Below are 70,828 nucleotides of genomic sequence, written 5' to 3'. Positions count from 1 at the left end.
CAATTTATGAGGTTTAGGGTAGTAAATTATACACCTTCACAGCACCTCCTCCTTCGCCTACTATTCTTGCTCCTCTAACTTACCTGTAAACATTTTTGCGAAAATTATTGAAGGAGGCATACATGACCAGAGTACCAAAACATATGGCCAAGGAAAAGAACATTTGGGTTATGGCATTGTACCAAACCTGGAAAGGAAATGGAGAACGAAAGAAGAAGCAATGAAAAAAAGAGGTCACATACATTACATTTGCATCTCACACATATGCAGATGTATGTGTGTATGTCTGTTAACCTACTTGTGGATTTAAGAGTTGATCCCATTGTGGTTTTAAAAAGTACACAATGCCATCTAAGGCCCCTGGCAGAGTTAAGGCACGCCACAGCAGCACAAACATAACCACATATGGAAATAGGGCCAAGAAATAGGATGCTTTACCCGAACTGCGTATACCTTTGATTAATATGATGGCAATTAAGGTCCATGCAGCCATTAGGCAGAGTATTAAATCCCAGCTGGGCACACCTAAACCATCATCCAAAGATTCGGCTTCCCGCAATACGGATTTTGTGAAAAATAACTCAGCTGATGAAATATGTTTGCTCACGGTTTCATTTGGCGTTTGAGGTAATATCTCAGAAGTGGCAATACATTCAGGACCCCATTCTGAACGGCAATAGGTCCAGGGTAAAATTTCGGCAAAGGAGGAAATTAAATATTTGATGGTTAAAGCCATAATGCTGGCATAATAGGTGGTGGCCACAGCGGTGGAATATACCTGGCCATAGGCGATGCCTGGAAATAATTTCATCATTCACAATATTTTACTGAAAGCCCTGACATTTTTTACTTACCCTTCATCAACGGCACCATACCGAAAGCCTTAACACATCCCCGACTGGAGAACTGGCCCAATATCACTTCCATATAATACACCGGTCGGCCAATCAGCAGCAGTACAATAACATATGGAATAACAAAAGCTCCCCCACCATTGGCCAGGGCAATGAAGGGAAAACGCCAAACATTACCCAGTCCCACCGACAAGGCAATGCACGAGAATAAAAATTCAATTTCATTGCCCCATTTGTCACGTATCGAACCGGATTCACTGCTGGTTACATTCGAAATGGAGACCTAGCAAGTGAAGAGGAAAACGGAAATTATTTCAACATTTTGAAAAACGTTTTGAAATACTTACATTATCCTTGCTATAGAGGATACTCTGTTTGGTGGAAGTACCCTCTTCCGCCTGCAGAAGATTTATCTGCTGTTGTGTTAATTTGTCATAGGCTGCATTCATTTTTTTATTTTCCAGTGGCAGTGTGTGGCTACAAGGAGAGAAGAAAATGAAGGAGGGTAGAGTATAAGGAGATTCCACAGGGAGTTATTCTATACATAGTCTGCCATTGGTTTCTATCTTTAAAGCAAAGTAAGTCATCTTTTTTCTATAGAAAAAACATTCCTCAGTGGTCAGAGAATTTTTTTCTGCAGAAAAACATTTCTCAGTAGTCTGAGGAATTCTCTTTAAGCATCCACGCCTCTAGAGGGCCTTTGAAAATTTCTTTAAAAATCCACGCCTCTAGATGTCAGTATGGCCTTTGGAAATTTCTTTAAAAATCCACGCCTCTAGAGGGCAGTATGGCCTTTGGAGATTTCTTTAAAAATCCACCCCTCTAAAGGGCAGTATTGCCTTTGGAAATTTCTTTAAAAATCCACGCCTATAGAGGGCAGTATTGCCCTTGAAAATTTCTTTAAAATCCACGCCTCTAGAGGGCAGTATGGCTTTTGGAAATTTCTTTAAAAATCCATGCCTCTAGATGGCAGTAATACCTTTCGAAATTTTTTTAAAAATCCCCGCCTCTAGAGGGCAATATGGCCTTTGGAAATTTCTTTAAAAATCCACGCCTCTAGAGGGCTGTATGACCTTTGCAAATTTCTTTAAAAATCCACGCCTCTAGAGGGCAGTATGACCTTTAGAATTTTTTTTTTAAATCCACGCCTCTAGAGGTCAGTATGGCCTTTATATTTTTTTTAAATCCACGCCTCTAGAGGGCAGTATGGCATTTGGAATTTTCGTTAAAAATCCCCGCCTCTAGAGGGCAGTATGGCCTTTGAAAATTTCTTTAAACCTCCACGTCCCTAGAGGGCAGTATGGCCTTTATAACTTTTTTTAAATCCAAGCCTCTAGAGGGCTGTATGGCCTATAGAAATTTCTTTAAACATCCGCGCCTCTAGAGGGCAGTATTGCCTTTGGAAATTTCTTTAAAAATCCACTCCTCTAGAGGGCAGTATTGCCTTTGGAAATTTCTTTAAGCATCCACGCCTCTAGATGGCAGTATGGCCTTTGGAAATTTCTTTAAAAATCCACGCCTCTAGAGGGCAGTATGGCCTTTGAAAATTTCTTTAAAAATCCACGCCTCTAGAGGGCAGTGTGGCCTTTGAAAATTTCTTTAAAAATCCACGCCTGTAGAGGACAGTGTGGCCTTTGAAAATCTCTTTAAAAATCCACGCCTGTAGAGGGCAGTGTGGCCTTTGAAAATCTCTTTAAAAATCCACGCCTGTAGTGTGGCCTTTGAAAATTTCTTTAACAATCCACGCCTGTAGACAGCAGTGTGGCCTTTGAAAATTTCTTTAAGCATCCACGCCTCTAGATGGCAGTATGGCCTTTGGAAATTTCTTTAAAATCCACGCCTCTAGAGGGTAATATTGCCCTTGGAAATTTCTTTAAAAATCCACACCTCTAGGGGGCAGTATTGCCCTTGGAAATTTCTTTAAAATTTCCAATCTTCTTTAATTTGGAGACTTTATTTGGAGTATTTTCAGTGGCAGATTTTTTATAAAGGCTTTTTTTGGAAATCTAAGAATGGCTTTTTACAAGGTTTCTCATTTCCCATTTACCTTACTTCCTATTTCACACCACCCTAATGTACGTTTCATTTATAGAGTAAGAAAAAACAATAACAGCAATAACATACAGATACTGCAATTGTCTGACAGCTTGCAAACAAGACATGTTATTGACATTCGCATTTGACCACGGCATTTTTTTATGATTGAAGAAAATAAATCAAATGAAAAAAAAACATAGATAAGCTTCTGCCATAAATCGTAGCTTGGTAGCTGCAGCTGGACGAAGAAACAGCAGCTGAGAAGTAAACAGGGTTAGCATTGTAAAATAATAAACGTGATGTGATTTGTTTCCTTTTCAATTTTGGAAAATTGTTCAATAGAAGAATTTCTTCGAAAAATATTGGCATCCAGCGATTCTTATAAGAGAAAAGATTTTAATACAGAAAAATTCTTCTGAGAAATTCCTACTCTGAGCAGTCTTATTTTTTCTTATATATTTATTATTAGAAAATATACTTCAAATTATTTTTTAATAAAAGCCGATGTTCATCAAATTAGCCTTCTTAAATATCCTTCAATTAAAAAAAAATATTCCGTTCCTCGTCCTTTTTAACACAAATATAACTTCTGAACTTCTTTGCGATAATTGTACAATATTTTTTTTTTTGTTATAGAAAAGGGTCTTAAACATATGTGGATTATGTGCCTAATTAATGGATAACTCTACACAAGTTCTAATCACATTTACTAACATAACAACATTATCTATGTATATATCATTTGTATAAACCTTGAATTTGGTAAAACAAAAAATGAGTCTCTTCTGATTAGAAGAATAGAATCTATTTTAGGCCTGGGGGAGCAATTTTGAAGCGTTTCTAAGTGCAATGAACTAAATACATATATATACGTATTTGAATACCTTAGATAACGTGCCACGAAGAAATGTCAACAAACCACCTTATGATTTCTAAAAAATAATAATAATAAAAATATTACGATTTTCGTTTGGTCTGTTTAATAATAAACAAAACAAAAAATATAACAAACAAAAATATAAAAACAACAACTATTAATTTATATAAAAAAAAAATATTTATGCACTCCTCACAACATCACCTTTGCATTGCAATTGGGCGGAGAGACAAATGAATGGTGTAGAGTCTGCGTCTATTTGCCCACCGGAACTTATGTCTGCAAACACTGGTGATAACAAACCAAACAATAAAAATAACAAATCCCGAAATGAAGACTAAGTAAATATTTTTTAGAGTAGAATGATTTTTTTTTATTTTGGTCTTGTCTTGGGCATCATATCTGATTTTTATAAAAACGCAAGTCCAAAGTCTTCAGGTGGAGATTTTTCTTATGGAAATGACTTCTTTAGTAGAAAAAAAGGGAATATATCAAAAAATAAATTTTGAAAAGTTGAAGTTATAGAAAATGTTATAATGAAGGCTTATGCTCTTTATTAAAACCTGTCTAAATTGTATTGCTTATATTAAAAAAAAACTTTATTTGTTAATAAAATAAGACGTTTTGGAAATTCTCATAAATAATTTAGGTATACTTTGCACAGTGGTGCAGAAATCGATTTTCCTAATCAAACACCCATTTTTATACCTTCCACCATAAGGTGGAGTGTATACTTAATTTTTATTCCGTTTTCAACACCTCGAAATATTTATCGGACATCCCATTCCCCACATTCTTGATTATTATAAAATTCTATGTCGAAAGAAATCACAATATTTAAGATAGAGTTCTGAAAATTTGTACAGACATATTGCAATGGGGTATTTCGGTCAACGTAGTTTGGTGTAGGTTTTCTAACCGAATTGACTGTAATTTGGTATTTTGGGTTCTCATCAATAACACATATCCGTACCAAAAAATATTAATATTGAACCAAGTTTCAGGGTAGCCATCATATAACTAACTATACCCCCAATATTCGGTATTTGGCGATTTTACACAGGTTCTCCAACCGAAATGGCTATAATTTACCATTTTGGGTTATCATTGAGTAACAAATATCCGAACAAAAAATAAGTAATATTGACCTAAGTTTCAGGGTAGCCCTCATAAAACAGTACCCCCAATATTCGGTATTTTGGCTTTTGACTTGTAAAAATATATATTTCAAAAAATTCACGCCTCATATGGAATCTTAAAAAATATTTTAAATAAAGTTCATTTTGTGGTATTTAGTTTGAAAAAATTAGGAACGAAAATAGGCACAAGGACTCGAGATAGAAGGAGGATATGTTTTACAATAATGTTCCTAATTCGATTGGACCTGTAATAATGGCAAATAAAGATATAAAATATTTTCTTCATGAACAATGGAATTTCGATTTTTGCCTTTGGACAAAAAATCGACTTTTAGACTTTTCGATTTTTGCCATTGACCAAAAAGTTGACTTTTCGATCTTTCGATTTTGTCCAACCGGTTCAGAATCGGTTTCGTCTAATAAATTCGATAAATTGTTGTCAGCAAATAAAAAAAATTCTGGAATGTGTATTCTTTGGGCAATTTGGGCTTTGGTATAATTAACCAAGCATTTATAAAAGAAACGAAACTAGATCTTGAAAAGTCGACTTTGCGATTTCAAAGATGAAAAGTAGACTTCGACTTTTTACTTTTCAGTACAAAAAGTGGATTCATCGATTATTCTAAAGTCGATTTACTTATCCCTACTTCAAGGGCTTTCGTCTACCAACGGACTTTTCCAGGCCCCAAAATGTTGTAAAATGGTAAATTAGAGATATGAATTTTAAAATTTGGTTTAGAGATTTTTATATATAAATGCAGATTTTGTAGCCTTTGGGTATAAAATTTATAATTTTTAATATTTTTTTTTTTATTTATTAAAAAAATATTACGAATTCGTCCTTTGAATTATTGAAGTAATATTCCATTGGACCCCTTTGCAAACTACCCTCGTTCTTAAAAACAAATATTTCACCTTTCTCCTTTAATAAACAATTATTTTTTTATTTAAGAATCAACTCAATTACTTTCACTATCTTTGAAAATTCTCTGACAGATTTATGATTTGTTAACATACGGGTATGTTCTGGAACTCACGGTGTGTTCTTTTCACATTACACATACACTTCACCTCAGAAGCTACCTCCTGTTCTGCTTCTCACGTGAATTGAAATTTTGAACTGCGACAAAAATAAACGTCGACATGGTACTTTGCAGAAATATTGTTGCCATACAATATAAACTGTATTCGTTTTTAGCATTGCTTCTGTAAATTTTTAGTAATTTCGTTAATTCTAACGACAATTTTATTATTATTTTTTAATATTTTATTATTCGCAACATAAAATATATGTATGAAACCTCTGTAATATCATTAAATTGTTGATTGATTTAGGGGGAACATTTGGTAACCCTAACTTTTTCGGCCTTACATCAAATCAGCTGTTTGTGTCAAGCAAGAAATTCAGTTGAAGAAAATTCAAGTATCTATTTAAAATTTGTTTTTAATGGTGTTTCATGTTCATTTTGTGATTTTAATCAAATTATACGCAATAATAACATATCAATCTATCATCATGTGCGTTTTTTATTCCAAAAAAGATGTTCTTTTATATGAAAAAACAGGAATACACCCGACTCTCACTATGGAAATGTAAGTGCAAAGAATACACCTCAAATGTGTGTAAAGTGTGTTACAGAACACCTCGGCGTGTGTTCGATATATTTCTGCCGTTGAAGTGAATGCCAGAACATGCCCGATAGATATATTTAAAGTTTTTAGTGTGAAAATACTGAACTAAATTTTGAATGACTTGAAAAAAAATTGAAAGAAGAATGGGATTAAAGTATTATGAAGAACTTAATGCAATTTAGATTTTATCTATTTTATGCAAGATGCTATAGATAAGATTCTTTATAATCAAAATAATTTTTTTTTTCGAAGGCGTGGATTTTTAAAATAATTTTTTCAAAGGCTATATAGCGTGGATTTTTCAAATAATTTCTTTCAAAAGCTATATAGCGTGGATTTTTCAAATATTTTTTTTCAAAAGCTATATAGCGTGGATTTTTTAAATAATTTTCGAAATTCCACGGGTATTCGATAGCTATCTTATTGTTTATGTAGAAAGGTCCCACATTGCGTATACGTATTGACGTTAGTTATACGTTCATAGTATGAAAGGAATAGTCCTTATCCGGAGTTACCCTATAATTAAATATATATTTATAAGGTTTCTTCTAATAAAAAAAATATTTTTTTCTTAATAATAAACTTGAATTTTTAATTAAAGATATTTAAAATTTTTGAGCTCTCCAAAGAAAATGGCATATGTAAGATTCTCAAAATATATCTATAATGTTGTTGTTTAAATATTTTTTCTTAGTTTTTTTATAAAAAATATTTAAAATTTTTGAGCTCTACAAAAAATTGCGTAGTTGTAATTAAAGAAGAAAGTTATAATTTTAGAGTATGGTTACTATTCATTAAACAAAATTTCGAATTTTTTTAGTATATTAAACGGCCAGATATAATATATTAAAAAAAACATATTTTATATTTTTCCCCAGAATAAAGGATAAAAACATTTTTTTTTAATTTTTTTTTCTATTTTCATTGGCAGGACATTATTTAATCTCCTTTGATCCTTCATGACCTATTTCGTTCATCACTTCTCATTCTGAAGGCAGTGAAGTCTAGGATCGCATTTTTTCTCTTTTATCCAGTAGTTAAAAATTATATATTATTAACTGTTGTTTTTCAGTTTCAAACACACAAATTATATTTCGAACATTTCATCTGAGATTTTTACCTTAGAAGGATATTAAAGATATAAAACTATTTTCTTTTTATATTTTTATTTTCACTTCACTTTAATTTATTTTGAACCATATCATTTGAAGATCCTTATTCACGATTAGCGACGAATACGTTTCGCGATATTTTTCTTTTTTTTTCTTGAATCTAGTATATCTCTTAGCGTAAAGAAAAATCCCGCTTTAATATCGTATCCCGACAAGAAGAACTCTTCAACTGAAAATTGAAAAATGATAACAAATATTTCATCAACATGTCGTTTGTTGTTGAGTCGTTCAAATTGTGTTCGCTGTGAACGTTTTCATCTCCACCTTCATCTCAACGCTTTGATATTATGTTGTCGCTGATGCCGATTCCGATGCTGTTGCTGCCGATGTTGGCGCTTCAAACACACTCGTAACCCACATCGTAGTAAATCAGAAATCAGAGCTAATGTCTGTTATAATTCTAATCTACAGTTGTGTGCATTGTTGTTGTTGTTGTTTGTGATGTGATCTGAAGCGATGAGTTGAGATATCAAGCAAATCAACACAAAAACGTTTGAGATAGGCTAGGTGTATTCCATTCGAACAGTGGAACTTGTTTATTAGTTACATTCGAAATAATAATAATGGGTGTCATATGCCGATGCTTTTCTAATTATAATTTCAGCACACTTCTATTTAAAAATATAAATGTTTGAAATAGTTTGATTTTATAAATATTCATATTCATTTTTATTACCAAAAATAATGTGTGTCATATGACCATGTTTTTTCAAATTATAATTTCGGCACACTTCTACTTATAATTAGAAATGTTTGAAATAGTTTGATTTTATATAAATATTCATATTATTACCAAATTTGATTATTACAAAGCCTATAGGCACCACCGAACACAAATGTAAACAACATCGTGAAGTCATAATGCCAAAATAGACATAACGATTTTGTTTTCTTTTTTAAGCTGACATACTCTATTTCCATGAAAAAGAGATCAAAAATAAATAAATACCTTTATTGAATTAATTAAATATAACGGTAAATATATATAAACCGATTTAGTTTAGATAGGTTTAGCAGTGAAATATTTTAAATTTGAAAGATAGACAATAATCCCACATACATATATTTTTCTCCCAATTTTAATATTTGAAAATCCTTAAAAGCGAACTGGAGTAAACAAAGTAATATTCCATTTTTTAAAGTTAACCCAATTTTTGAACATTACCAATGTTAAGAATTTTTTTATCTTCCCTATTATCTCCCGCTTATCTGCCAACATAATTATGTAGTAGAAGGCTTTATTTGTAAATCTGTTTTGTTTTCTATGTCAAATTCATTCAACAGTTTTTTGTTTTAATTTTTTTTTATATAATAATCCAATATTTATACAGACATGAATCTACAAAAACAAGACTACTGTTCTTTTTTTGCACTACAGACACAATTAATTGCTTAAACAATATGTCCATGTTCTAAAAAAATCCCAAAGAAGAGACCTACAATTAGGCATAAACTCAGATAAATTTTGTATTTAAATGTTTTTGTTTTTGGATATTAGGTCCACATATCGATAAGGCTTGTGAAAAAATATTTATTTGAAAATAGGAACAGATTTTCATAAAACATACTAATTGAGAGAAAAACATACATAAATTTACAGATAGAGAGAGCGAGCGAGAGGTGAATTATATAAACAGAGATGCATAGTTATATAAATATGAGGTAAGGGTAGTTCATAAACGTTTTTTCTAAAATAAACGACATACTATAATCTAAGATAACATTTAAATAACACTAGAGATTTTTACAGTTGAAAATAATGCATAAAGTAAATGTTTCTTTGATTATACACTTATGGCGCCCCAATGTTCAAATAGTTCCAGAAACATTTCATTTCTTTCAGGTAAGCCGTAGGTCTCTTTAGAGTTTGCATTGGCCTTAGAAAATTCAAAAATTTACAATTGTTTTAATAGTTTCTTTTATTGTCCACGTATGGCGCCCAAATGCTAAAATAGTTATTGTAATCTATCATTCCTTTTAGATGATCCGTGCCACTCTTCAGATTTTGTACTGGCTTTGGAATATGCAAAAATCTAAAAATTCTATAATTGTCTCATTTATTGTCCACATATGGCGCCCAAATGCAAAAATAGTTCATGAAATCAAACATTACTTTCAGATGATCCGTAGAACCCTTTAGAGTTTGCAAATTTCTCGAGGTGGACTTTGAAAACCCAAAAAATGTATCTACACCTCCTTGTCGACTTATGGCGCCCAAATGCTAAAATATTGCATGAAACCATTCATTCCTTTTAGATGATCCACGAAATCTTTAGATATCACATTGGGCTTGGAACATGCAAAGATCTACAAATTCTATAATAGTCTCATTTATTGTTTACATATGGCGCCCAAATGCTTCAATAGTTCATGAAATCAGCCACAACTTTTAGATGATCCGTGGAAACCTTTAGGGTTTGCAAATTTCTCGAGGTGGACTTTGAAAATCCAAAGTTCCCCAAATGCCTTACATTTATCTTAACCTCCACCTCCATTAAGCCGACCTAATGTGCAACATTTCCATTTAAAAGATAGCCGGCATTAAATATTTACAACAATTGCGCCCTTTTTCGGTGTGTTTGATAATTTATGAAAAACAAAACAAAAAAACGAAAGAAAGAAAAAACGAGATTAGAAGCATGTGTTCGGTAGCCGCTGTAACATAACGTCTGTATTAAGAACAATACGGTATGACCTCGTTATAAATAATTAATTGATCTAATTTTAATTACGATTTATTAACAATGCAGACAATGTGATTGACAAATAAGACATTACGTTAACATTTTTATTCGATGGGAGTGACAAAAGACGTCGGATGGAACGATTAAGTGGAATGACAAATACCAAGCTTACAAGAAAGCTGGATTTGGAGCAGAGCAGATTATTTAAGGAAAAATTTCCAAGGACCAACAAAAGCGTTCATTTTTTAAAATAATATTTTTTTTAAAGATCAGACTTTGGGAGGTTTTTTTAAATAGAATAGATTTTTAAGACCTATGTCATGATTTTCTCTTAAAGTTCTTAAGACTAACTTTTTAAGATGAATCGGAAGGCTTGGTTTCTATTAGGAATATTTTATAAAAGACTATTTTTTCACAGTCTATTCAAGGCGTGGATTTTATCTATACTAATAATAGAGTAAATTGATTGACTGACTGACTGATTTAACGATTCATCAGACGAAACGGCTGAAGCTAGAATAGAAAATGTACTAAATTTGGTACAATTTCGTAGCATGTGAATGGATAGAGCTAAACATTTGAAATTTGGAATGCGAAGGGTTTAGATGTAGGGTCTATTTAAGGAGATGATTTTGAAAGCGTGTGCTGATGTGTACGAAAAGTACTACATGGTACTATATTTGGTACAAATTTAATTCGGAGGCACAAATCGAGCTGGAATCCTGAAATTTGAAATTAACATTACCATCAGAGTTTAGGATTGGGATATATACATAGTTTTGGAAAATTTTTACTTATGTGTGCGAAAAATACTAAATCGTACTATGATTGGTACAATTGAGATTTGGGTGAACCGATAGAGCGGGAACAATGAAATTTGGAGTCAGGATCATTGTAGGGATGTAGAATTAGGGTCAAGATTCAGTTTAACAATACTTATGGGTACTAAATGGTACTAAATTTGGTACAATTTGAATTTTAGGTGAACCAATATAGCTAGAATCATGAAATTTGGTGTCAGGATCACTGTTGAGGGGGGTACTTATGGAAATAATGTGTGCTAAATGGAAAATTTGGCAAAATTTGGATTTGGGTGAACCTTTAGAGCTCGAATCATGAAATTTGATACTAAATTGTACTCAAATTTAATTTATGGTCGATATTAATGTGTGGATTGTTCTTTCTGACATGTGCAGTTTTCTGTGAAAATAAAATAATATGTTAATACATGTTTAAATATTTCCTACTTTCGCTAACGAAGTTGCGGGCATATGCTGGTAAAAAAAATTTTTTCACAGCCTATTCAAGGCGTGGATTTTATAAAGGAATGTTTTTTAACAGACTATTCAAGGCATTCATGGCAGATTTTTAAAAGAATATTTTTCACAGCCTATTCAATGTGTTTATGACAGATTTTTTTTTTTTTTTAAAAAAATCGTTTTTAGGTCCAAGTTGGGACCAGGGTGATTTTTTAAATCACTGCAAATAATTCATCGGTAGTCATACTAACCCGAAACATAAAAAGGAATCCCGCTATGCTCTCATGGTCCTAACCTACATCAAATTCGAATAGTATTGCGAACAATGACAAATAGGGAGGGAAAGGGAGATATAAAAGACATTCATCATTTGCTTGACCACATAAATCAAAGTTTATTTGTTAATTTTCCAACAATTTATATCATTGAGGGTCCACAATACACAAAACATACACACACATACATACACAACATATTACAATTCATACATAGAAACGCATCCACACGTACAAAAGAATTAAACATAAATCATGGATTAATGTTCTCTCCCACAATAAAAGCTTTTGAAAAATTGTTCAACATATTTCTTTTGTGGTGAGGGAGGGAAGAAAAAATAAAAAAAACTTGCCGAGAAGTGTATTTTAAGTTTCATATTTTTTAACATTAATGTCAATTTGACGTTTACGCTTACGCTGGCTGATGTAGTGATGGAAATTTTCATTGTAATTTTCCGAATTTTCATTCAAATCAGCGGAATTACTATTCAATTTGGTATTTGAGGTTATGTATGTGGCTCTGAAATGAAGGGATCGGAATTAGGGGGGTTATAATATGCAACACAGAGGTTGGAAGTCTACGAGAATTCACAATCGAATTGGAATGAGCGCACACTAGTCAATAACGCTAGTTTGGAAATATTTAATAGAAAATAAAACTTCCAACCTTTTTTAATAAACAATTTGTGTGTGTGTCTTGAAAGCTTTATGGTACTTTAACGGAAAACTTTAAGAGCTTTAGGTGTTCTTTTAAAGAAATATTTTCAATATTACGTATAATCAAGAGTACAGAATGATGATAGAAATTTAATATGATTTTGTAATCTTCTACAGAAAATATCTGTTCTTTTAATTTTAACCAAATGAATACACATAAAGCTTTCAAGCCATTATTTTGAATTAAAAAGAAAATCTTACTTGATGATATTTGGGGTTTTAAAGTTATTATATAAAAAATATATTCCTTATATAAAAAATAAGGTGCATACACATATTTTAAAGTTTTCCGTTATCGTGTCCAATTTTCGTATTGCATTAAAAATGCATTTTGACAATGTTGTTCATAAATTTTTCTAAAAAGAATAATTTTTGTTTTAAAAACCAAAATAACATGATGAAAAACAAGCTTTTACATTGTCTGTTTCAACTGGGCAATATCATCTTCCAGACTTGCAATTTTCTGTTCCTGCTGTACCCGTAAAATTTGACTACGTTCATTACTTTCCTGCAATAGCTTGATCATATGTTCCTGATTTGATAGTTCCATTTGTTTGGCATTTATGTTCGAATAAAGATTTTGAAATTCATCGGATTTGGCACGTAGTTCATTATTTAACTATTTAATATGGAATTTTACCTTTAAAATTTATATATATATAGGAATAGAGGGTGAGAACTTACCTCACTGATGGTACTATTCTTTTCACCCATCTGGGCCATTAGCTCCTCTATATGTATCCTTTGGCTGGTCTCGTTTGTTTGCAAAGAATTTACCAAATCGCTACGTATCTCCAGCAGCTGTTGATCCCTTTGAATTTGTTCCTCCAATTTTTGGAGATTATATTTTGATTTGGTTATTTCGATTTTAAGTTTTTGTATTTCACGAGATTTTTCCGTTTCCGATTGACGTAGTTTGGCGAGCTAGCGAGGGGGAGAGAGAGAAATAAATTGTGAAATAAAGGTCATGTGGGATTTGAATGATGTATCGATCACCAATCTGGTGGAGAAATTACTACGCATAAATTCTGAAAATTTTGCCTCAACATTGAGGAAACTCTGTTACTATGTCAGTCTGCGATCAGGTAAAAGAATACATCATTTTACTGTACCAGGAGAAATATCAGTCCAAAATCAGGAACTGTCTTCAATCGATTGTGGGATAACTTTTTGCAGGTCAGGGATCCCTAGATCGATTATAGAACATACTCTGTTTCTGTGAATATTCCAAAGCATTTAATTTCCTATTAAATGTCAAGCCCGACTATCTCAATCTTCAGAGCCAATCCGAACTTAAAGATCCGATGAGAAAATATCGACACGACAATAAATATCATGCTCATTTAGTCCATTTATCATATCTCTCTTCTTATACCTCTCCTCTTCGCTCCATAGGCCATCAGGTTTTTCGGAATTCTTCGTATTATACAGAAAAATACATTCATATATTCTAGACAAGAAGACCTTCTAGTTGTCTATAGAAAAATATATTCTGAACTTCTATAGGGGGTCGTCAGATTTTATGCAGATTATAGAACATACTCTGTTTTTGTGAATATTCCAATGTATTTAATTTCCTATTAAATCTCAAGCCCGACTATCTCAATCTTCAGAGCCAATTCTTTTCTAGAAGTTAAAAATCTTAAAAGATAATCTTCATCTGGGAAACGAGCTACATATAAATTGTGGTAGGTCTGTTGAGCAGCTTCCGTAACCATCATAGGAGAAAATCCCAGAAAAAAAGATCGACACAACAGTAAATATAATGCTCATTTAGTCCAGCTATCATGTCTCTCTTCTGATATCTCTTCGCTCCATAGATCATCAGGTTTTCCAGAATTCTTCGTATTATACAGAAAAATGCATCCATATATTCTAGACAAGAAGACCTTCTAGTTATCTATAGAAGAAGATGTTCTGAATTTCTATAGGGGGTCATCTGATTTTGTGTAGATCTTCTGGTCTTCTAGCAAATAATACCTTTCGATCTATATGGAAGAAAACCTCATGCTTGAGTCATATGTATATATTTGAATCCCTTAAGACTTCCAGTAGAAGTTTAACTGGGAGATTTAAGGTCTTCTTGTAAGAGGTCCTAAAGACATACATATAAAGTCTCTAAGCCAGCTATCGGAACAACCACAAAATGTTCTCAGAAACTAGAGAACAGACGGATTTCTCCAAATTACCCAAAATTTATTTATTAATATTTCCCCATTTACCTCCATTTTCATATCCTTCGTATGTTCCGATTGACGTTCTTCAATTAAGCCCTCCTTTGCAGAGAGTTGGTCTTGTAAACTCCTGCAGAACAATTAAATTAAATTAAAAATGTATTCGAAATATTACCAAAAAACTTACTTTATTTCTTTTTGGGCCTCTTTCAAACTAATCCGCAAATCTTTACTAGAAGCGAGTTCCTGAAAACAATGCCAAAAATTTAAGGATTTCTTTCAAAATGAAAAACAAAATCGAATTACCTTCTTTAAGTCCGAATTGCTCTTTTCCAAAGAAGATTTTTCCATTTCCAAATTTTTAATACAATTCCTAAGATCCTCCAGTTCTTTCGACGATTCCATATTCTCCGCTGCAACTTCTTTGTCTGCCTTTAACTGCAATTCCTGTAATTCCGCTTCCAACTTCTTAAGGCGATTAGATTTTTCTTCATTTTCATGGGTTTCGTTGGCAAGTTGTTTTTGCAGCAACATGAAATTTGCTTGCATGGACTTGGTACTGAATATTATTATAAAAAAATTCTATAATTATTAAATGGGACATCAAAAATGTATAGAATTTCACCTTTCCTGACTCTTAATAAGACTCTCATTTAAATTATTTACTTCTTCTTGACGCTGCATATCCAAAGTTTGTAGCTGAGTTTTAAGAGATTCATTTTGATTTTCGAAGGCCTTCAGTTTATTTTGTAACTGAAAAGGGGGTTATTGTTAAAATTCGGGGGGAAATGGATGAAAGTTTCTTTTCATATTTACCTCTTTTATCGAGTTGTCTCTTTTTGAAATTGCTTCAATAATCTGGGAATGGTATTGGGTTTTAAGAGATAATACATTTTCTTCATGTTGTTTGTTGAGTTCCGCAAATTTGTTTTCAGAGGCTGCTAAAGTTTCTTGGCAAGCCTAAAAATTTAAAATTTCCGAAACAACATATAAGAGGTTCTGAAGAGTTTTACAAGAAGTCTTTCTATAAGTAGTCATCAAAACTATTATAAGAAGTCCTGAAGATCTCTATAGAAAATCCTTAAGACTTCTATAAAAAACTCTGAAGATTTTTATGAGAAGTCCTGAAGACATCTGAAGATAGCAATAAAAAGTCATCCAGGACTTTATAAAGAAGTCCTCGAGACTTCTATAAAAATTCCTAAAGACATCTATAAGAAATCTCATAAAACTTCTACAAGAAATCTCTAAGACTTCTACAAGAAGTCCTCCAGGAAGTTGTGTCAATAGGAAGTGCTTAAGACTTATATAGGAATTCATTTAGACTACCATAGGAAGTCCGTAACACTTCTATAGAACATATTTAAGAATTCTCTAAGAATTTACCTTCAATTCCTTTTTCAACGTGGCGATCTCTGATTCGACGACAGGTCCTTCTTTATACGATTTACACAAATCATCAACATAGGCAAACAATGCCTTGGTATTGGAATCCTTAAAAAAACAATTATGAAATAAATTTCAAAGTCAATACTCAAAATGTTTAAATACCTGTAATTCTCGAAGTTTCTCTTGGCTCTTAATATTTACCTCCGAATGGTCCCCAAAATTTCCTGTAAGCTGTGTAAAACTTTCATTCATATATTTCATAATTTTCTCCTTGAAATCATTGACCGAATTGGAGGCTAAACAATTTGCGAAGAGTTGTCTTAGGAACTTCTTCGAAAATATTTCCTTGAAAACTTACGTAATTTGGCTAGATCCCTTTCCTTATCCTTTATGAGGAGTTTACACACACCATTCTGAGGCACAAGGCTAACAAATCGATATTCATAATTCTTTGAAGATTCTGTTTCGCTAGTTTGAGCAAGAGTTTCGATTTTCTGTAGAAATTCACTTTGCAGATCCATTAGCCGCTTCTCCATAAGTTCCAGCGAATTCTGATCGCCGGCTGTGGAGTTGATTTTACGTAAATTCGGTTTTTGATTTCCCCGGGAAGTGGAGGATCCTGAAAATTTTAAAAATGATTAACATAACCTCAAAGAAACAATATCCTTTCAAAAAACTTACCACTTTGCTTAGTATTTTTTCCAGCCCCAAGATTTAGAGGTCCTGTAGTTTTTTGTATTTTATCTTTGGTCCCTTTCGTTGTTGCTAGATTTGTTTTCGATTGAGAATTTAATGATTGCTTCTCACCAATATCCTTTTTGGTTAACAAACTTAGCCTTGAATTACTGGCCGGTGTTGAGGACCTGGTTGTTTTTTGCGTTGGAGGTGGGGATTTTGATACTAAACTTAGCCTAGAACCACAGCTGGGCGTTGATGGCCTAGAGGTCTGAGGTGGAGGGGAAGTCTGTGTTGGAATTTTTGTTCTTAGAGATAATGTTTTGGACTATTAAGAAGGGGTAGAATTTGAAGGACATGTTTTATGGGTCCATTAAGAAATCAAAGAAATTTTTATTACCGTTGATTTTATGGCTGGTATTTTTGAAGCAGGATTGGTAACTGATAACTTAAAAATAATTCTATTATTTTCAATTTATTTTCATTTGAAAATATTGCACTTACATTTCTTCCCTTTCCCTTTACGGGTGTTTTTATGATTGGTTTTGCTGGCTCTTCACTTGGTCCAGAATCCTTTTGGTTTGTTTTCCTCACATCACTCATAAATTTTGTTGCGATCTCCGTTTTATCCTTTGGGGCTAATGGATGAGGGATTTTTTTTAACTTGTCTTTATGAAGTTTTATCTTGTTATCCTTACTCATATCCTTGTTATCAAGACTTATGCGACTGGGAGTTTTGGACATTTTTTCTAAGAATTATTTTGAAAATTTTCAAATAATAAATATTTTATATAGAACACGCGACAACACGACACGAATAACAAAGCTTACGAAATTTAAGTTTTCACTAAAACAAAAATATGGAAAACAAAATTATTGGAAAATATTTTTTATAAAAAATAATTAGAACAAATTTGCTTTTGACAGTGATTGGTAGGGCCAAGGTACATTTGGTTTGACAGAAAAAAATAATAAAAGATTAATAAGTAGGAATACTTTAAAAGGGTGTTTAATTTCAAGTGATTCAATAGTGGTGGTGGAACCGAAAATTCTCAATCCCATTGCTTAATACTTCTCAAAGATCAGAAGAAGTTAACATGTTCATCTAGTTACTAAATGTGCACTAGAAGTTCTCAGGTTCACTATAAATACATCAGTAATATATAAATTCAACAGTTCACTATGAGTTCGCATGTTCATTATAACTTCACTTTCTCTCCATAAGTTCACCTGTTCCCACACACTATAACTTCATATGTTCAATATTATTTCACCACCTATAAATTAACTAGTTCACTAGAAGTTCAGCAGCTCACTATAAATTCGCGTATTCACTAGAAGTTCAATAGCCTATTGTAAGTTCACCAGTTCAATAGAAATTCAGTTACTAGAACTTCGCCTGATCACTATTAGTTCGATAGTTCATTATAGGTTCCCTGATCACTATAAATTCACCAGTTCATTAGAAAATCAATAGGTTACTATAAGTTCTCCAGTTAATCCACCTAGTAGAAGTTCGCTAGAGGCACATCAGCTCTTCATAAGTTAGTCACATCATCATTTCCAAGATCACAATGAATTTGTCAGTTAATTATGACTTCACCAGCTCCCCATAAGTTCTCCAGTTCAACAGCTTAGTAAAAGTTCGCTAGCTGACTAGAAGTACACCAGTAGGCCTATTCTGTAACTTTTAACAACATTCGATATTGTTTAATTTTCTTTTGTTATTGTAAAAACAATGTCGAATATTGTTAAAAAGTTACAGAATAGACCTACAGCTCTTCATAAGTTCGTCACTTCACTAGAAGTTCATCAGCTCATTAGAAGTTCTATACTTTACTATTAGTTTTGTAGTTCATCAGAAATTCTCCAATTCACTAGAAGTCCAACAGCTTAGTAAATGTTTGTCAGTTCACTAGATGTTCACCAGTTCACTAGAAGTTCAACAACTCACTATAATTTTGCCAGTTTACTAGCAGTCCAGCAGCTCACTATAAGTTCTCCGATTCTCAATTCTATAAATTCTCAATTTTACTACATGTTCGCTAGCTCACTATAAGTTCGGCATTTTGCTGTGATTTCACCAGCTCACCAATTCATTACTAGTTCGACAAACCCCCAGAGGTTCAACAGGTCACTATTAAAAAATCTTTAGTTCACCAGGTCAATATATAAAATCCCCAACTAACTAGGAATTTATCAGATAACTATGAGTTCAGTTTTTGTTTGACAGAATTTTAACAGGTCACTATTAAATAATCTCCAGCTCTTTAAGTTCACCACCTCATTTCAAATCCCCTAGCTCACTAGGAATTCAGCAGATCATTATGAGTACAGTGGAAGTTCAACAGTTCATCTTAGTGAATGTGTAATGTACCGAGGATGTTCTTGTCCGATTTAACTTAGATTCGTTTTAGTTCCCTCTTTCTCAATTTTGTCGAAAATACCATTACAAATGTCAAGCAACGTATCGATGTGCTATGGGTGGCCCCGAAAGCCACCAGCATGGATTGGGTACTGTTAAGGGCAACGGTAATACAACATCCGGATGTCTAGTTTATGGATGATGGTTTTCTAATGAAAATATTGGGCGAAGAAGAAATCGATGATATCGACCGACAATTGTCGATCCTTGTTGTGCCTGTGATGAGGTTAATGGGTAAATGATCAAGGAGTCATGATAATGAAACATCGAAATATCCCCCAACTCACTATGGATTCATTAGTTCATTACAAATTCACCAGTTCATCTTCAGACCCCCAGCTCATTATAAATTTAGGAGCTTATCATAAATTCCGCACAATGTTATCCAACTCAATTTCCGTCCTCTACTCTGCCAATTATAGGGTGTTCCAAAGTGCTGATTTGTTATTTACGAATATGAAAATGTAAACAAAAAAAGCGAAAAATACCGGAACTCAAAAACAAACGACACCCCTTAGCAATAACCCGACACCAAGGGTGTCGCCAAATCCCAAACACACGACCATATTTTCACGCAATAATAACACAAACAATTCAAAACATGTGTTCAACTATAGCGATTCTCAACATCTCCCACAAATGAGAGTGAATTCATGATGCCACTAAATGAGATGTCACGCTCAGCAGTGACAGTCAGACAGATTCATTCATTCAGCCATCCATCCATTCGGAAAGCTAAACAAAAACTGTAATGCATTTTCAGTTGACCGTTAACTACTGAGGATCCAACATAGTGGAAAATAGCGCATCGCACATCTAGACGAATATAATAAAACGTGATCGCCGTATAAGGGTACTACTGCATGTGCGGTGAGTGATTGTGTGTGTGTGTTAGTGTTCGCTGCAGGGTGACTTGATTCCATAGAATACAAAATTATTAATATTAATTAATTCAATTGTAACGAATGAATTTAGAAAAAAATAAATAAAATGAACTGAACTGAAGCATTCAAAACGCCGCCATCAGCAGAGTTACTAAATTCAGAAGCGATTGACAGGCCGAGCCCAGAGAGATTCAAAGAAAAAAATTAAATAATCTAGTGAGAAGACGCAATATTTATTGAAATTTTCATAATTTCACAATTTCCAGAATCCATAGAAGTGAGTAATTGAAATAAATGAAAATAAAAAAAATTAGCAATATATATTTGTCCGGCGACAGATAACCTGTCTCCGTGGGGGCCCTTAACAACAGTTTGCTGTGACGTTTTTAGTTTTGCACTTTCAATTGTTGTAGTGATTCGGGATTTGTTGTGACGGGAATTTGTAAACAATTTTCTTCGATTTGTTATTGAACGAACTAATTTGGAGAGGGGTGATAGGGGTTCCGAATGCATGGTGACTTGAATAAAAAAAATAATACCACGTTTCGAGTGAATGAACTGGAAAATTTTAAACAGCTGGTGGACCGAGTGAAATACTTTTAGTGAATTTCGAAACAGCTGGGGGACCTAATTAGGATTTGAAGTTAGAACTGGATACAAATGAGCTGCCAACTCTGTATGGGGAACTTATACTGACCTGCTGAGATTTTTGAATGCATAGTGAACTGACGAATTTATAGATGAAGAGGTGAACTTATAGGGACCTGAAGAACTTCTAGTGAGCTGGTAAACTCCTAGTGAACTGGCGAACTTCTAGTGAGCTGGTGAACTTCTAGTGACCTGGGAAACTTCATGTGGGCTGGTGAACTTCTAGTGAGCTGGGGGACTTCTAGTGAGCTGGTGAACTGGCGAACTTCTAGTGAGATGGTGAACTACTAGTGAACTGGGGAACTTCTAGTGAGCTGGTGAACTTCTAGTGAACTGAAAACTTATAATGAACTGGATAACTTCTTGTGAGCTGGTGATCTTGTAATGAAGTGGCGAACTTATATTAAAACTGTGAAATTATAACAAACTGGTGATCTTCAAGTGAGCTGGTGAATTTATAATGAACTGGCGAACTTATTGGACTGTGGAAAATTTAGTGAACTAGAGAACTTTTATTGAACTATTGGTGAACTTCTAGTGGACTGGAGAACTATTGAACTTTTAGTGAACTAGCGAACTAATAGTGAGATGGTGGACTTCTATTGAACAGCCGAAACTATTACTGAGCTGTCGAACTAAAACTGAGCTATCGAGCTTATATTGAACTTCTAGAGATCTGTTGAAATTTTAGTGAACTGGTGAACTTCAGAGAGCTGGTGATAATCTATTGAAATAGCGAACTAATAGTGAGATGGCGGACTTGCCGAAACTATTACTGAGCAGTCGAACTAATATTGAGCTAACAAGCTTCTATTGAGCTGGCGAACTAATAGTATGCTGATTATTATTGGATTTTTATAAACAGTTGAATTAATTTTGAGCTGGTGAAACTGTAGTGAGATGATGAACTAACCTATTGAGAAACAGAAATTATTATGAGCGGGTAATATCAGTATATATATTAAGCAGATAAGGTTAAAGACAATTAACTAGTTAGCTGGCGGATCTATAGTGACCTGGAAAACCAGTAGTGTGCTGTTAACTCATAGTGAGATAGTGAACTTATAGTAAACTGAAGAATTTATAATGATCTAGCGAACCTACATAGACCTTGGTGAACCTCTGGAGAGCTAGAGAAAGCGAGCAGGCGAACTTACAGTGAACAGGTGAACTTATAATGATCTGGCGAACCCATAGTAGGCTTGTCGAACCTCTAGAGAGCTAGAGAACGGCTAGTGAGTTGTATCTCTGAACCTCTAGTGAAACTTCTACTAAGCTATCAACTAATACTGAACGATTATTAGAAGTTTTTATGATCTGGCGAACCTCTAGTGAGCTATCGAAAAATAAATTATTATGAGCTGATATTGTCGTAGTGAGCTGCAGAACATAATGCAAAATTGTGACCCTATTATAGCTGGTGAAGTTATAGCGTGCTTATGGACTTAACTATTATTGATCCAAAGAACTTATTATGATCTGGAGTAACGATATACAGCTTCCGAACTTATATGTTAAAATTGTCCCCCCTTTACCCTTCTCGTTTACCCCATTAATTATTTTGCTATTGACAAATATTAGATTTCCGTTAAATTGTCATTAACATTCACCATCAAAATTAATATTCATTTCAGGTCACTTCTGTTCTGACAGCCAGCCACCCAACGAACACAAAGCAATCGACGGCAACATCAACACCATCAACATTCGGACACTCAAACACATTGTGACAGTGAAAATGAATTGGTTGGCGTTGGCAATTTCCATATCGGCAACACTGAATATTGCGTTGGCATGCAGTCGGGTGCCATATGGAACAACGGCTGCGAAATCGCCGGTAGATGAAAGTTATGCCATTGTTATTGCGGGTAACCCGCAGACATATATACCGGGACAGAAATATAATGGTGAGTGTAAGAAATTTCAAAAAAAGAATATTTTTGTAATCATTCTTTCTCTCTCGTTCGCAGTATCCCTTGTGGCCTCCAACGATCAAGTTTTCATAAGCTTTATGCTGGGAGTGGAATCCGAAAATGGCGGTGTCGACGCCATGGATGTTGTTGGCACATTCGAAATTGCCGATTTGGCTGAAACCCGTTTCAGTCCCCGCTGTGCGAATTTAGTCGAAAATACCAATACAAATGTCAAGCAGCGTATCGATGTGGTATGGGTTGCCCCAGCAGCCACCGGCATGGGTTGTGTTCTACTAAGGGCCACGGTAATACAACATCGTGATGTTTGGTTTATGGATGACGGGTTTTTAACGAAAAAATTGTGTGAAGAAGAAATCGATGATATCGATAGTCAACCGACAATTGTCGATCCCTGTTGTGCTTGTGATGAGGCTAAATATGAACTGACATTTGAGGGTAAATGGTCAAGACATACCCATCCGAAAGATTTTCCGGCAAATAGTTGGCGTACACGATTTAGTGATATTATTGGGGCTTCTCATACGGTGGACTATCGTTTTTGGCAGTACGGAGAATTGGCCAGTGAGGGTTTGAGGGAAATTGCCGAACATGGTTCCACAAGAACCTTGGAAACGGAGCTTAAAGATAAGGTAATTTTTGGAATATCTATTTTTTCAATTTATTATTAAAAATCATTATTCTTTTCAGAGCGATCAAATCCGCACAATTATTAAAGCACGCGGCATTGCCTATCCCGATGTCACGGGCAAGACTCATGCAGTGTTCCGAGTCGACTCCCAGCATCACTTGATTTCCTTCGTTTCCATGATTGACCCTTCACCAGATTGGATTGTGGGCGTTTCAGGCTTGGAGTTATGTTTATCCAATTGTACTTGGGTCGAAACGAAGGTCTATAATTTATATCCCTGGGATGTGGGCACCGATATGGGTCCATCGTATATGGTAAGTTGTATATTTTTGAGATATACTTGGAACTCACTTAATTGTATTATTATTACTTTAGTCGGCGGATCAGCCTCAGGTTCCACCGGATGTTATACGGCGCATCAAATCGAATTCGCCAAATGATCCTAGATCTCCATTCTATGATAGCACTGGAGCTCCCATGAAACCTCTGGCAACGGTGTATTTGAATCGTCGCAGATTGTACGAGAAGACATGTGATAATACCGAATGTAAGTAACCCTGTGTAAATTTGTAGGGCAGGGAAAAATATACATTGGGGAACTTTAAGAGTAAAGCGCACGGATAAGACTAAATAGAATTAGCTAGTGCCCTGATGAACTGCGGAGCTTTGAGACCTGTAGTGATATTTAGAACCAGTAGTGAAATTCTAACTCATAGTGGGTTGGTGAACCTATAGTGAACTAACGAATTCATAATGATCTAGCGAAAGCTAGATAACCTATAGAGAGCTAGGGAACCTCTAGAGAGACAGAGAACCTTTAAAGAGATAGAGAACCTTAAAGAGATTGAGAACCTTTACAGAGATAGAGAACCTCTAAATAGCTAGATAACCTCTCGGTAGCTATAGAACCTCTAGAGGGCTAGAGAACCTCTAGTGAGATGACAAATTTAAAGCGAGATAGATATCCCTGGAGAACTTATAGTGAGCAGGGGAACCTATAGTATACTTGGCGAACTTCTATAGAGCTGGGAACCTCTTGTGAGTGGGATGGTGAACCTATAGTGAACTAAATAATTCATAATAATCTAGCAAAAGCTAGATAACCTCTAGAGAGCTAGGGAACCTCTAGAGAGACAGAGAACCTCTAAAGAGCTAGATAACCTCTAGAGACCTAGAAAACCACTAGACAGTTAGAGAACCTTTAAAGAGATAGAGAACCTTAAAGAGAACGAGAACCTTTACAGAAATAGAGAACCTCTAAATAGCTAGATAACCTCTCGGTAGCTATAGAACCTCTAGAGGGCTAGAGAACCTCTAGTGAGATGACGAATTTTAAGTGATCTAGCTAGCGAACTTATAAGTGAAGTTATTGCGAGATGAACTTGTGAGTTAACAAACTTATGATTTGGCGAACCTATAGAAGGCTTGGCAAACCTAAGGAGAGGTAGAGAACATTTAGTGAGGCGAACGTTTAGTATGCAAGTGAACTTATTGTGAGGTGACGAACTTATAATGATTTAGTGAACCTATATTAAGTTTGGCGAACCTCTAGAGCTGACGAAGGTGAAGATCTAGCAAACGAATGAACTTAAGGTGAACAGGTGACGAGCTTATAACGATCTGCTGAACCTAGAGAAAGTTTAGAATATAATTTCTAGTGAACTGACGGATTTTGTCTGTGCTAGCGATCTTATTAGTGGAAATCTAAGCTCAAGTGACCTACGATACCATTAGATACCTAAGTTTGAAAAATTCACCTAAACCCAAACCTATTTTCAGCCGAAAACGAACCACTCGAATGTGCTACACATCATTGGTCCCCGTGGGATGAATGCTCAGCAAAATGTGGTCCTGGCACACAATATCGAACCAGGGAATTTAAAAATCCCGCTGCAGCGCAAAGGGTGCGTTGTCGAACAAGTTTACGACAGGAGCAGGCATGTATGGGACGTCAGTGTGAAGCTGAGAATGGAGGAGATGTTGAGGAGGTGGTGTATGCTCCCACGAATGATATGCCAGAGTGTGCGGTGTCCGATTGGGGTGAATGGTCATCGTGTTCCGTCTCATGTGGCAAGGGATTTGAGACAAGGAGGCGGCGTTATTTGGCCCGGGGTGCAAAGAAGAAATGTCAGGTAAATAGAGATAAAATAATTTGAGAATCATTTTCAATAATTTTCCGAATTTTCTTCTAGCCCATTTTACGTTTGGTCTTGGAAGAGAAAAGGGGTTGTCGTGCCTCGGACTGTGGTGGCGATATTGGTGACAGTGACGCGGGAGATAATGGTGGTGATGCTGAGGACAATGAAGTTGATGGAACTCGTTCCCTTTTCGGAAACATTGATGACAACATACGTTATAGGGACCTGGAAAGTTATAGCCACCAACTGGATGATTATATACCTCCCGAATGTGGGGTATCTCACTGGTCCGATTTCTCCCCTTGCTTGGGTCCTTGTGGTGGCAAAGGCACCAGTGAAAGACAACGTGTGGTTTGGAACAAAGACGAAGTGTATGGAGTACGCAATCCAAATCGTGATCCCAATGTTGATCCCTGTCGCCATATCAAACGCCGTGAAGTGGTGACCTGCAACACCCTAAACTGTGATGCCATTGTACCACCCCAATGTTATGAAGTTTTAAAACCCAGTCATTGTCGTGATAGCGATGTCGCCAATTATTGGTATTACGATCACATGTCTGATCAGTGTGCGATTTTCTGGGCCGATAAATGTGATCGGAATCGCAATAAATTTAAATCCAAAGAAGAGTGTGAGGAGACCTGTCGCATACCACGCAAGAAAATGGAAATGCAACAGGAAAATATTCGCGCCGATCCCATTGATTGTGTGGTCAGTAATTGGATGAGTCATGCGTGTAATGTCACCTGTGGAGAAGGGGCGCAAATTAAGACACGTAAGGTCTTACGTTCCCCGAAATATGGTGGTAAACCCTGCCCTAAACATTTGGTGAAAATTGAAAAATGTTATCAACGTTGTGATGACATCTACTCCGTAGGAGGTTATGTACCACAGAGTAATGATGAGCGGAGACGTCATCATAGTCATGTGAAAGTGGAACCACAACAAATTGAGGAGAAAGATGAATGTCGTTATTCCGAATGGTCAGTGTGGACACCATGCACCGCAACATGTGGTGATAATTCCTATCGTCAGCGAACACGAACTCTACTGAACATTGAGATGAGTTATAAGTGCAAGGATCGTGTCATTGTGGAGAAGTGTAAAATGTTACCATGTCTGCTGAATAATAATGAGGAATAGAAGCGGAAGGAGAGGTGGAAGGGGCAGAAGGAGGAGCTATAGTTATACTGGCATTATAAAATTTCTTATTTATTATCTAAAATATACTCAAATAAAATAAATAGTTTAAATTATAAATTGAATATTTGAATATTTTTTGGCGGAAAAATTTGGAGTTTTTTATGTAAGCCATAGAATATCAGGAATTTGTATTTTTTTATTTCTAATAGTTCCTCACGCTTTAGATTTTGAAAAATGGAGCCTTGCCGAACTTAGTGACGTTTTATTTGTAAATAATTACTTTATTTCTTTTTCAAAAAATGTCCGGACTTCTCTAGAACCTTCCAATTGATTGTATTTCAAATTTAGTTTAACAACAAACCCCCACACGAAAAAAAATCTTGACCCACTTATCAATCACAAATTATCAGTCCAGAGATTTTTATTTTAAAATATTTTTTTATTCGATTTTAATGCAAACAAATTAATAAAAAAAAAATGCTATAAAAAATTATGATTTTTCATAGCTAACTACACACTATATTCCAAAGGGTCATTCACCCATTCCACTGAGTGTCCATACTATCATATTCGGAAATATTCAATCATAGATGACTATAAAAAAAAAAAAAAACAAAAATAATTACGACACTTGGCTAATTGAAAAGCGTGCCTCCAAAAGTCGCATCACACAGTCTCAATCTATTCGTGGATTCCCACACAGTGTCTTGCGAGAAATTTATGCGTTCGGATTTCAAAGATGTGTGTGGTTTTCAATTTAATTGAACGGCGTCAAAACAAGAAAATTTGCCGCAATATTTGATTGCCGATTGCGAGTGAGTGAGTGTGTGTGTGTGTGTCTGTGCCATAATAGAATTGAGACATTCCGCATTCGTCTAAATGAAGATGACATAGTTTCAATTTAATTGAATCAATAGCTTTGATCGAAAACTATTCAAAGTGGTTATTGAAAAATTTAGCTTCAGTTCTTTGTGGTGTGTCAAACGGTTCGGAGCTGTAGTTTTTTCGTTATCCGCTTTTGTGGTATACTCTTCAGGATTTATGCAATGAATCCTTACGCTTTAATATTGCGGTTTTCCTTGATATTCGCTGCGATAAGTCATTGCTATTCGGGATGTTATCGTATACCGCAAGGTGCCACCGGCGATCGTTCACCCGTCGATGAAAATTATCAAATATTAATTGATGGCAATCCTTCGACTTATTTACCCGGAAGAGAATATAATTGTAAGGAAAGAAATATATTAAATAAGGAAGTACAAAGGACATAACCGCGAATATACCGAGCGATATCTTCCACCCTTAAATGTCCTCTGCGATAAATACTGATTTTAAAATATTGGGTTCTCAATCTGCCTCTGGGATATTCTGATCAATTTTTTCTTATATGTATCTATCCATCTTTCATTTCAAGTATCCCTTTCCTGTCCGGAGGGTTTAAAATTCCTAACCTTTACCCTACTGGTGGAATCGGAAAATCCTGCACACAACTCTCGTAGTGAGCTCTTGGGGAAATTCGAAATTATTAATCCGGAAACGAAATTCAGTAACCTATGTGAAAATATGATAGAAAGTAGCAATAGTAATATGAAACAGCGGATCACTGTGACTTGGATAGCTCCGGATGATCCAGAAAGTGGTTGTGTGCTGTTTAAGGCTGCGGTACTGCAACATCGTACCGTTTGGTTTATTGATGATGGTTATCTAACGAAGAAATTGTGTCGGGAGAATGTCGATGATATTCATAGGCAATTACCGGCTGTGGATCCTTGCTGTGCCTGTGATGAGGCAAAATATGAGGTGTGTTCGCAAATTTTTTGAAGGTCGTGAAAGGGTTTAGTAATTTTCCTTATAAAAATTCAGATTGTTTTGGAACGCCACTGGTCCCGCAACACCCACCCAAAGGATTTCCCCCTGCAAGCATGGCGCACCAGCTTTGGCACCGTCATTGGGGCTTCACACACGGTGGATTATTCTTTTTGGAGTTATGGTAGCCCGGCTAGCCAAGGGCTACAAGAATTGGCTGAACATGGTTCTAGTGCGGCCTTGGAAATGGAAATTAAAAATCAAACTGATGTAAATTTGCCTCCAGATATAAAAGAATAGGAACTTAATAAAATTTTCATTTTCAGACCGGTAGCATACGCACCATAATCAAGGCCCCTGGCATAAAATATAAGGCAAATGTGGTGGGCAAAACCTTGGCCACGGCCAGAGTGGGACCCAAACATCACATGATTTCATTGGTAACGAAAATTAATCCTTCGCCAGATTGGATTTTGGGTGTTGCCTCTATGGAGTTGTGCACCGCAAATTGTCGTTGGATTGAGGAGAAAGTTTTGAATTTATATCCATGGGATGTGGGCACCGATTCGGGGCCATCTTATATGGTGAGATTTTTCAAAATTATCATAATTTTTCTAAATAAATATTTAATTTTTGTTGTAGTCTCCAGATCAGGCCCAAAAGCCCCCAGATGTTGTGAGGCGCATAACCTCCTCGTTTCCCAGTGATGAACATTCGCCATTCTATGATAAAACCGGAACACCCATGAAACCCTTGGCTACCTTAAGGGTTACCAGGAAACGTACCTATGGGCGATGTTTTGATGGTAAGGGATAGTATTTTTATAGCCTTCACCTTTAGAGGGAAGATAAAACTTCAAAATATTAGCCCCAATATAAGGGTCCCCAGCGATTTTAGTTACATCGAATAGGCAGCGAACTTAATTGTTAATATTTTGTTCTCCTTTTCAATCTTCAGAACAACTACCCATTGAATGTGACACCCATCCCTGGACCGATTGGAGTGAATGTAGTGTCAAATGTGGCAGTGGTGTACAATATCGCCTACGTGATTACAAAGATCCGGAGGTGGCTAGAAAAAAGAATTGTCAAGAAATTTTGAGGCAAACTCAGGAATGCAGCGGTCCATGCATTGATCAAAATATTGGTTTACCATCCATGGCTGGGAATTCACGTTATGGCAGTGGAGCTGAATGTGAGCTGACACCATGGTCTCCTTATTCGGAATGTTCGAATAAATGTGGTATGGGTACAAGGACACGGACCAGGAGTTTTGTAAATAGTTATGCCAGCGAAAATTGTCAGGTAAGGGAGGATGGATAATTCAAATGTTCTCCAATTGATCGATCGATCTCTCTTTATTGTAGAGTGGTGGAATACCTATTGACCTAATACAAACTGAGACCTGCGAGGGTACCTATTGTGGTGGTAATATCCACAATTCCCAAAATAAAGGCAGAAGAAAGGAACAGACGAGTTACAATAATCGCCCATTAGATTATGATATGGAACCGAATGGTTATGATTTGGACGCCAATCAAGAATATGGTGCCGGTATTGGAGGATTTATGGATACCAGTGATTTGAGAACACAGATCAATAAACCAATACTGAATAATAACGATGATTATGGCAAACCACAATATGAAAATCTCAATACCATATATGGTAGTGAAAGATTACGCGGAAATCCTCTTAATTATCAGTCGGAAGATAACCCGCAAATATCAGGAGATTTGCCATTTGAAAATACGCCTTACAAGCAATCTGCATTTAACCCAATTAATTCCAGAATTAATAATTATCATTCCAAAACAACTTCGAGAACTACGACCACGACAACAACACAACGCAATTTTAGGGGTAATAGCTATGGTCACACCACGGAATCTACTTTATCGGGTTATGGGTTTCTACCCAGCAATCCTTATGGCATTAAAACCATAAATTATGATTCTGTCCTCGATCAAGAAGAAGAATCCGATAAAACTTTTTGTTTACAACGACCAGTATTGTCAACGGATCGCTGTAATGCTCCTCGAGTGTTCTTGAAAAATTATTGGTTCTACGATGCCCGTGATATGCAATGTAAATTATTTACTTCGGATAATTGTGATCGTAATCGTAATAAGTTTTTCAGTATGGAGGCATGTCAAGCGGAATGTGGCGGCCAACAAAATGTGGATGTGGAATATGGTTATGGTGGTGGTATTGGTGGCGGAGGTTTCAGTCATTCGGGTATTAACAGGCACAATGGAAAGTGGAAAAATACGTGGCAGTAGGTGTGAAGTGTACTGATTTTATTTTAAAAGAAAATTTAATAAAAGTATTATTTTTAAAAATATATATTTTTGGAAATTTCTTTTTACGCCCATTGGGGGCATATTTGACCTCAGAAGTTGCTATGTAAGATTTTCATGTGATAAGTATACAATTTCAGGTATTTCTGATTCGTTGTTCCGAAAATAGAGGTAAAGTGTTTCAGATTTCTTTCTACTGTGTCCATTCAAAAGATGGAACCATTAGGATTAAATAAAAATTGTACACATATGTGGCGTATGCATAGCGACAAAAATCATACGCCCACTAGTGGCATAATTGACCTCACAAATTGCTGTGTTAAATTTTCATGTGATAAATATACATTTTCAGAAATATCTTATTCTTTCAGAAATTTGATATAAACAAGTAAACAGTTTCAGATTTCTCCCTACTGCGCTCATTTCATTTTTTTCTGAATATTGTACACATATATGGCGTATACATGCCGACAATAATCATACGCCCATTGGTGCAAAGAACCTCCGATTATTCAGAGATAAGTCTACTAGCGGTCACTTCAAAAATTGCCAGAAACACTTTTGTCCGCTAAAATAAATAAGAGCCCCACAATTTTATATAAAATATTATTTTAATGCTTTCCTAAGGACCTCGACAATCATACTCTATTTGCTATCGACACATAGCAATAAAGTATGTGACGTATACATAACTTCAATAATCATACGCCCACTATGTGCACAGATCCGGCGTTATATTTTCTTTGGATAAGTCTATTATCAGTCATTTTAAAATATATTCCACAAATTATCACTTTTGTGTACCAAAATTAAAATGCCCTGATACACGAGGCAATAATCATTCGCTTGGCTGTACCAATACACAGAAATCAGAAGGACCAACTATAGCGGCAATTTTCACACCCCCACTGGTGCATGGAACCTCAGAATTAGCTATGTGGCGTATACAAAACGACAATACTCATACGCCCATTGGTGCAAATAAACTCAGAATTTTCGGCTTTACATACAATTTTATATAGGCGTATACAGGACGGCAATACGTATACACTAATTGGTACCAATATAAACTTATATCTTCATGTTTTGTAGTATTTTTATAAAACTTACCATACAAGATGGTTCCGTATCGATGTCTACATCCCAGAGATATAAATTAAAAACTTTCTTCTTCATCCGACGACCAATGAAATGAAGAGGTGTTTCTGTCCCCGACAGAACATTGAGATTATATGTCTTGATTATAGTGCGGAATTGTTCCTCAACGTAGCCAAAGGTTTCATGATTGTCCCAGATTAATCGTTAAATGGTGAATGTTTAACACTTGGAAACGAGGAGATTATGCGTTTAAAATATTCAGTGGCTTTTAGGGCCTGACCTGGAGATTAAAAAATATATAATAAATTGTTTAATCAAAAATATTAAAATATAAATTGTAAAAAAACTCACCATATGCGTTAGTTCCAAATCGGTGTACACATACCATTAATATAAATTCAAAATATTCTCCTCAATCCATCAACCGTTTAATAGAGGCGGCACTCACAATGCAATCTGGTGAGGTATTAATTTTCCTTACCAATGAAATCATATGATCTTTGGGACCCACTCTCGCCATGGCCAAGGTTTACCTTTTATTTTGATGTCCGGGGTCTTGACTAATAAAACAATCTGAATTTTAAACGAAAAATAACAAAACTTCTTTATAACCCTAACAAAACTTGTAGACATTCCCTCATCACAAGCAAAGCATGGATCCACAGCCGGCAATTGCCTATGAATATCATCCACATCCTACCGACACAGACTTTTCGTTAAATAACCATCATCAATTAACTAAACGGTACGATGTTGGAGTACCGGTGCATTGAAGAGCAGCTGTTAAATTAAATCTCACTCTCTCAATTCACTGGAAAATTAAAAAAACAGCCTCTAAAAATCTCCGCAAATTATTGAGCTAACAAAGTAGCACTACAGAGTTGTATTTTTCTTATTTATATCAACTTATTTCATATTCTGTAATGGCGCCCAATCAATTTTGTAATTTATTTATATTTAAAGGAAAATAAATTATTTTAAAAAATTTCTCTCATGACCACCTTCTACCCTTAGATTCTCTTTTTTTTTTGAGCAAACTTAAAAATATGGTGATGATCAACTAATCCTATCTTTCATATTCTGCAATGGCGCCCAATCTCAACTTATTCCAAATTTCATATTCTGCAATGGTGCCCAACCAAATTTTTAAATAATTTGTATTTAAAAGAAAATAAATTATATATTATTATCTATCAAATTTAAATTATCTATCAAATGACCACCTTCTACTCTCTGATTCCCTATGAACATTTGATGGTGATCAATTTCATATTTAGCATGGCGCCCAATCAATTTTGTAATTAATTTCTATTTAACAAAAATAATTTTTTTAAAAAAAAGGGCACTCCCATGACCACCCTCTACCTTTAGTTTCGCTTTTACTTAGCAACCTTGAAAATACGATGATGATGACGACGCAGTCGTCTCTGGCGGCGATAAGGAAATATATTTTGTTTGCTAATTCTCCCGCTTTCTTTCTCTCTCTCTCTCTTCGGTTCATAATCACAGATTTGCGTACAGTAAAAAACGCAACAAAAACACACTTCCTCGCATGAGAGCAGCTTAAGTCAGCATTATAATCTTGACTATAAGCATGCTTGGTGATTAGTTTAGTAAAAACTTTGGAAGTGTAAACATCATCAGCGACGCAACGAAAGAGAACTACGAAGAAAACAAATATGGAAAATTGGAAAAACCGTTTTCTACGAATATATATTGCATTACTTGTACCGGGAAATGTTTTTGCAGTGCTATGTAGCCGTTATCCACAAAATACCTTGGCGCCCAAAGCCCCAGTGGATGATAATTTTGCCATAACAATTACGGGGAATGCTCAGACGTATTTGTTGGGTCAGACCTATAACGGTAAGTTTATATGTGAAGCCTAGACTCAAAGATCAATACAAGACGCCATAAAGTCTATTTGGAAAATCACACCCTGACACTAAAAAACTGCATAGTTTCGAAGATCCCGTGATGCTATTTTAACAAAGTGACCTTGAACTTAAACTTAAAAACTTGTTTGCGGCAAATATTACCGCGCCAAGCCGGCATTGGGTGCGTCTTAGTGATTACAAAAAATAAAAACAAATGCTTCTCATGAAAAACCAAACAAAACATGATTATTTTTAAGCGTCTTTGGTGATAAGGTTTCGGCGTCCCCCTTTTTTTCTTCTTCGAGTAAACAACAAATTTTTGTTTTTAATTTTTGTATTAAATTAAGATATGCCCACCCAAAAAATATTAATGCAGAACTTTCCATTAGTTTCTTTACAGGCTTACAATGGTCGACGTTTCATCAGCGCCAAATTGGCATTGGAAAACGATAATGGAGATTTGGTGATGAATTCCGATTTGGGACATTTTGAGTTGATTGACCCCGTGGAGAGTCGTTTTAGTGCCGAATGTGTGAATATGATTGAAACGACAAATACCAATCCGAAAACCCGATTGGATATGGCTTGGGTGGCACCCTCACAACCGGGATTTGGTTGTGTTCTAATACGGGCCACCGTCATACATCATCGTGATGTTTGGTTTATGGACGATGGACTGTTGACGAAACGTATATGTGAGGAAAATGTTGATGATTTGGAATCGCAAAAGAAGGACGTCGAGAGTAAGGAGTGTTGTGCATGTGATGAGGCTCGTTATGAGGTAAAGAAATTTGGAATTTCTAAAGTAAATAGTATTTATCAAAATATTTTCTTTTAGATCACCTTTGAGGGTATGTGGTCCCGTAATCTGCATCCCAAAGATTTTCCAGCCAAAGGTTGGCTAGCCAAATTCAGCGACATTTTGGGTGCTGCCCATACCTCTGATTATCGTTTTTGGGATTCAGGAGAATTGGCCTCACCTGCCATGCAGGAATTTGCCGAACATGGTTCTTCCAGGGGTCTAGAACAGGAATTTAATAATTATTTTAAGGTTAGTTTTGAAATTATTAAAATTTTCTGTGTTGTTTAACAAACCTTTTAATTTCTTTTTTTTTAGGAGAAAAAGATCCGCACCATACTCAAGGCCCGTGGTCCATCATTCCCGTATTTAAATAATCCCACCTTGGCTTGGCTGCGTGTTGATCCCTCCAGGCATCAGCTGTCGTTGGCCTCAAAAATCACACCCTCACCCGATTGGATTGTTGGCGTTACTGGCCTGGAACTTTGTTTGGCAAATTGTACCTGGATCGAGGAGAAAGTTATTAGTTTATATCCCTGGGATATTGGTACAGATGCTGGACCATCGTATACGGTATGTATTATTATAATTACTACAACAACAATGTGATATCATCATTAGAATATTAGAATAATTCTAGCCAGCGAAATTTAAAAAATTTTATTGATTTGGTCGGGAATTATTTAAATAAACTGTTGTAAAACTCGATCATATCTCAATCTAAAAAACATAACCTAAAAATAATGTTACAGTTATTTGGTCCACAATATACATTAATGACACACCTTCTTTATTCACAGTCACCTGATCAACCTCAATTGCCACCAGATGTCATAAGACGGATGCGCTCCGATTTTCCATCCGATCCTCGATCACCATTCTACGATCCAACAGGGGCTCCCATGAAACCCATGGCAATGTTAAGAATCAAACGACAAAGGTTATATGAAAGGAAATGTGCCGATGAAGATTGTAAGTCCATTATACAACCTCTCTTCCCCATAAATGGGCTTGTAACAACCTTGAGATCACGACTGTGGATCATCTGATACATTGCCTCTCAATAAATCAACACATCAGCGGTTTATTTTCCATTAAACATTTTTTTAATATTCAAATTTATTAAAAAAAAAACTCTGAATCGGAATTTGAGGTTATGTTATGTTCACTACAGCTGATGATCTCTCTTTGCTCTAGTTTTAACTTCAGTATCCTTCCCTATACTAACATTTATCTGTTCATTTTTTTCAGCCAACAATGCCGATGATATACCCCGCGAATGTCACACACACCCCTGGTCGGCATGGAGTGAATGCAGTGCAGAATGTGGTATGGGAACCAGGACACGGTCTCGAGTCTATAAGCAACCCGAAGTAGCCAGCATTTACAATTGTGATGAAATTGTAATAAAAAGACAAGTTGAACCATGTTCAGGGCCATGTTCAAAAGCCGATAATCCACCATGGATGCAGGAAGAAGATGACGTAGACAATGGAGATCATCTACTGAAATCACTAAGGCCTATGATGAAACAAGGTGGTGGTGGTGGTGGTGGTGCTGGTGGAAGATTGAATATGGATTGTACGGGACAATGGACTGCATGGTCTGCCTGTAATGCTACATGTGGGGTAGGATTTAAGATGAGAAGGAAGATATTAGATGCCCGTGCACAAAGGGAGTGTCAGGTAGGAGATAAAGGAATTTATTTATAAAATTAAAATTTAATAAATTCGATTTTGCAGGATGAAGACCTATATGAATATGAAAAATGTTTTGTCTCCAATGTGGCCTGTCGCCGCTACAATGTCCAACCCGTCATTGCCGGAGGCATTGATTTGGGAAATAATTACGAAAATCCTCAGGAAAATTCTATATACAATAACGAGGATATAGAACAGGAAACAAATGATTCTGCCGTAACAGAATCCGAATTCCCCTATGAACGGGTTCAAAATAATTACAAACCCATTGATGAATATGCCGTTGATACAAATCTTCCAGAGTATAACTATCAAAATGAACTGGATAATTTACCTCCATCATATGGTGGTGGTATACAAGCTGAAAATTTAAGACAAGAACCACCACCTTCACTATATATTGGCAATTATCATTCGCAGGCATTATATGAACCGGAAGAACCAAATCGTTTTCAATATCTACGAAGAAATAATCAGCCGATTATTTTGGATAGGAAACCCAAGGCTTTACAATATAATCAACGAAATGTTCTACCAGGTCATCCCAATCTATATGATGATACTAATTCTCTGCTGCAATCTATACCCGCGCATTGTTATCAGCCCTTATCGATTGTTGAATGTTCAGATAATCGTGTGATATCCAATTATTGGTTTTATAATTTTTGTACCGACCGTTGTATGTTATATGCTGCAGATATATGCGATCCGAACACCAATAAATTTCCATCATTGGAAAAATGTGAACAGCAATGTGCAAATCCTTTGCGTAGAATACCAAATTTCCTGCGCCACAAACAATTGCAGTCACCGTTTTGTCAGCGTTTATATAGAAATAGCCGTAATCGAGGTTATAGGTTTTAAAATAGTTTGATTTGCCTTATTTGTTTTTGAGGTTAGTTTTAAGGTTCTAGAATCTCAAATATTTAAAAAAAATAAAAGAATAAAAATGTTTTTATATTAAAAATAATGTTAATTGTATTTAATGTTATTGTATATATAATTTATATTAAATATAAATAAAAAATAATAAAATAAATATTTGAAGATATGTTTTAATTTTTATTAGGTTAGGTTGTAGAAAGTATAAGTTTGACAATATAGGATGTCCTGCGTCTAAATGAATGGCTTAATATATAACTTTACTGATAATCAAAAAGTAGTTACAAAATACTCCCTTAGGGTAGTCTAAAATTTGACCGCAGGAGTACTTTTATAGATGATCAGATTGGGTCTGTTAACGATAGAATAGAGTCTTTTTAAACAAGGAAAAGAAGCCGTTGTAATCGACGGAAGAGTGACTTTTATAATGAAAGAAAGGATGACAGAGATGACTTTCCATAGACGACAGAAATGAGTTTTTATAAACGACAGAGAGTTGTCTTTATAGATGTCAGAGAGGAGTCTTTATAGACATCCTGAAAGGAAGTTTTATTGACGACAGGAAGGAGCATTTATAGACAACCAAAAGGGAATCTGTTGATGACAGAAAGTTGTATTTGTAGACGTCAGGAAGAGGGTCTTCATAGACGACCAGAAGGGAGTCTATATAGATAACAGGAAGGGATTCTTTGTGACTACAGAAAGGAGTCTTTATAGACGACAGAAAGGAATCTTTATAGACGACAGAAAGGAGGCTTTATAGACGGCAGAGAGGAATCTTTATAGACGACAGAAAAGAGGCTTTATAGACGACGGAAAGGAGACTTTATAGACGACGGAAAGGAGGCTTTATAGACGACGGAAAGGAGGCTTTTGAGACGGCAGGAAGGAGTATTTATAGACAACAACAACGTCGTATTTGTAGAAGACCAGAAGGGAGTCGTTATAGACCACAGGAAGTCGTATCTTTATTGACGAGAGGTAGAGAGTATTTATAGACGATTAGAAGGGAGACTTTATAGACGACCAGAAGAGACATTTTATAGACGACAGGAAAGGATTCTTTATAGACGACCGGAATGGAGTTTTTATAGGCGACCGGAAGAGACTCTTTATACGCACCTGGAAGGTTACTTACTACCGGAAGGGAGCCTTTACAAGCGACAGAAAGATGGTATTTTTTAGACGACAAATACAAGAAAAAGCCTAAAGGAGTCCTTATGGATGACAGAATATAATCTTTACGGACGTCCGAAACGGATTAGTTATTAGCGAAACATGGAGTCTTAATAAAAGGTAAAAAAGAAGAATTCAAAGAAGACAATCATGAATTCTTATTGACGATGAGAGGTGGTAATTATTGAGGACCCTGAGAGCGTATATAAAGAATTTCTAATAATCACCCATAATGCCACATCTTTAATTGATTAGAGATGGGTCTTTATAAATCGGCAGAAGCGTTCCTAAGTATATCATGGGCTACAAGAATCGATTCCTATAGAAACTTAATAGGAATAGTTTCAGGAACGGATTATGCTACACAACAGGGAGGTTCTACAGAATACTTGTAAAGGAATTTTTTACAATTATTTATAATATTCTAATTTCAATTTATTTGTTTTCCTAATAGGAATTATTAAATATTTTAAGGATTATTTTAGGCTAACTAAGGGGAGGTATTACAGACTACTTGTAAAGGGAAGTTCTACAATTAATAACAATATTCTAATTTCATTAATAATTTAAATTTAAATATTTTATTTAATTAAAAGTAAAAACATTTTTCACACAACTTTTTTAACAATAAAACTACATTATTTCGCAGACTTTTTAACATTTGATGTTCTGGGAGATTTTAAATATGACCACCAAAAATAATATTTAAGCGTTATGACAGCCATAGTGAATAGAGCAAGTTTTAAACGATTACCACTTGAATTTGAAGACACTGGCAAAGAATAGTCTCTACGTTGACATTCACCACTAGCACGGGTTGAATAATGGCGAACATTTACCGTCGATCTAACATCCACCGCGAGTCATTGGTTTGTAATTGTTGAATTTTCCTTATTAACAATGGGTAAAATATTAAATTTAATTACGGAACCTTTGATGCGTTTTTGTACAATTTTTCCAATCACTTCAGGGGTTTTAATGGATTCCTCTATAGTTTTGTAGATTTTTTCACAGTTAGGCAATTCCGATTCATTGCCTTGTATTAAAATGCGTACTTCGTGACTTTTCGCCAACCATTTGGAAATGTTTTTCAAGCGTGATGCCAAATCATGATCGGATATGCGTGAGCCAATGTTGAGTGTTTTTTCGGATTTCTTTTGTGGGGTTTTCTCGTCCTTATCTTGTCCCTTCAAATCGGATAATTCTTCCTGCAGGCGTTCGGCGGATGAAACTAATCTGAAATGGTAGAAAAAATATATATGTATGTATGAATTATATAAATATAACAGTCAAATCTGATTTTTGGATTTTTCTTAAATTCTCAATACTGTTCCAGTAATGGTTCGCATTCCAGATTCGACTTTATTTTAAAGTCTAGTTTGATCCTATTTTATTGTTGTTAATCATTCTATTTGTATCATTCTAAATATCCTTACTTGTAAACCGGTCTCTGCGTCTTGGTATCCAATTTTTGCACCTGCACCAAATGCATTGAACGTCGTTTGGCCAAATTCTTGGCCTCTTCCAATGAAGTAACGCTAACATTTTGATTTTGCATTAAGGTAATCTTTAGCGAAGACGATGATTTGTTCATTGGTTTCTTCGGTGGACCACTCGATTCTTCGCCATCATCGTTGGGTCTTTGCCTTTGGCACAAATACAAAGTTCCAGCATTTGTTTGTATAGGTCTCAGCAGATTCCGTACCACCATAGTGGGTATGGCGTTTCTTAATAAAAATGCCATTGTTTCGTATAATTGAATGTCCTTTTTGCCAATCACTGCGTTGAGTAACCTCTTCGAGCCTTTAACCGATTGAACCAACCAAATTTAAAAACGTTCCAGATGCTTTGATTAATATACACGAATAACAGACAGGAGAGACTGTGCGGTAAAAACCAACATCGAAACAAAATGGGACGGTGGCCGGTGATGTTTACGAATGTGGTGTAAAGCAAAAACGGTAATAGAATGGAAAAATGCCAATCAGTTGTTGGATTCTCCCAACAAAATAGGGATACGTAAGTTGATTTTCGATTCGATTTTTAAATTAAGAGGCTAGAGAATTAATTACAATAACTATTCCACAAGTTAATTATATAATTAAATAAAATTATAAATACTACTAAATACTTATAAATATTTATTTAATTTATCAATCATCGTTGTCGACATAGGGTGCCCTATATGTCAATTATAGTCGTAGTTAGTGGTTTACGTATGGTAAAGTTGTTTTCACAGTTTTTAGCTTTTGCATATATAGAAACAATGAAATTTGACTTGTGATCGTTAAAATATAATCATTTTTCAATAAATTTTCATTTGAAAACGAGGGAGAAATAAATAAAAATTGAATGCACTTGATATTTGTAATAATTCAGGATTATAACAAATTTGTTTTTGCATGTTTTCAATAGAAATGATTATATGATGCAATTTTTCTATTTTTATCATAGATTACTCCCATAGTAATTTATTCAATCGGGGTCGGGAAGACTATCATTCAATTACATTAAATATAAGTAACCTATACCCAAATATTGAATATTTTTCATAAAAAAAATCAACGTTTTTCGGAGCTGAGGATGTCTTCATCAAATGAGATCGTTTCTATTGAGAAAATATTGTACTCAAGGACTAAGAATTTATATAGAAAAATCAAACTGCTATAATTCGCACCAACATTATCCTGAAAAAAAAATCCATAAATGGAAATGAAGATTTTGAGTTATGGAATTAAATATCATTTGCCTCCTTAATGCTACTGTTACTACTGTGCTTCGACTTGATGAAAATGTAAGTTCGACTGTAGTAACAGCCTAAAAGTATGCTATACAAAAAACATCATAATCGAACATTAAAGGATCTTATCACGAGTATCATATTTTAAAATAATTAATAAAAAATATATTGAACTCAATTATATGTATATATTTGATAAGATATTTATTTATTTATTTTTTATATCAATTATGCTATGTACAGTTACAGATTGACATAGATTATATTCAATTAAATGTTTTTTCTTTTCATTTTTTGCGTATATAAATTATATGTTAAGAAGATAAACAACATTTGTTTTATAATGAATTAATATTTTTTCTTTTGTTTTCAAAATTGATTTAATTATAAATGCTCTATGCCTGCTCCGCTTTTATCGATTGTGAACAATGCACAGTAGCTTAATGACATACATAATCAATTGAATTACAACTTAATTTAGCTAAACAAAGTTAAAAACGTACAAACAAAACTAACGGGTGGAATGTGTACAACAATATTACAAATCCACCATAATATATTCCACTGCATTCTCTACCCCATCGTCCCTTAGCAAATCATTTGTTTCAGACAGTAACTGTCTCCAAATGATGTAGAGATTAATTACTACCACCTGATCCTCTTTGCTCTCTTTTGATTATTACTTACATACCTATGATGACAATTTCTGGAAATCCATGAAGTTTTGTGGATTTTAGGGTTGTCCAAAGACATACATATTTGGATCGGTATTACATCCCATTGTGTACTGCATTTGCAAACGCATTAAATTCTGCTGATGTTGTTCCACACTGACCAACGGCACAGCTGTTGGCATTTGCGATTGTTGCAAGGTTAGATTGTAGGGATTCTGTACATATTCCTGATAAATATCACCGCCGGTTTGTTGCTGACTTGTGGTGGCCGTCTGCTGCACATAGACGGGAGTGAAACTTTGAACAATGGCAGGTGTGGGTTGCTTTTGTAATGATGGATATTCTTTACCAGCCAGAAGATGACTGATTGGAACTTTGGGAGCTGTATTTGGTTCATCGGCGGCCGCCTTAAACTCTGCCTCTATTTCAGCAATGGTGCTGACTTCATCACCACTAAACACAGAGGTGTTCAGCTGGCTGCTGGTGTTGTTGGCTTGCTGGCTAGCATTCAGTGTCTCGTTGCTGGCACCACCACCACTTTGTTGTTGCATTTCCTGATGCAGCTTATATTGTTTGTAGTATTGATTGTATTGATCTTGCAGTACATGCCTAAGATGAGTTTGTTCCGGTTTTTCTTCAGGAGCATTACTATATGCCATCGAAGTGGCAGCATGACTCTGATAAACATCAGGTGTGCTATCATATAATTCGATGGAAAATGAATTACTATCAATAGGCACAGGATTTGGGTGGATCATTGTTGATGCCAAGGCTGGCCTAGATGTGGTTGCTGTATTGGGAAACATATTAGGAACCGTGGTGTTGAATTGTGTGGGGGCAGCAGTCTGAACATTAGCTGTTGCATTATGTTGTGATACAGTTGGAGCTGTGATGGTCGCAGGGACACTCTGTTCCGGTTGTTGTTGTTGACTGGATTGGGCATTTGTTGTCGATTGTGGTTCATTATTTGGAGAATTCATCGATACCACTTGAACACCTTGCTGATTGTTATCCTGGGACAATATTGGCGATGTTATGGTAGTGCACGATGGCTGTTGTTGGTCATTATTGGCCTGGGTTTGAGCAATAGGCGTCTGTTGTTGTGGCACAATAATCGGCATATTGTTTACAGGCAACTGTGGAAAAGGAAATTAATTAATTTCAGAATATATTTAATTTATATTTTATTTCCACTTACTTGTCCATAGAATATGGGCTGTTGCTGTAGAGAATCAGCCACAGGTGGTTGCAAAATTATACTGTGCCGAGGTGATTCCACAGGTGATATTAACGAAACTGGGGATGGTACAAAATGTGGCGTCTGGATTGGCGTCTGCTGATTGCTAGGCAATGAGGTTGCGGTCGTTGTTGTTGTTTGTGGTAATATTGCCACCGCTGGAGTAGATGCTGGGGAGACCACTGCAGCTGCTGCTGGTTGACTGGGTTGTTTCATAACATGTGCCCGGTTACCTTAAATTTAGTGCAAATGTTTCACTATACTGCACTGTGCATTTCTTAAGAAACTTATTTTTATAATGATTTCATGAAATGGACTTTTGGGTTCTTGAACTCAAAAAAAATGAAAGGGTGAAAACCAATAATGAATGCAAAATTGGGAAAAAAACTAAATTATTGACTGACCAAAAGTTACCCAACGTTTTAAATCAATTGTTAAATTCATTTTCTTTAGACATTTCATTTCCTTTCAAAAATTATTGCCCTTGCCTTCAAAACTAGCCGTAACGAATTATCACATTTTCTTAATGATTGCATGAATGAAAACCATGATTATGATTAATGAATGACATACCGATTCTACATACCTTCATCACGGAAAAGTTCATCTTTAAGATTGGGTAAGAACTCGCCAATACGTTTCCAGGTCAATTCCCACAAATCCGCACGTATCGTTCCATTATTGTTGTGGAAAACACGCACCGAATGCATTACCAACAACATATTCTTGAGGATTTCTTGCATTTGTTCCGACAACATATCCGATCCGACTTTCATAAATTTCTCAATATAATCCAAAATTTGCATCCACAAATCATTAAAGGCACTGCCTAGCTCAATTAACGGTGTTAGATGATGTAAAAATACCTTTGACATAATTGTGGCTGTGCGTATTCTAGATTCCTCCAATAGTACTTGATCCAAGTGAGCCACAGCAGCACTATCGGGCAATAGTTCATTGAGTAGTGGGAATAAAACCTGTTGGAAGCAGGAAGCCCATTCTGTGCCCGACAGAGTTTGTAAATCGTGTACAAGCAAAGCTCTTTGTTGTAGACATGATATGGCATAGGTCCTTACTTCACGTCTACGATCCATGGCCAGGCGTGCAATACCCTGCAACAGGGGACACCATCCCTGGGCCCACAGAGCGGAACACTGTGGCACAGCACAACCTTCTTCTGCCCACCAACGGAATATTTGGGCAGTTCTAGTGTATAGAGTATACATAAGGTCAAGTAATTGGATTGACAAGGTTTCATAACGTTGAGCCAAATCGGCTTCATCGGCATCCTCCGGGCCCGCACCGTTATCATCGTCATGTTTGTTACGTTCATTGGAACGATCTTGACGTTTGTTATTGGACTTTTTCTTTTGTCCGGCGGCAGCAGCGGACAAAGCAGCTTCCATTTTACGTCTCTGGCGTATGCCACCGTCACGGCATGCCTCCACAAAGGTGCGAATACAACGAACACAACTCTCAAAGTTGTAGGGCGTTATATGGGCCACATTACGCACAATAAATGCCAATGAATCCCAACATTTGAACAAAGCAAAAGGCATGTGATCTAACAGCTTGCAGTTGTAAACCAGATTAGATAGCGTGGGAGGAACAGCACCAATCGATTCTGGTGGTGATTGTGGCCTAAAGAAAAATAGAAAACAAAATAATAAAATAGAAAACAGTACAAAAAAGAAAACCTACCTTGAAGCAGCCAAATCGGTATCCTTATTAACCAATATCCAATTTTCGGCGGTGGGACTGGAGGGGAATGGACTGCTGGCATTTGAATTTTGCATAACTGGTATCTGCTGTTGTTTGCTACTACCAGCCGCCTGTTTGCTACTCAATTCAGAATCGGAGGTATAACCACGATCAGGCAAACCCGAATCCTCTTCACTACTTAGAGCACCATCTGATTTGGCAGCCAAACCATTTGGCACCGGCAATGAGGCATCATCATATTCCGGAGGCTCAGCTCCAGCACCCACACATTCCAAAATCGTAAAAACAATTTGCCAATCCTGTTCGGAGTGTATATTCTGGGCTGATGTCTTCAACAGCTCATACATTCCAATGGAAATTTGTTTGGAAATCCTCAAGATGACTGCCGGCTTCAACATTAACAACATTTTCAATGATTTCAAAACAATGGGACATAGCTCTTCGTTGCGCATCAAATATATGGCCAACTTAAGCATGGCCACAATACAACGATTGAGTAAATAATCATAGCCACAGGATGAGCTTCCCATTAGCAACAGGTACATTTGATCACGAACTGCAGGCCACAGGGGAATCATGCGATCACGATTGTAAATGACAATCTTAACCAAAAATTCCATCCAGAAGACAACAACATCTTCGGCATAAGGCATGCCAATGGATTTATGGGCACTTGGGGCCTTGAGAGAGCCTAAAACTTGCTTCAACAATTCTTGCAGTGATTCCAATTGGACAAATTTCGATTCCTGTATCATTTGATCCAGTTGGCATTCTTTGATGCATTTCTTGCCAATCTTTATAAATTCCTGTTCCTCATAGGAAGGTTCACGTTGTCCCTCGGACGATAGATATGAATAGAGACTGGAAAATATGCCCGATTCTTGTTTTTGACTGGGTTTTTCCAATATCAACTGGGCCTTGCCCGATGGTTCACAGAAATCTTCAACCTCCATTAGAGATTTTGGTAAGAGTTTCAAACGGAAAAGTTGTAAGTATAGATCCAATATATGACGCCAGCCATCTCTTAGACAGTCACCATAATCATGAACCAAGGCGAAAACGGTACGCATGGCAGCTTGACCTTTGGGATTGAGGCCAAAATTAACAGCCTGAACAATTTCATTAGGTGCTGGATGTGTTGTCTCCAGTTGTGCGGAACTGAGAATGCTGGTAAATTTACACAGGGTTAAAATCAAGGCATCAAAGTCTTCGTGGAGGCCATAGAAAGCCGAAATGGCAGCACATTTGGTAAAGCCTGTCAAAGTCCGTTGATAACCATTCTCACTGCTCTTATCAAACATAAAGCTCAATGAGCTCAGCGATGGACCCCAGATGACATTAAAGATGTCCATGTCATAGGTGGAATCATGTACATAGGTAAAGAGTCCATCGGATGTTGCGCCACGTCTTAGCAATACCTTCCACAAATAGTTTTCACGCACCAAACCGGTTTGTTCAGCAGGCATGATAATTTCATCATTCCTAAAAAAGATTTCAAAGATTGCTGTAATGAAATTCTTCCTGAAAAGAAAATTAAAACCTACTTGATGGCATTATAAATGGCTGCAAGTAAATCTTGGTCATAATCGGCACCACCATTCAAACCTCTCAAATTCTTAAGGAAATCCTCTTGGGTCATGGGAATATTTAAACGCTTGGCATTGGCATTATGTTGATCCATATTTAACATAATAATGGAATATGCCAAACTAAAGGCCGCATCCGTATTGGCAAATGGTTCGCCATTTTGTTTCTACAAAAAGAAGGCAACAAATTAAAACATATTTCTTTTTTTCTCATTCTTATTTTACTTACATGCCAATGTTCGGAGAAATGTTCCAAAACCAAAAATATCAACGGAGCCTCACCAGGCAAACGGAATGTTTCCAAATACAAACGTAAAGCCTGATCAACACGTAGCCCTCTAAAATCGAAGGACTCTACAAAATTCATTAGAATTTTTGAATCAACATTCTTCTTTTTCGATATATATTCGCCAATCATTTTCTTATCCAAGCCAGGATTTTCACGTAAAAATGAGGCAATTTCCCTTGGATCTAATTCGGGATTCAGTATACCATTATCTTGTAGAAATTGTATACCCTTATCGGGTCGTTGATTAAACAATTCAGTGCCTTGACTAAGCACCCGCTTTTTATGCTTCACTTCCTTTAGATATTCTCCAGTTATGGCCTTCTTGGCAGCAGTATCTCCAGACAGAGAACGTAATCGCGAGGATGTGTTAATAAATTTGGAAATATTCTCCACATAGTTATCTTCTGCTGTTTTGGGATCATCAATAACAATACCCTCTAGGCCGGAATTTTGACGCGAGTGACGTAGCGAGGAAGAAGATTGTGTGGCAACTCCACCAGCTGCAGTGTCTGATTGTGTGACACATCCATTTTTCGCTGCCACACAATTACTTTCAATATTATCGACCACAGATATTAGAGTATCCATTGCCAAGATGTGGGTATTGTATATGGCATTTGTGGCCGATAGCGTGTATTTTGATAAGAGATTTGTCAGACTCTCAAACAAATCGCTGCAATACAAATCACAGTCATAGTTGATATAAAGCTCGGTGACAAAGTTTGGAATACGCCACAACTGCAACAGATTGTCCAAAGCTAATTCACGCATTTCATATGGGGTCTTTGGATTGTCACTGGCAATGATTTCCGACAACTTTTTGAGGTAGCTTTCTAATTGGAATTTCAAATGGCCACGCATTGATTCGAACATAAGGAAACAGACTTGTAAATCTGCGGCAAATATGGTCAAACGTTCTGAGTTCATGAGCTGAAATGAAAAAGAAAAAAATCCAATTAGATGAGAACACAAAAATCGGTGTAAGTGAATACCTACCGCAAAGAGATTGCGACACAAGTCATCCTTGACCAATTGCAATAGTGAGTCATACTTCAACATATTATCTGCTCCCACTTCAAAGGCCACAGTTAGCAAACTCAAACCCATGTGCATCATGGTATCGGTGTTTTGTTTATCCAAAGGATTACACAGCAAAATCAAGAAACGAAATAGTTCTTGAATACAGGGCAAACCATATGGTACCAAAGGAGCCATGCCCTCAGAAACATCTACGGAATTTTGTTGGGTAAAACGCACGCCGACGGAGTTAATGTATTCACTGCTACCACCTTGGGATAAAGGAGATTGTGGTCGGGCTTCAGAGTTGTCATCCGGAATGTTGTTTGTGGGTGGTGAAGCTGGTTCCACTGATATCAAGGGAGCATTCTGATCTGTTGGTATGCTTTCATTTGTCTCAGCATCTTGGGCCGAAGCAATATTTATTGCTGATGTAGGGGTTTGAGTTATTTTACCCTGCAAATCCACAATATTGCCAGCTGGTGTGGCCGGTGTGGTGGCCAATGGAGGAGCTTTTAATGTATGTAAATGCCCTGGAGTTGCGGAATTTGGTTGTTGCACCTCATCTCCCGGGGCTGAGTTGGTGGAAATTTTCCTTTGCTCCTCACCACCAGCTTTAGATAGATCAGACCCTTTATAACTTTGGCTGCGCGCCAAGTTCTCCTGGCTGGCCGCAATTTTCGATGAACGTTTACGTTGTTTTTTATCCTTTTCCATGGATGCAGCCATCATTTGGAATTTTTTCAGCATACCCGATTCTGTGCGATCATCTGCAAATTGTGGCAAACGCATAAATAACAAAAGCACCATATCTTTTAGAGCCTGTTCGGCAGAGCGGCGCAACAACTCATTGAGGCGAGGTTCAAAGCATATTTTAAAACAGCTAAGCATTACTTCACACACAGATTCATTGGTTAGCATGGAACCCTCAGGACTGCGCATTAGAGTGTGTAGAACTTCGACGACACGGAAAAGGGTAACACCATCCGAGGATTGGTCTGTGCCCATGAAACGGGCATGAGTAACAGCATCAGCTATGTTTTCTATGGTCACAGCCAGGTTGGGACAGGTGGGGTCTGCAAAAAAAAAGGAAGGACTTTAATTTGAATATTAGTATGAATATTTTGAGAGTACTTACCAATCAAGCCGTAGGACAAAAATTTATTAATGGCTGACAATGCCAAACTGGTTACAGCTCCCGTGGTCTCTTCGGTGCGTATAACCTCCAAGAAAGGTGCCAAGAAAACATTCGGATCTATTAATCTTAGATCTTCAATGCGATTGAGAACTTGTTTCAGATCCATAAATAATTTCATCAGACCATCTTTTTCCTCATCCTAACAGAAAAAAAAAACATCAACATCATTGAGATGCAAACGCAAAAACAAATACTATAGACATATATTTACAAACAAATATACGTACGTGTGTATATAGTAGCATTTGCCGAAATCATCTTGGCCCAACTACATACATACACGTCCATATGTGATGATGGTCGGTCGTATGTCTGTCTGTATGTCGTCTTGTTTTAATTACTTACCACGTATGCTGAGGCATTCCAACGGGAGCCCCTGCGCATTGCGGTCATTAATGTGGACATTTCGCCACGGACCACAAATATGCCGTTTCCTGGCAGTGACATTGTGATGCAGTTTTCCTTTCTCCACTGAAAAATATATTACAAACAGTTTTCCGCAGCACACACAAAAGAAAAACAAAAAAACTTTTCCTCAAAATCGATTGAGGGTGTAGTGACTGGCAGACAGGTTGCCTATACTTTTTTGTTGTTCTTGTTAAAGTTTTTTCTAGTTGCAAACTTTTTTTTATTAATAATACTATATATACAGCCGGGCAAGAATCCTCTCTCTCAGGTTATTCTATTCACATTTTAAATAATGAGTTTTCAACATATTTGTAAATTTTTCTGCAACATAACTTTACACGCAACCACGACACAAAAAATCTAAATTTTCTTAGCTTAACTTGATGACGTTTTCAAACTGTCAGAACTGACAGTGGTTTGCCAGGGATATGGCAACAATTGTTTTGTTTTTGTTTAGTGCATAAGCATGCCATATGATTTGTGTGTAAGAGAGAGAGAGAGACGTTAATTGGGTAGATGTGGTAATATGCATAATATTAAGAGGATTGAATGATAATTGGAGGAAAAATGGGTCAAAATGGAGGTGAATCAAAATATAAAATAATAATAATAAATATAAATTAACTCGAGTGAAGTTTAAAGAACAACTACAAAGAATTAAAGTATTTAATGGTGAGAGAGTCAGGGAGTTATTCGATTTGTTGCTCTTTTAGTTCGTTAAACTATTTTATGAGAAAGAAAGAGGGAGATTTCAGTTGAGAAAATGTGCTAAATTGTAGAAAAAAATAAATATTGATATAAATTATAATCAAATCAAAATTATAATCAAACATATATATTATTATATTAAAATGTTCTATTGTTTCGTTTTCGCAGTAAACTGCCTAAAATGTTAGTACTATTAGTATAATTTTCCAACAATCAAATAGAAATCATATTTCCCAATTTTAGTATTCTAGCCCAATCGGATTATCCAAATTTAAATTTTACATAATTTATTCAATACGATTTTCAAGATCTTCCTACATATCTCAATCCTACACTCCAACATTAATCTTAATTCCAATTTTTATGATCACCTAAATCCAAATTGTATCAAATAAAGCATCATTTAGTACTCATTAGTGAACATTTCCATAACTATCTACATCAGACTATATATATACAAATGATAACCCTTTTTATATAGAAATGATAACTACAGGAAAAATATTCCTCTAAATGAGTTAGAAAATCTTGAAAATAAATAAATAACAGGAAATACTCTAACAGCCTGTTTTTGTAAATGTAAAATGTCCATTCGTTCGTCGAAAAAGCGAACGATTACTCATTTTGGTTTTCGCAAACAAATTACCGGTTGTAGTGAGTGAGAAATAGGAAAGAGCTTTTGGTATTCGTATTTTTTTGGTTTTTGTTATACAAAACGGTGCGTTATTTACGAACAAAAATGTCAAAGACAAACGAAGAGAAAAACCATTCGTTTAAAAAAAATAATAAAGAAAACTATTTGTTCATTACAATTTGTGTGTTGTTAGTGAAAAGAACGCAACAAATATGGAAAATACTGATGAAATATATAAGAAGAAATGGTTTGTAAAAAATTATATATCCCTATGAAATGTAAAAAATTATATTGAATTGTTTGAACCCCTAGCAACAAAAGGACAACGATTGCCCAATTCCAAAAATTGGTTGATCTCATGGAACTTTACCCACAATTAGCAACTGGCCGTCCTGTTTTCGGATCCAATAAATTTGAAGTGGATAACAAGTGGAATAATGTAGCTGTATCATTAAATGCCATAGGTATTCTCCTTTGGGGAATATTTTGCTTTTCTTTATAATTAAAATTAATTGCAATCGTACCAAACATTTTGAATTTTCTATTTTGACACTTTTTATGTAAAAAAAAACTGTTTGTAAACAATAAACAGAGTTACCCTCATTTTGCAATAATTCTATTGGAAAATTTGCAACAAGATACCAAAAGAAACACTTTGGCACTAATGGTATATAAACGAATGAAAAAGCTCAATCGTTTCTAGACGAAAGCTTTTACAATTATTACAAAAACCAAATTTTCGACGTATACGTTTTAATACGAACGATACGTGTGACTGCCGGAACAAATTACAAAAACAGGCTGTAAAAACAAATACGTGTTTCAACAATTTGATATCTCACCAGGCCACACAGGTTGCCATTGGTTTTTTGCAATGTTACCACCTAAACCCTAAAGTAACTGTCAAAAATGTTTTTTTGCCAAGTGTCACTCTCATATGGTAGCTCTGTCTCAGAGAAAATTTTTCAGAGTACGTGTTTTGGTTTTTTTTCTTCATCAGTGGGAGTTGCGAAAAAAAATCTTAATTTATCAAAATTTACAAACATTTGTGCGTTATATTGTAAAATTATTAAAAATTCTCAATTGTGTGTTGTCGACAACACCAAAATCAACTAAGTTTTGTGTGAGAATACCGCCTCAAATTGATGCAATATGGGAAATAGTGATTCCAAGTTAAACTTTCGCAAATCAATTGTCCAACTCACACAGAAAAATCAAAAGATCGATGCTGACGATCCATTTTGGGAACAATTTTGGAGTGGACATCAAACGACGTTGGAAGATGTTTTCGCCTTGGTAACGGCTGCCGAGATACGCAACATACGCAATGATAATCCTGCCAATTTGGCGACACTCTGCTACAAGGCAGTGGAAAAATTGGCGAAGGCGGTCGACAACAGCTGTCGCACTCAGGCCGAACAGTCGTGTGTTATGAACTGTGTCCGTTTGCTGATACGCATTATCCCGTATATTTTTGAGGATGACAAATGGCGTCATTTCTTTTGGAGCAGCTTACCAGCTGGGGGTAAAGAGGCCAGCCACCAGGATTTGGCAAGGGTGGGTGCTGAATCAGAACCCTTGGCTCATCATCAACAAACAGTACCCTTGGCCCAATCTTTGCTAAATGCAGTGTGTGATTTACTATTCTGTCCGGATTTCACTGTGACAGCGGCCACAAGGCGTCCCGGACCGGAAAAGGCAGAAGAATTGGCCAACATCGATAGCTGTGAATATATTTGGGAAGCTGGTGTGGGTTTTGCCCATTCGCCACCGAAAAATGCCAATATGGAAAAGAGGCGTACGGAATTGTTGAAATTACTGCTGACTTGTTTCTCCGAACCAATGTACCGTGCACCACAGCCCACTGAGGAGCCGAATAAATGGATTGCATACTTTACATCGGCTGATAATCGCCATGCATTGCCTCTCTTCACATCCTTTTTAAACACCGTGTGTGCATATGATCCGGTGGGTTTTGGTGTACCCTACAACCATCTATTGTTCACCGATACTACAGAGGCATTGGTGGAGGCATGTTTGCAAATATTAATTGTAACATTGGATCATGATATGATTGTACAACAGCAGCAACAATTGGAGCTACAACGCCATGGCAAATTACCTGCCCCATCGCCATATGACGATGTTTGTGGCGATAATTTATTCATCAATTATTTGTCCCGGGTACATCGAGATGAAGATTTCCATTTTATTCTCAAAGGCATTACACGTTTGCTAAACAACCCTCTGGTTCAAAACTATTTACCCAATTCAACCAAACGTCTCCATTGTCATCAAGAGCTATTGATTTTGTTTTGGAAAATATGCGACTACAATAAAAAGTTTTTGTATTTCGTTTTGAAAAGTTCGGATGTTTTGGATATACTAATACCCATACTCTATCATTTGAACTATTCGAGAGCCGATCAATCCAAGGTTGGATTAATGCATATTGGTGTTTTTATTTTGTTGTTATTGTCGGGTGAGTGACTCATAGTTTAGTTATTAAAAATTTGTTTTAACTCTCTTTCGTTTTATAGGTGAACGCAACTTCGGTGTCCGCCTGAACAAACCCTACACTGCTACTGTGCCTATGGACATTCCCGTGTTCACGGGTACCCATGCCGATCTCTTGATAACAGTATTTCACAAAATCATAGCCACGGGCCATCAACGTCTGCAGCCTTTGTTCGACTGTTTGCTGACAATTCTGGTGAATGTTTCACCCTATCTCAAGACTTTATCCATGGTGGCCAGTGTTAAACTGTTGCATTTATTAGAGGCTTTCAGTACACCATGGTTTCTACTCTCGGCTCCCAGTAATCATCATTTGGTATTTTTCTTATTGGAAATCTTCAATAACATCATTCAATATCAATTCGATGGCAATTCCAATTTGGTTTATACGATTATTCGGAAACGTCATGTATTCCATGCCATGGCCAATCTGCCAACTGACATGAATGGCATTGCAAAATGTCTGAGTGGCCGCAAGGTGGGAAAATTCAATTTACCACCCGTAAGGCAGAAGAGAATTACAACGGTGGTGCAAAATTTCCAAAATCAATTGCCCAACTGTGTTGAGGATGATGATGAAGATGAGGAGGATGATTTGGAGGAGGAAAGTGAAAGTAGTGTAACCAAAAATGGCACCATTTTAAATAACAGCAACAATGTTGAGTCTGAAACAGAGTCTCAACAGCTGCATGGTGAGGAGAAGCAAATGGAAGGTGCTTTAACGGCCATGCCCGCTGAACCGGGCACCTTGAAGGCATCTTTGCCTGATACCCCAGCCTTATTGCAAATGACTGAAAGGGAGACCGCTCATCCGGGAAGTAATGATTCAACTGAGCAGACTCCAACAATTGATGGCACTTCGGACATTGTTCCGTTCGACAAAACCTCGGAAAAATCCCCATCCGAGTCTCGTGCAAACAGCCCAGTTAATGGTAACTTTGAAAGGGACGTGAAATCGAATAATCGTCTTTCGGTGGCACCACGTAGCAGCATACGCATGGTCCATCAGCCCTCAATGGAAGTTTGGACACCCACACCTGAATGGATAGTTTCATGGCGTTCGAAATTGCCTTTGCAAACCATTATGCGTCTGCTGCAGGTCTTAGTGCCACAAGTGGAGAAAATATGTATAGATAAAGGTCTTACAGATGAATCGGAAATTTTAAAATTTCTACAACATGGTACCCTTGTTGGTCTCTTGCCTGTACCACATCCCATACTTATAAGGAAATATCAGGCTAACGCGGGAACTACTGCCTGGTTCCGTACCTATATATGGGGTGTAATTTATTTGCGTAATGTTGAGCCAGCAATTTGGTATGATACCGAAGTGAAGCTATTCGAAATCCAAAGAGTCTAAAGAAAAATCTCAAAATAATACACAGTGCAGTTAGTGGAACATTTTCATATAAAAAAAAAAACAAAACTATTTTTTCTTTTCCTCCCTTAACTACATGACAATGACAGACAGGCAAGCTCAAAAATGTATATCTGCTGAAAACAAAAAAACCAGAACCAAATGTAGCAAAAACAAATGAACTGCTAAGGCATATTGCAACAACAACAATTATATGGTGTTGATAAGGATTTTACCTTCATGGTGGAGAGTAAATAAACAACACCAGAAATCAATAACCCTATACTCCTCTTATCGCTTTCAAATGCCACTTGAAACAGAAAAACAATTTTATTTTAATTAGTTTCTACTTTGTTCTCTGCCGTTATCTCAAAAACTAACGTAATTTACCTCGTTGTATATACTCTTTATTTTATATATTTATAAATATAGATATACACCACCCACGCGCATACACTCCAACATAGCTATAGAGTAAATGTATTTTTTTCTTTGAAATGATGCTTATTTATGTTTTAAACACAAAAACAATTTTCTTTAGTTTATAAATGTTTTAATTATAAGTGCAATCTTTTATGTTTTCCTTCTTTTTGTCTTTAGTTTGAATCTAAAAAGTAAATAGTAATAATAACAGATAATGAAAAAAAATAACCTAACAAACTAACAACAACAAAAAGTATTTATAAAGAAAGATATAAACATACATACATACAACAACAACAGCAAATATATTCCATATTATTAAAATAACTATTGTATCGTGTTACAACAAAAATAAATCAAAAAATACATAACTTATAAAAATATATTTTTGGGATGTGTTTTAAAATTATATAAAGGTCGATTTTTAAATTTTTCGTATAATTTATGGTATGTTTTCATATATACATTTGAACGTCCATAAGTCGAAACATATGTAGGAGGAAAATTATATTTAATTCCGTAACTCGAAGTCCTCATAAGTCGAAGTTTTTTTTCGAATAATGGTGGTTCGAGTTATGAAAGTTCTACTGATTTATTTTTATAATTTTTTTGTATATTTTATACTTTTTATTTATTTTCGTATATATTATTTTATATATATTATGTTATATATATTACGTTATATATATTTTTATATATTTTTATATATTGTTTTATTTATTTTTATATACTTTTTTATATATTTTTTATATATATTTTTATATTTTTTTATATACTTTTTTATATATTTTTTATATTTTTTAATATATTTTGTATACCTTTTTTATATATAATTGTAAAATGAACATATCGTTTATTTTCATTGACAAATTAACAAAAATCAAAGCATACTTTTAGGCGTTATAATTAAAAGTACGTTTAATGAAACATTTGTCTTACTTTCAATCACTTTAATTTTCATTTTTGTTTTAAATTTTAATTATTTTTTTAATAATTTTTCGTTTTCTATTATTTCTTTTCTTTTTATCTTCACATCTTGTTTTTAGATAAATTTCCACAAAAAATACAATTATTGCCAAAGACATACCAATAAGCCAACCAATCCAAATAACTTTAAGATGCTCAAATGTCAATGGCACAGGATGTTCCTCCCCGCTGTTCAATAAATTTACACCACTTGTAGTCTCACGTATATCTCTTAAAATATCATTGGTCCATTTCATTTCCAAACCGGTTTCACGTATACGCATTATAAAGTTCTTGAGGGGATGATAAAATGGCGAATTAAATTGCATTGGCAGCGATAGATAAACATTGGCGATACACAGCTTTGAAGCAATACGAAAACGTGGTTTCCACAATTTTTCCTGTAACGACTGCAACACCTTCCATTCTTCATTGTAGACGACATAAGCGAACGAGGTATTCAGCGAATTCAAATGGTGCGACACTGTATCAACATCGGTAATATATAAATTTTTTTCAAAACTATTTGGTATTATATCCATATAATTGTAAATTAAATACATATAATCCAGTAGCATTATGGAAATATTGGCCTGTCTTAGATCTTCCAAAGTTTCAAACTTTTTACCAAAAATGGTGGCACTTAAGGCCGATGTAAGGCCGGCAATAAAACTCAGGCTATAAAGCATACCCGTTATTATGACCAATATGTGTACAAATAGCAGCCGACTATGGGATAAATGGCTAAATATTTTTGAATTACTTATCTCTCCCAATGGCATACTTAACATACCCCTTAAGGTTAGGGATATGGATTTCCATGGATACCATTGGCCTAAATTTATTTTATCTATGACAAAATACACCAATTGAAAGCTAATGAATAATACCAAAATCTGCAGCCACATTGATCGATTTAAAATCCTTGGTATATAATGGCCCACGTAGATTTCGGGAATAACTGGCACCAAGACACAACTATTGGTATTTGTTATGGGATAGCTGCCATGATAATTGTGTGGTAAAATATTCGAAAAAGGATGTATACCAATATCTATGTTACGTGCCACCAGCAATTCATTTTCATAATCCACCATCATAGGATGGTCATCAGGAGTTTCTTCCATTTCAACAAATTTCCCATTGATGCTTTTTACAAATTCCAAATACAAATGTCCAGCAATTCCGGTGACTTCCTCCACATCACTATCCAAACGTTTGGCCTGTAAGTATTCCACAAAAAAATTATTAAATATTGAAAATCCTTTTTATATCTTTCTTACCTTAAAAACACTGGGTTTATCATGAAACACAGGGGTCTTAAACTCATAACCCTTGACATCCAACGTCCTATCCCAATAATAATAAAACGGATGAATATCCGTTAAACTTATCAATTGTATGGGCCTGGGAAATGGTGAATATGTCAAGATTTCCATTTTTAAATTATTAATATCCCCCTCTACATGATCCTCCTGATACATCAGTATAACATTTAGAATATTTTTCGACCAACACCAACGAAAAAATCTCATCAGCTTTTCGGTACGTATAAAAGACATTACATCTGTCAATTCATGACCAATTAAAAGAAATATCAACTTAGTTTCCAAACTAGCACCCAAGGAGGTGGAAACAAATTCTTTTAATTCCGCATTGAATATATCGTTGATCAAAATCACTGCCAAATTTCGATTGGTTAATATTTTCCCCAAATTTGGTATTCGCTTGGTGGTATTCACATAATCCCAGGGTGCAATGGTGAACATCATAACCGGTTTGTAGATGGCATTGGTGAACATAAATTCCGTTACAATATCTCCAATACTTTTATGCACCTCCGTTCCAATATTCGACAATAGGCTGCTGGTATTTAGGGGGACATCATACATTTCATTTGGAGTTCCATAGAAGATGATATTATCAAATTGATTGTAGAAACTGACGGTTTTCATAGTTCTTATTAAAAGTTCCACTTGCTTGCGTAGAATATCTTCAGGGTGGACGGTTGCTGAGCAGTGATTTTTCTTCGCGAATTGGAAACACAAAATCAAGAGTATTTTCACGAGAAACCTCATATTTGGAGTGCTGAATATTACAATTTGTTGTGACCTCTCCGAAGTAGTTGGTTTATATACCCATTTTGGTTGTCCTGTTGAAGTCATGCAGATTATTTTCCCGCATTAGTTGTCCTGTATTGGAAAATTATTAAGAAATTATTTTGAATTCCTTTTGTGTAACTGATATAATTGAATAATTAAATCAATTAACATTGAGGACAATAAAAGAAAACCTGGTGGCTCAGTGGTGGACTTATTACCATGATATGGATCTGAAATAATAACAATAACTTGTTAAGGGAAGAAGAGGGGAGGGAAATGTTTTGTTGGAGAGATTTTCAAGGTTTTTGTATTGTATTTTAATAAGAAGTGAATTGAAATGAAGAGGACCTTAAGTTCTTTTATGAAGAAGATCTAAAGCTCTTCTATGAAGAAGAAGATCTAAAGCTCTTCTATGAAAAAGATCTAAAGCTCTTCTATGAAAAAGATCTAAAGCTCTTCTATGAAAAAGATCTAAAGTTCTTCTATGAAGAAGATCTAAAGCTCTTCTATGTAGAACGCCTAAAGCTCTTCTATGAAGAAGGCCTAAAGCTCATCTATGAAGAAGGCCTAAAGCTCATCTATGTAGAACGCCTAAAGCTCTTCTATGACGAAGACCTAAAGCTCTTCTATGACGAAGACCTAAAGCTCTTCTATGACGAAGACCTAAAGCTCTTCTATGACGAAGACCTAAAGCTCTTCTATGACGAAGACCTAAAGCTCTTCTCTGACGAAGACCTAAAGCTCTTCTATGACGAAGACCTAAAGCTCTTCGATGACGAAGACCTAAAGTTCTTCTATGACGAAGACCTAAAGCTCTTCTATTACGAAGACCTAAAGCTCTTCTATTACGAAGACCTAAAGCTCTTCTATGACGAAGACCTAAAGCTCTTCTATGACGAAGACCTAAAGCTCTTCTATGACGAACGCCTAAAGCTCATCTATGAAGAACGCCTAAAGCTCTTCTATGACGAAGACCTAAAGCTCATCTATGACGAAGACCTAAAGCTCATCTATGACGAAGACCTAAAGCTCTTCTATGAAGAAGACCTAAAGCTCTTCTTGGAGAAACCCTAAAGCTCTTCTATGGAGAAACACTAAAGCTCTTCTATGACGAAGTCCTAAAGCTCTTCTATGACGAAGACTTAAAGCTCTTCTATGACGAAGACCTAAAGCTCTTCTATGACGAAGACCTAAAGCTCTTCTATGACGAAGACCTAAAGCTCTTCTATGACGAAGACCTAAAGCTCTTCTATGACGAAGACCTAAAGCTCTTCTATGACGAAGACCTAAAGCTCTTCTATGACGAAGACCTAAAGCTCTTCTATGACGAAGACCTAAAGCTCTTCTATGACGAAGACCTAAAGCTCTTCTATGAAGAATACCCCTAAACACTTCCTTTGACCTATAACGTGAAAACGGCCTTTTCAGCCAAATTGGGTTGGAAAATAAAACATTCAAACTTAAAGCAGAACTACATTTATATTTTACTACATAATGTTGGTATTCTAATACTACAGATATGAGTTAAGATTCAGATATATCTTCCTTTCGAATTTGACCGTATTCTTTGATTTTTTGAGCCCACTTTCCTTAGGATCTCTTCTCCTTTCGCTTTTGCCACAATTCATGAAGAAAACTTAAGAATGCCAAAAAATAACCGATTATGAGAAATCCCACAACCATGCGCAAGTGAGTAAAGCCGACTGTATGAAATGAAGGATCTTCCACCAAGTGACGCACCACTCCTGCCCGTAAAGCATATTCAAATGATTTCTTCTCATGGTAATAGTATAGGCCCGATGAGTGGATACGAAACATTAAGTATTCAATATCACGCCAAATTGGCGATTCCGCAACCATGGGAAAAGCCATGTGATAATCGCCAAAACAAACCTCCGTGTATCGGAATATTGGTGGCCTCAAATGGGACTGCTGTAAATTGAGGAAATGCCATGTGTCATAGGTGGCAAAGTACGCGTACGAATTATTCAGATTCAGCTGATGTTCAAAGAAAACCGAAGTATTAACCGGATGCAACATATCCAAGAATCGTTGGGGGAAATTAAAACCTTCTCCCTGTAGAAACTCCAATTCGTAGTCAATAATCATAACGGGCAAATGCTGATGTATGACATCGTGAATGCTATTGACATCCGACTTGATCACAGTCACCGCAAGGAAACTACCCAACATCGAGGTGTAGTGCGAAGCCAAAAAGAACCCCTGAACATAAATAAAGCCATTCAGGGCCATTACGAACCAGGGCATATCACTGCCATCACTGGAAATGGGTGGAGCGGCATTAATAAATTTACAAAAATTAATTAAAATAAAATTGTTATTGTCCAAATTGTGGAATTTGGAGAAGAAGTAACAGACAATGTTGATCAGGATAAAGGCCACAAGGAAGGTAAGCCACACGGTCCAATGGAATGGCATTATGGGATAGAACATTGTGAACACTTTGTTCGTAATCGGCACCATCAGACACCAATTGACCACGAGTAAGGGATAACTTTTTTGCACATCATCATCATTGTGGAATAAGGCATAGCCGTGCGCAGCCAATTCCACTTTATGCTGACGCACATCTTCCAGCACATTTTTCATATTCACCACACCATCGGGGGAATATTCGACTTCGGATTCCTTCAAAGTGCCATTCAAATATTCCAAACACATTTCCATGATGTTGTAGGTGACACCTTGTATTCGCATTTCCCCATTGTTGTTGCGATACTTTATGACCTTGGGAGCATCCATAAGTAGAGGCGTCTCAAAACGATAACCCTTCAGGTCGGTTTTCTCAATAATCCGATGATAGAACATTTTGATGTTGCCCACCAAATGGGTTTTGTTTTCCACTGCAAATTCCGGAAAGGTGGCAAAACCAAAAACCTCATCCCTCTGAGTGGTGGCATTGACATAATACACATCCGAATTTACAAATTTCTCATCATATAAATATTTCAATATGTTTTCTATGTCCGTGAAATTCCCCTGTGGTTCATAGAGTATCAAAATGTTCACATAGAAATGGCGACCCTTCAAAATGTTGCAATGCACCTCCAATATGGGATCTTGAAGATTTTTGAAAATCAATATGGTCAAGAGATTCCTTTTGATGTCATGATCTCGCAGCACATAATCGGATGGTTGGGAAATTATCAGCTAAGGATGCATTGTGGCTACCTGGATCCATTTCATCAGCAGTGACACATTTTCATCTTGACACACGTGGCAGAGACAAAAGAAAGTCTCTTGGGTTCCCATAGCTATGGGCAAGGCCAAACGTTTGCCCACATAATCAATGTTCCAGCAGCTGGCCAGGGGGATTATGAAAAATATAACAATTTGGATTTTAAACATCGAAATGAAATTTTAAATATTTTCTTATTTTGTATTTGAATCTCTGATGGACTGACCGCAACTGATTTTTAGGTGCTGATTTGTGCAGTTATATTGGGGTTTGCTTCCATTTTTATAACCGGAGCCTATCGTGACTTCATGTCATCAGTTCAAGTCATCAAATAATTATTAAATTTTAATTAATGCCATCATAAAGAAACATCCTTGCTAAGGATAAGGTCAGAAGGGAAAATTGAGGATGAAATAGGGTTTAAAACAAACTAGATATTGTAAAACGAAATTTCCAGCAATGTTGTTGTCATAGAAGATAGAGAAGTTTTGTGTCTCCTTCATGGTAGAACTTTAGGTATTTTTCATACAAGATATTTGGGTCTTGTTCATAGAAGAGCTTTGGGTCTTCTACACAGAAGAGCTTTGGGTCTTCTTCACAGAAGAGCTTTAGGTCTTCTTTACAGAAGAGCTTTAGGTCTTCTTCACAGGAGAGCTTTAGGTATTCTTCATAGAAGAGCTTTAGGTCTTCTTCTTAGAAGAGCTTTAGGTCTTCTTCTTAGAAGAGCTTTAGGTCTTCTTCTTAGAAGAGCTTTAGGTCTTCTTCATCGGAGAGCTTTAGGTATTCTTCATAGGGTTTCTTCATACAAGAGCTTTAGTGTTTCTCCATAGAAGAGCTTTAGGGTTTCTCCAAGAAGAGCTTTAGGTCTTCTTTACAGAAGAGCTTTAGGTCTTCTTCACAGAAGAGCTTTAGGTCTTCTTTACAGAAGAGCTTTAGGTCTTCTTCACAGAAGAGCTTTAGGTCTTCTTTACAGAAGAGCTTTAGGTCTTCTTCACAGGAGAGCTTTAGGTATTCTTCATAGAAGAGCTTTAGGTCTTCTTCTTAGAAGAGCTTTAGGTCTTCTTCTTAGAAGAGCTTTAGGTCTTCTTCTTAGAAGAGCTTTAGGTCTTCTTCATCGGAGAGCTTTAGGTATTCTTCATAGGGTTTCTTCATACAAGAGCTTTAGTGTTTCTCCATAGAAGAGCTTTAGGGTTTCTCCAAGAAGAGCTTTAGGTCTCCATCATAGAAGAACTTTACGTATCCATTATAAAAGAGTTTTTGGTCATATTCCGCACAGAGGATATTTATGCCTACTTCCTCAAAAATACAGTTTATAAAGATTTTTCGTAAAACAATGTACATATTTGATCAAAATACTTACCAATATTTTCCCCAGTATTAAAACAATATATTTTATTACCAGTATAGACCTATATTCATATATTCTTGTAGAATAGTGTAAACATTCCTAATTTAGAAATATCTTCCGCCGTCCATATTTATGCACATACATTTCCACAAACAAACACAGTAATCCAGCCGTGCACATTGAACCCCATATAATAAATAGTAACCGTAAATGTTCAATCCCTGCTGAAGTGGTTTCCTGACTCTCCATCATACGCCGAATATATCCCGCCGAAACGGCATATTGAAATGTGTCACCTTCGTATTTTTGTTGCAACCCGTTCGAATGGGTGCGAAAAAGGAAATATTCCAAATCACGCCACACCGCCGAATCCGCCTGTATGGGATAGGCCAAGTGGTAGGAACCAAAACAAATATCAGAAAATTTAAACATTTTCTGTTTCAAATGTATCTGGGCCTCATTCAGAAAGTGCCAAGTATCATCCGTCACAAAATAGGCAAAACTTTTATTCAATTTCAATTGATGGCGGGCAAAGGTGTAGGTGTCCACCGGACGTATTAGTTTGCCAAATTCCACAGGCATTTCATAGCCTTCGGAGAGTAAAAATTCCAGCTCATAATCGACTATCATTACGGGTAATTGAGCTCGAATGACATCGTCCAGGGTATTGATTTGGGCGTGAAAAATACTCACTGTGAGAAAGCTTCCCAGATATGAGGTGTAATGGGCGGATAAATAGAAACCGAAGAGGAAGACAATTGTGTAGAACAGGAAACGTTGAGCGGAAGGTAGCTTAAGGGGTTTCGGTGTGGTTATGTTAATAACATGGCAGAAATCTTCCAACCAGGCATCTTGCAGAATAGAGTAAAAATTGCCAAATCGTCTTCGTTGTCTGAAGACGAGGAATTGTAGGGAGAGCCTTATGTAATCCACACATAGCAGCGAAAAGAAGACAAGCACAATCAGGCACCACACTCGCCATTCGAATGGTTGCAGCATATATATGAATGTTGAAATGTCATTTTGTAGCGGCACCATCAGACACCATTTCACCACCATTATGGGGTAGCTTTTATCCAAATCATCATCCTGATGAAATAGGGCATAGGCATGGGCAGCCACATCAATCTTCCGTTTACGCACCAGATCCAATATGGTTTTCATATTCACCATTTCTGTGCCATAATTATCGCGAGGCATTTTATATTCCGCAATGGATCCATTTAGGGAGTGTACAAAATCATCAAACATACGGAATGTGGATCCCTGCAATTGCAGCTTGCCCATTTTATCGTGGTATTTTATGACACGCGGCATATCCTGTTGTAGGGGGGTAAAGAATGTATAACCTCCCACATCCTGGGAGGCAGCCATGACCGATTTAAATTTCCGTTGTAGGAATGCCTTGAAATCGGAGACATCTATCATCTTAAAATGGGGAAACTGTTCATGGCTCATTAGGCCTTGTTCGCCTGTGATCTGCTGGAAATAAACCATGCTGTTGACAAAACTTCCCTTGTAGAGAATATAGCACAGCTGTTCAATCTCCATCATATCTCGCACCTTTGGAACATATATGACAATGGAAAGGGGGAAATGACGTCCCGTCATAACACGATTGTGTACGTACATAATTGGATCGTCAGCTCCTGTGGTTAGGACAAAGGTCAAAGAGTTACGCTTCGCTGCGGTTTTGGTAATACGAACATCACTATGGTTTGTCAAAACGTATTGAGCATCTCCAGTATCATCTTGTACTCGTTTTATAAAATGATCTAAATTTGCGGTATGCTCGGTGGTCATCTGTTGGCTGAGGAACCAGATATTACCTTGCCCGTGTAGTAGAGGGTAAAATATTTTGATGAAATTGTAAATATAATTGTCATCCCATTGCAGGCTGGGGGAGTAGAATAGGAATGAAGTTAAACTGACGATTAAAAGCTTTTGAATATTCATTGTTGATAATATTTTCGATACTAAATGTGAGGCTAGCTCCTGATAGACCAGTCCAGACACAACAATGAGGAAGCTAATTGTTTATTTATTTATTTTGTTGTTGTTAACTTGCCCTGAGGAATACATCGGAATTGTTGTTGTCCTAAATAAATATTGAAAGGATGTTACATAGTTCGTATTCGTTTAGTAAGCAATGAGCCCTCGAAAGCTGTTCAGTTCAATTTTTTTAATCACGACGTTCGAAGTGAAGACTTGTGGACATCCTGACAATTTTTGTTATGTCACAAAAAAAGGACTTATCAAAAAAGGACTTATCATCAGGAGAAATCAAGTTTCATAGTAAACGTAGAAAATGGAGATGGCTTGGTCTTCGCTTTAAGAAAAAATATCCATAGCATAACCAAATTGGTGTTTGAATGGACTACAAAATCGAGGTCGACCTAGAAACTCCTAGCGACTAAGAAAAAATAATTTTACATGGGAGATGCAGGGGGGCTACTCTGTATTGCGATGCGTGAGAAAAATTGTAACGCATCGCGTAATTGGTACTCTCTAATTCGTTTTCGTATCTCCTTTTGCATCAACTTTACGCAAATGTAGCATCACCGCACTCTGTAATACGAAAACGCATGTCAAACTCGTTCGTTAAGCGCAAATATCTTGCGTTAACAAAATAGCAAACGCAAAGGAAGCGAACCGTATAAGTAAGCTCCATTAAAGGTTTTATTTATATATAAAATGGAAATTATTTTAAGTAAAAGGCAAAAAAGTCACAGTTACAGGCTCAGCAACGTCAGTTCCTAACTTCAGTAGATTTTATGGGGCAACACAGTGATTTGGCAAAGGGACAGTTGCAGAGTTCAAATGCGAAACAACGCGCCAACAATTTGTGGACAAAACTGTCTGATGACCTCAATTCAAATTGACCTCCTGTAAAAGATGTCGGTGGTTGGAAAAAGTAATATATTATTTTTTTATATAAAATGTGAAACTATGTGTGCATATTTATAGGTTGGTGTTGATAACCACATTGTCCATGCAATATCAAAGCAGCGGCCTCTTTTATTGGAGTTGGAATTGTTGTGGATCTATTTGAAACGACGAGCGTTTAAAAAATACATAAACGAATCTTTATTGAGACATTTTATATAAATCTATAAAAATTAAATATTTGAAAACATTTGTCACATAATTCGTACTTACATTTTCATACCCGTGGTCACTTCGATAGATCTCATAAAATTCTTTTTTTTTTTAATTCGTTCATCATTTTTGTTTAAAAAAACACTCGTACCCCACAAAAATATGTTTTCATTTACAATTTTTTGACGTTTCCTTTTGTCATTCTTCGTTATTGTTTACTTTGTGGCGACAGTGTTGCCCTATTTTCAATTTAGTTTGCGAATGCGTTTGCGTGAACGTTACAGAGTACCAAATTGTACTCTTAACGCATTTAGCTTTCGCATCGCACTTGCTTTCGCAACGCAATACAGAGTAACCCCCCAGGTTTCTTTTGTGGGAAGTTTTTTATTTAAGATTTGTAGATGGCCTGCTACATATTTAAGAAAATTAGGGCGCCCTCTATCGAAAGACATACTGTGTTGCACCTATTAGGAAAAATTATCATACAAATATTTCCAACCTCAAATGAAATAATAAAAAATTGAAACATTGCAAGTTAGTGTAGAATAAAAATATTTATAGTTTAATTAATTTGATTAAAACGTGTTCTCGTGAATAAATAACATGTTTATGTTAATATTTAATATCCCCCCATGCCCATGGGGGTGCAGAACATTTCACACAGCGGTCATTTAAAAAACCAGAATATGATTGTTTAAAATTAGTTTCGAACGAAACACCTTTGGACATGGAACTAAAACTTGTTGCCTGCACCCTGAGTGCCTTCCTCCAATTCGCTGCATCGTGGAATTTAACATATTTATATGGTTTCTTAAATACCTATATAAAAATAACACACATTTCCGAAGTCATATGGTTTCTGCCGCCAGTTGTGGATGTGGAACATCAACAGGAATTAAATGAATTTATGAAAGGCCTTACAGAACGTCACATCTTGTCACAATTTGTATGGTCTCGGTTTGTGGATGTACACATGATTGAGATTGGTTCCAAACGTGTTTCTATAGCGGTGATAATTTCATCAGGACCTGAGGATGCGGTTATGGAAATCCATCATCATTTACTGATTGGAAGGCATTTTTATATTGGCCTACTTTTGTATACAAGGAAAGTCAGTGACATTGAATCGATTGTAACTCTGGCGAGGTATTTAAACAGTCGGAATTTTGTCAACACCTTTATTTATTTTGATACCAAGGACGGTGAGGCGAATCTGTGGGGTTTTAAACAATTTCCGAAATTTCATTTGAAAAATTATACAAACTATAATTTGTGGTTTACCACCGAGTTGAGGAAATTAATGGCTGCCTCATTGGATGTGGGTGGTTACAAATGGTATACGCCCTTGCAACAGGATGTGCCGGGAGTTTTTAGCTATGCTTCAGCAAATGGACAAAGGCAGATTCACGGCACCACATATTCGATATTAAGAAATTTTATGATCTCAATGAATGGTCAACTGTTGAAATATGAGGAAAATAACAGCGGAAGTGAGATTGTCAACATGCAGGAGGTTATGCAATTGATACGCAATCGAAAAATTAAAATCTCAGCCCATGCTTATGCCTTGTTTCGAGAGGATACCCAGTTGGATAAAAGCTATCCGCTAATGGTGGTTCAATGGTGTCTAATGATACCATTGAGGAATAAATTATCGACATACCTTTATGCCTGGCAACCCTTTGAATCGCGGGTGTGGATCATGCTGCTGGTGGTTTTAATACTCCTTTGTAGCTTGGATTTCCTAAAGTGGCAGCTGAGCATTGGATCACCACATTTTATGGATTTGTGGTTAAACAATTTTTGTTTTCTCCTTAATATTAGTCACATTTTATCTGTCAAACCCCGGATCGCTTAAACGCTTTATTTATTATTTTTCAGTATTTTATTTTGGTTTCTTCCTCTCAACCCTCTATTCTTCCTATTTGGGTTCCTCCTTGACCGTCAGTTTATTTCGTGAACAAATCAACAGCATGGACGATGTAATACGTTTTCAATTACCCATTATGATCATAGATTATGAATTGCAATTTTTAAAATCTCAAGGTTTCCCCCTGAAACCAGATTTCCTACACCTATTAGTGGTGGTGAATTCCTCCACCTTCTATTCGCATCAAATGTCAATGAATGCATCATTTGGTTATTTCATTACCGAAGATCGTTGGCATTTCTTGCATTACACCCAAAGGCATTTGAAACAAAGAATTTTCAAATTTTCCAACATCTGTTTTGGTTCGTATCATCTGGCCTATCCCATGGAAATGGATTCACCCATTTGGCGTTATTTGGAATATTTTATATTTCGTATTCATTCATCGGGTCTGTATCAGGTTTATGAACAACACGCTTTACGCAATGCTGTGAAATCGGGTCAATTGAAAATGATCAAAGAAATTCGAGAATATAAGGCGGCAGGTTTGGATCATTTGAGTGTTATTTTTCTCCTGATGCTAATCGTTTATTCAATGGGATTTTTGTGTTTGGCAATGGAAATAATTTGTTATAGCAGGAAATTGAAGAAATAATAAATGGAAAAATTTGAAAAATTCCAACGTTTTTTTTAAATAACTTTCTTTAATACGAGGGTGGTGAAGGAAGAGAAAGAGAGGAGAATTCGGTGTCTTCTATTTGTTAAAGGCACACACAATTTTTGCTAGGTATGTATGGCACAGGTTGGATGGTAACGTAACTGGAACCCATACTAAAGCAGATCAAAAATAGGAAATGGATATTGATTGGTCTTCACTTTAAGAAGAAAAAATGCCCATAGTATAACCAGAATGGCGGTCGAATGGAATCCCCAAGGATCAAAAAATCGAGGTCGACCAAGAAACGCCTGGAGACATTACACTGAAATATGCAAAAACAACGGCAGCTAACCGAGTAAATGGCGGTGCTTTGTGGAAACTCCATGCTCCCAAGAGGAGTAACAAGAGAATAAAAAAATGGTACATGCATTCGAAAGGAAAACCTCCTAGAGTGGTTGGATTTAAAGAGGAGATATATATGGGCAAATATAAGGCTACCTGACAATTTGCTGATATTTTGAAGGTCAGGTTCTCAAGGAATTGAAGTCGACCAAGAAACGCCTGGAGGCGAACAATAATCCATGAAGATGCAAAAACAACGACAGCTAACCGAGTAAAATGGCGGTGCTTTGTGGAAGCTCCATGCTCCCAAGAGGAGTAACAAGGGAATAAAAAATGGTACATGCATTCGAAAGGAAAACCTCCTAGAGTGGTTGGATTTAAAGAGGAGATATATATGAGTTCATATAAGGCTACCTGACAATTTGTTGATATTTTGAAAGTCAGATTCTCAATAAATAGAAATACGCTTCGTCTGGAAAATTTGTTTTGAATCTAGCTTCATATCCCGTTTGGATCGGTCACATCGATTTGAGATACTTTTGACAACCTAAGCGTTGTCTGTTGCTGGCCAACAGATGCTAATATGGTCGGAGTAAGCAACTCAAAAGAAAGACCACCTCTCGCCAGACCAAACTCACGCTCTACAAGGCGCTGATACTACCCGTGCTGTTGTATGGATCTGAAGCTCTTGGAATGTTTGAGAGAAAAATTCTCCGAAAGGTCTTTGGTCTTCTCGGACATCGACATAGTTAGACGAATCGAGCTGCAACGACTGCGGTGGCTAGGCCATGTTGTGCGAATGAATCCAGCTCAAAAGGCATATAAAAGTGAGCTTTTATGCAGAAGGGGAAGGCTACGAATTCGATGGAAACATCAAGTGGAGGACGATATATTAAAGAATGGTCTTACAAATATATAATTTTTTTTTAAGTTCGGCTTATGAAACAAATTTTCCATATCGAGCCAACTAAGTAAGTAAGTAAACTTCTGAAATTTGCAATTTCTGTGCCTCAAAGCGTAATAACACTTCTGACAGAAATAGTTTTTAATCCTAGACCTCAGGTTTTTTAGCCTAGACCTCTTCGAAAAAAGCCCTGACATTAACTCTGTTCGAACCATTCTTCCCAGTAGGAAATGTATATAGTAAATCACTTTTGCCTTAGTATTGACATTGCCACCATCTAGTACCACGAAAAGTATTTGTTATAAAAGAAAAATAAGAAGAAGCATAACCATGCTCAATTGGCTATTAACATAAACAATGCTTCTTCTTATTACATGATATGTAGACAAGTTGTTGACAATATGCTGATATATCGTCACTACAGTCGACAAAAGCAATACAACCTCACATATTTCCTTCAGGTTTATAAATTGAAACACACACTCATATATTTTACATCACTTACATACATACACATATTTATTTATTTATTTATTTAATTTGCTATCTCTCTTTCTATCTCACACTCTCTCTCTCTCGTTCTTCATTACACAATTTTTCAAATTATTTACTACACTTCTTCTTCAATCGTGCAGAAACACACTCCACAATAAACGTAATAATACTCAATTCATAGATAAATATTAGCACCCCAAAAATCACCAAAACATGTTGCATTCCAGCTGCAGTATATTCCCGATCCGTATTATAGTGTTGTACCAAACCTGCCTGCAACGCATGATCGAATGCATGACTCTCATAGTATTCCAACAGGCCAAAGGCATAGATGTTACGCATAAAATACTCCATAGAACGACGTACCGCTGAATCCGGTTCCATTGGGAAACCCAAATTGAAGGAACCAAAACAAATGTCCGTCAACTTGAAGAGACCCTTACGCAAGTGCTTCTGTTGCATATTTAGGAAACGCCAAACATCATCGGTGACAAAATAGGCATAGCTGCTATTGAAATTCAGCTGATGTTGAGCAAATGTGGCGCTGTCCACCTGTTTGATGAGACGCAGGAAATCTTCACTCAGATTTAGTTTTCCCGTCATCAGGAAATCATATTCATAATCGATAATCATCACGGAAATATTTAATCGTATCAAATCTTCCATTGTGTTGACCTGTTCACGAAATATGGTCACGGTCAGAATACTACCCAGCAGCGATGTATAGTTTGCGGTTAAAAAGAAACCATGAAACCAAACGGCCGCATAGAATAGAAACCTCATTACCGGAGGATTTTTAATGGTACGACTGGCCGCCACATTGATGATGAAGCAAAAATTCTCCAAAACGCTGTCACGAAGTTTCCAAATGAGATCATGTTTCCTCACAGCCTTAGCACTACCCAGCGAATGAACATATATCCAGAGGGCATCGACAAAGGAAAGTATGACAAAGGTGGCCAAGACAGCCTGCCAAACGGAATTTTGAAATGGTTTCAGGGCATAATAACGTGT

The 70,828-nt window shown here is 36.1% G+C and overlaps 10 protein-coding genes across 10 annotated transcripts in view; 4 read left to right on the top strand and 6 right to left on the bottom strand.

The window, feature by feature from the left end:
• The window catches only part of LOC133335708 (sodium-dependent nutrient amino acid transporter 1), a 3,821-nt gene extending 2,518 nt beyond the window's left edge, over positions 1-1,303 (bottom strand). The window contains exons 1-4 of the mRNA XM_061544008.1: positions 1,202-1,303; positions 855-1,137; positions 299-795; positions 84-187 (exon numbers count right to left, since the gene is read on the bottom strand). Coding sequence (XP_061399992.1) covers positions 84-187; positions 299-795; positions 855-1,137; positions 1,202-1,303 — 986 coding nt within the window. The remainder of the gene's footprint in view (positions 1-83; positions 188-298; positions 796-854; positions 1,138-1,201) is intronic.
• A 21,260-nt stretch (positions 1,304-22,563) lies between these two features.
• On the top strand, positions 22,564-26,684 carry LOC133335731 (spondin-1-like). Its single transcript, XM_061544032.1, has 6 exons — positions 22,564-22,748; positions 22,812-23,404; positions 23,463-23,717; positions 23,779-23,950; positions 25,183-25,535; positions 25,596-26,684. Exons 1-6 carry the CDS (start codon positions 22,580-22,582, stop codon positions 26,682-26,684), a joined length of 2,631 nt encoding a protein of 876 aa, XP_061400016.1. The 5' UTR covers positions 22,564-22,579.
• Positions 26,685-27,730: 1,046 nt separating this feature from the next.
• LOC133335704 (spondin-1) lies at positions 27,731-32,660 on the top strand. Its single transcript, XM_061544005.1, has 9 exons — positions 27,731-27,911; positions 28,099-28,484; positions 28,548-28,760; positions 28,817-29,074; positions 29,133-29,295; positions 29,448-29,794; positions 29,857-30,767; positions 31,417-31,462; positions 32,517-32,660. The coding sequence occupies exons 1-9, from the start codon at positions 27,731-27,733 to the stop codon at positions 32,658-32,660; spliced, it is 2,649 nt and encodes an 882-aa protein (XP_061399989.1).
• Positions 32,661-33,566: 906 nt separating this feature from the next.
• Positions 33,567-37,127, top strand: LOC133335703 (spondin-1-like). The gene is made up of 7 exons (XM_061544004.1): positions 33,567-33,753; positions 34,154-34,545; positions 34,603-34,815; positions 34,882-35,136; positions 35,364-35,535; positions 35,815-36,248; positions 36,306-37,127. Exons 1-7 carry the CDS (start codon positions 33,567-33,569, stop codon positions 37,125-37,127), a joined length of 2,475 nt encoding a protein of 824 aa, XP_061399988.1.
• Positions 37,128-39,184: 2,057 nt separating this feature from the next.
• LOC133335702 (translation initiation factor IF-3) lies at positions 39,185-40,032 on the bottom strand. Its single transcript, XM_061544003.1, has 2 exons — positions 39,758-40,032; positions 39,185-39,557 (listed from the first exon to the last, which is right to left on the bottom strand). Exons 1-2 carry the CDS (start codon positions 40,030-40,032, stop codon positions 39,185-39,187), a joined length of 648 nt encoding a protein of 215 aa, XP_061399987.1.
• Positions 40,033-41,740: 1,708 nt separating this feature from the next.
• On the bottom strand, positions 41,741-49,250 carry LOC133335701 (Golgi-specific brefeldin A-resistance guanine nucleotide exchange factor 1). Its single transcript, XM_061544002.1, has 9 exons — positions 49,130-49,250; positions 48,725-48,923; positions 47,566-48,662; positions 46,510-47,499; positions 46,239-46,447; positions 44,674-46,176; positions 43,559-44,613; positions 42,934-43,205; positions 41,741-42,871 (listed from the first exon to the last, which is right to left on the bottom strand). Exons 1-9 carry the CDS (start codon positions 49,229-49,231, stop codon positions 41,795-41,797), a joined length of 6,504 nt encoding a protein of 2,167 aa, XP_061399986.1. The 5' UTR covers positions 49,232-49,250; the 3' UTR covers positions 41,741-41,794.
• A 2,373-nt stretch (positions 49,251-51,623) lies between these two features.
• LOC133335721 (protein HID1) lies at positions 51,624-54,411 on the top strand. Its single transcript, XM_061544021.1, has 2 exons — positions 51,624-53,016; positions 53,075-54,411. Exons 1-2 carry the CDS (start codon positions 51,687-51,689, stop codon positions 54,409-54,411), a joined length of 2,667 nt encoding a protein of 888 aa, XP_061400005.1. The 5' UTR covers positions 51,624-51,686.
• A 5,078-nt stretch (positions 54,412-59,489) lies between these two features.
• Positions 59,490-60,728, bottom strand: LOC133335700 (uncharacterized). Its single transcript, XM_061544001.1, has one exon. The coding sequence runs from the start codon at positions 60,726-60,728 to the stop codon at positions 59,490-59,492; it is 1,239 nt and encodes a 412-aa protein (XP_061399985.1).
• Positions 60,729-61,070: 342 nt separating this feature from the next.
• On the bottom strand, positions 61,071-64,249 carry LOC133335699 (uncharacterized). Its single transcript, XM_061543999.1, has 2 exons — positions 62,589-64,249; positions 61,071-61,221 (listed from the first exon to the last, which is right to left on the bottom strand). Exons 1-2 carry the CDS (start codon positions 64,247-64,249, stop codon positions 61,071-61,073), a joined length of 1,812 nt encoding a protein of 603 aa, XP_061399983.1.
• A 5,673-nt stretch (positions 64,250-69,922) lies between these two features.
• Positions 69,923-70,828, bottom strand: part of LOC133335733 (uncharacterized) — a 933-nt gene continuing 27 nt past the window's right edge. The window contains exon 1 of the mRNA XM_061544035.1: positions 69,923-70,828. This exon is cut by the window's right edge and continues 27 nt beyond it. Within this exon, the coding sequence (XP_061400019.1) occupies positions 69,923-70,828 (906 nt within the window).

The sequence above is a fragment of the Musca vetustissima genome, unplaced genomic scaffold, assembly GCF_032173495.1.
Source record: "Musca vetustissima isolate MV318-11 ecotype Yass unplaced genomic scaffold, APGP_CSIRO_Mvet_v1 utg7804, whole genome shotgun sequence".
NCBI lineage: Eukaryota > Metazoa > Arthropoda > Insecta > Diptera > Muscidae > Musca > Musca vetustissima.
The sequence above is the reverse complement of the archived record's forward strand: the minus strand, read 5'-3'. Positions and strand labels throughout refer to the sequence as shown.

Excerpts from the sequence above, each read along its gene's own strand:
- LOC133335731 (XM_061544032.1), top strand. The coding sequence starts at position 22,580 with ATGAATTGGTTGGCGTTGGCAATTTCCATATCGGCAACACTGAATATT. Across the intron at positions 23,718-23,778 it reads ATATGGGTCCATCGTATATG|TCGGCGGATCAGCCTCAGGT; the intron begins GTAAGTTGTATA and ends TTATTACTTTAG. Across the intron at positions 25,536-25,595 it reads GTGCAAAGAAGAAATGTCAG|CCCATTTTACGTTTGGTCTT; the intron begins GTAAATAGAGAT and ends ATTTTCTTCTAG.
- LOC133335704 (XM_061544005.1), top strand. The coding sequence starts at position 27,731 with ATGAATCCTTACGCTTTAATATTGCGGTTTTCCTTGATATTCGCTGCG. Across the intron at positions 29,075-29,132 it reads ATTCGGGGCCATCTTATATG|TCTCCAGATCAGGCCCAAAA; the intron begins GTGAGATTTTTC and ends TTTTTGTTGTAG. Across the intron at positions 29,795-29,856 it reads ATGCCAGCGAAAATTGTCAG|AGTGGTGGAATACCTATTGA; the intron begins GTAAGGGAGGAT and ends TCTTTATTGTAG.
- LOC133335703 (XM_061544004.1), top strand. The coding sequence starts at position 33,567 with ATGGAAAATTGGAAAAACCGTTTTCTACGAATATATATTGCATTACTT. Across the intron at positions 34,816-34,881 it reads AATTTAATAATTATTTTAAG|GAGAAAAAGATCCGCACCAT; the intron begins GTTAGTTTTGAA and ends CTTTTTTTTTAG. Across the intron at positions 36,249-36,305 it reads GTGCACAAAGGGAGTGTCAG|GATGAAGACCTATATGAATA; the intron begins GTAGGAGATAAA and ends TCGATTTTGCAG.
- LOC133335702 (XM_061544003.1), bottom strand. The coding sequence starts at position 40,032 with ATGGTGGTACGGAATCTGCTGAGACCTATACAAACAAATGCTGGAACT. Across the intron at positions 39,558-39,757 it reads ACGCAGAGACCGGTTTACAA|ATTAGTTTCATCCGCCGAAC; the intron begins GTAAGGATATTT and ends CTACCATTTCAG.
- LOC133335701 (XM_061544002.1), bottom strand. The coding sequence starts at position 49,231 with ATGTCACTGCCAGGAAACGGCATATTTGTGGTCCGTGGCGAAATGTCC. Across the intron at positions 44,614-44,673 it reads ACCGATTTGGCTGCTTCAAG|GCCACAATCACCACCAGAAT; the intron begins GTAGGTTTTCTT and ends ATTTTTCTTTAG. Across the intron at positions 42,872-42,933 it reads AGCCCATATTCTATGGACAA|TTGCCTGTAAACAATATGCC; the intron begins GTAAGTGGAAAT and ends CCTTTTCCACAG.
- LOC133335721 (XM_061544021.1), top strand. The coding sequence starts at position 51,687 with ATGGGAAATAGTGATTCCAAGTTAAACTTTCGCAAATCAATTGTCCAA. Across the intron at positions 53,017-53,074 it reads TATTTTGTTGTTATTGTCGG|GTGAACGCAACTTCGGTGTC; the intron begins GTGAGTGACTCA and ends TTCGTTTTATAG.
- LOC133335700 (XM_061544001.1), bottom strand. The coding sequence starts at position 60,728 with ATGTTCTATCATCGGATTATTGAGAAAACCGACCTGAAGGGTTATCGT.
- LOC133335699 (XM_061543999.1), bottom strand. The coding sequence starts at position 64,249 with ATGACCACCGAGCATACCGCAAATTTAGATCATTTTATAAAACGAGTA. Across the intron at positions 61,222-62,588 it reads CTGTGTTTGTTTGTGGAAAT|CTGCTGGAACATTGATTATG; the intron begins GTATGTGCATAA and ends CCCCCTGGCCAG.